The sequence below is a fragment of the Mytilus trossulus genome, unplaced genomic scaffold (assembly GCF_036588685.1).
Source record: "Mytilus trossulus isolate FHL-02 unplaced genomic scaffold, PNRI_Mtr1.1.1.hap1 h1tg000024l__unscaffolded, whole genome shotgun sequence".
Classification (NCBI taxonomy): Eukaryota; Metazoa; Mollusca; class Bivalvia; order Mytilida; family Mytilidae; genus Mytilus; species Mytilus trossulus.
The window spans coordinates 2,739,151-2,811,239 of record NW_026963290.1 but is presented as its reverse complement, the minus strand read 5'-3'; the positions used below and the strand labels follow the sequence as shown (position 1 = coordinate 2,811,239).

Genomic DNA, 72,089 nt, shown 5'->3' with positions numbered 1-72,089 from the left:
TCAACCTTAAGAAGATACTGGCGTTAAACATTGATATTGTTTAATGTGTTTCTAAAGTGATTTTTATCCAAGCAGAAGGATCTAGTATATTTGAACGGTAGATACACATGCAACTATTGGTTCAAGTTTTGTGTACTGTGTTCAGTTGGGTGACTTTGTATAATATAAGATAAGTGGATAGTATACTTTTAATGTATAAATCTTGAATCTTTTTCAGACAACTAGAAATCATGATGGCTTGCAATATGCCGAACTTGTTTTTAATCCTTTGTCAAATGGATCAAAATTTGTTATTCATGGTCTCGAAGACAGAACCGTATATGCCATTGTGGACACAACACAGAAAATTGATCCTTTGCCAGACAGTGATGACGAAGAGGACAAACAGTCACCTTCTTCAGATAAACAAGATTAATGAAAATAGACTGAACAGAATAGTATGCATACTGTACATTATTACCAAATGGTTCTGTATAATATGCAAATAGCAATACGGTATATAAATGGAATACATGCACTCAACAAAAAATGCATGTGATTGAAACAAATTCAAGAAAAGAAAATATTTTTTGATTCATGTTCTTCATACTTTTTGTTTTGCTTGCATTATGTAGATATATCATCACTGTCATAATGTGAGAAGCGTTAAGAAATTTAAAAATCCGTAATCATTTATTAGAGGACTTATCAGTAGAATTGCTTTTTATTTCTCACAGAACCATACAAAAAGTACAAACATCATAGCTACATACCTATAATCAGATTTGTTCATCTGTTCAATATTTCGAACTGCGTTGTTGGTGTGTTTTCTCAAACTAAATCTTTCCGTTGCCTTTGATAAGTCATTTATATACGCTACGTGCATCATGGGAACTCTGATACCAGTTTGTCAAGGACGAAAGTAAAAAACATTTTTTATTCAATACAAATGTTATCTCTGAACAGCGATTCTACCAACATAAATGATTGAAGGTCGACAACACATAAGCCAATATGTAAATATAATAATTAAAAAAAAATCACACAAACACACACACAAGCAAAAATATAATATTCATGTTAATGACACTTAAGAAGGAAGGCCTTTGTAGACCCATCAATTTTCCTATCGTTCATTTTTAAAATGTAGTGGTTTACCGCGCCGGGTATAATGGCACAATTCGTCAAAGGAGCAGGTCCAGTAAGACCGCTTTTTTGGCCCCAAAATATAGCAGTTTTACAAAATTGTGAAAATGTAAGCTTTAAGCTATTAATTGAAAAGTGGACTTTTTCTGCTGTTTCTGTCATAACTATGCACATATATCGGGTACTAGCCTCATTAAGGCATGCTAAATTAACGAAATACTCACAATTTTAGCATTTGAGTTAATTTTAGATGGTTTCTTTCTTAAATGAATTTGGCCGCATTTGTTTTCACTATTTATATTTAAATGTCAGTTGTATTGCAACATGATACATAACATATATACAGAAAAGAGTAAACACGGATGCGGCCAATTTCATTTAGGACCAACACACATTTGAAAAGTGCCATAATTTATGGCACGTTTGATAGATTTTTCATATTTAAGCTTGAATTTGAACGTCTTTAATGATAAAATCAGTTTAAATCTTTCATATAAACTGATTAAATCGACTGAAGTAACCACTCAAGTTTTTAAAAAGTGTCCAAATTCTTTCTTTAGATGAACTTGAAATTTTAGGCCAAAATGCAGATTTAATATTATTGGGCTCATATTTAGACAAATTATATTTACAATTGTGTTTTCAGCCTTGTATCACCATCACTGGTAATTCGAGTAAAAAAAATTGTCGTAGAGTTGTATTTGGTTCAGACGTATCTTACATTAATTTGTAGGATCCTTTTCTATAATAGATAATTTAGCTGATCTGTAAGAATAACATCTTCATGCCTTATATATCATGAACTGTAGTACGACGCTTGATTGTGATGTGGAAAGGTAACACCCGGCCACCGAGAGATTCACTTTTATGAAGCCCAGGTGGTCACGCGGTCAAGCAGGACGGATACAGTGCAGGCGATTTGTTGTCACGATATCTTAGTAGCATGGGTTCGAATCCCGACAAGGGAAGAACACAAAATTTGCGAAAGCAAATTTACATATCTTATAGTGATGGGTTCATGGGGGTATGACGGCACTGTGACGTCATCAAATTAAAATCATTATGTTTTTTATTCATATTTCCTGGCCCTATGCATCTCTAAACATTATGTGCCAGTTAAAAATAGTTATCAAGCATTTCATTTTCTTGGGCAAAAACCAGGCCTTACTCCTTTCCCAGCCTAGTCCTAGAGTTACAGCTGTTCTTTATATATTTCCCAGATAACACTGCTAATAATCGAGTTATCTTAAAATGTATATTTGACCTCAATTAACCCTACAGGTTAAATAATATTTTTATATAAAATTAGTCTTTTTGTGTTGATTGTTAGATCAAAAGAGTGTTTATAGTTAATTAAGATATCTGTTTTTATAATAATAAATTTAGTTAATCACTTATCTCGTATCTTTTGATATCATAGAAGTCAGTTACGTGTTCCAAACAGGTTAATTACCGAATTCTATTGATTGTTTTCATGACCTGAAAGTACGGCATGTAGCGTAAAATTTAGATTAAAAAAACATCATTTTAACGGGTATCTGTTATACAAACTCGGACTTGATTAAAAACTTCTTTTTTTTACTCTTCCACAACGAACATGGTTTTAATGATTATAGAAAGATCTCCGAATATGTGTATTTAAGTTTGTAATACGCATATTATGTTTACCAATTGTTAACCATCGGTTTATTATTAAACCAATAGTTTTAAATGTTGAAGTTGAAATCATCCCTTGGTAAATTTTACAGATGCCATAAGCAGTTGGTCGACCGTTATGGAATAACCGTTTCACAGATTATATCGGATATGTTCCCATCTCATAACTACAAACCTTGTACCTTTTCACGGATGTGACCTACCTAATTAGGCTATGTACCGGGTTTGTAAAAAAAACATGAACAAACAGACGAGAGCCACATGTGGATCAGGATCTGCTTACCCTTTCCGGAGTACCTTAGATCATCCCCTGGGGTTCATGTTACTTGGTCTATAATTTTCTATGTTGTATTTCGTGTTCTATTTTTTGTCTCTTTTTTTAGCCATGGCGTTGACAGTTTGTTTTCGATCTATGAGTTTGACTGTCTTTCCGGTTTCTTTCGTCCATCTTTTGTTATGATTTTCTGTCATGAGTACAGTCTTCAACACGGAGCCTTTGGTCACACAGAACAGCAAGCTGTAAAAGGGCCTAAGCATACTAGTGTAAAACCATGTAAACGGGAAAATCAAAGTTCTCATCTATGTACAAAAAAACGAAAAACGAGAAACACTAATGAACCACATAAACAATCGACAACCTCTGAACATTATTTTACTGGCTTAGGACGGGTGCTGTTATGGTATGATGTACCCGATAATTGTATTGCCTTTTGGCGCAATCTAGGGGAAGGCTCACGGTAGGAGGTCGGAATCAACAACGGAAAAGAAGATCAAACTAGAAAAAAACAAAAAAACACGCTATTATTTAATAATAACTATAATCCTATTTCACAGTACAAATCAAATATAATATACTAACCATTAAATTAGTAACTTATATTACCATTAAATTAAACCTTTTTGAATTAAAATATAAACTATTCATAAATGAACCCATCATAGATACCAGGACTAAATTTAGTATATACGCCAGACGTCTACAAAAGACTCATCAGTGGCGCTCGAATCCAAAAAAGTTTAAAAGGCCAAAAAAGTACGTAGTTGAAGAGCATTAACCCAAAATTCCTAAAAGTGTTGCCAGATACAGCTAAGGTAATCTATGCCTGAGGTAGTAAAGCCTTAATATTACAAAAAATTCAAATATTTGTAAACAGTAAATTTATAAATATAACCATATCAATGACAATTCATGTCAGCACAAAAAGTGATGACTACTGGGCTCGTGATACCCTCGGGGAAATAATTCTCCACCAGCAGTGGCATCGACCCAGTGGTTGTAAATAAACTCATCATAGATACCAGGACTAAATTTAGTATTTACGCCAGACGCGTTTCGTCTACAAAAGACTCATCAGTGACGCTCGAATTCAAAAGGGTTAAAAAGGCAAAAAAAAAGTACGAAGTTGAAGAGCATTAGCCCAAAATGTTTAGACGAGCTGTAGATACATAATATACACAGCTATGTATCATCATCGTTGATGGCGATCCGATGGCGAAGTCTGTTGTAGAGTTGTCAATGACTCAGGCGTACTTATAAATATAATTATTTTCTGTGACTGTATCTTACATTAATTTGTAGGATCCTTCACTATAGATAATTGAGCTGATCTGTAACAATTACATCTCCATGCCTTATATATAATGTACTGTAGTACGCCGCTAGATGAAAACTGACGAGGAAAGGAAACACACGGCCACTGAAAGCTTTATTATTGTAGAGCCCAGGTGGAAGTGTGGTCTAGCGGGACGGCTGCAGTGCAGGCGATTTGGTGTCACGATATCACAGTAGCAGGGGTTCGAATCTTGGCGAGGGAAGAACAAAAAAAATGCAAAAGCAAATTTACATATCTAACATTGTTGAGTTGATGTTTAGACGAGTTGTATATACATAATGTACACGGCCATGTATCACCATCATTGATGGCGATCCGATGGAGAAATCTGTTGTAAAGTTGTCACTGACCCAGGCGTACTTATAAATATAATTATTTTCTGTGACTGTATCTTACATTAATTTGTAGGATCCTTCACTATAGATAATTGAGCTGATCTGTAGCAATTACATCTCCATGCCTTATATATCTTGTACTGTAGTAGCTGCTAGATTAAAACGGATGATGAAAGGGAACACACGGCCACTGAAAGCTTTATTATTGTAGAGCCCAGGTGGTCGTGTGGTCTAGCGGCGGACGGCTGCAGTACAGGCGATTTGATTTCACGATATCACAGTAGCATTGGTTCGAATCCCGGCAAGGGAAGAATGAAAAATTTGCGGAAGCAAATTAACAGGTCTAACATTGTTGGGTTGATGTTTAGACGAGCTGTAGATACATAATATACACAGCTATGTATCATCATCGTTGATGGCGATCCGATGGCGAAGTCTGTTGTAGAGTTGTCAATGACTCAGGCGTACTTATAAATATAATTATTTTCTGTGACTGTATCTTATATTAATTTGTAGGATCCTTCACTATAGATAATTGAGCTGATCTGTAACAATTACATCTCCATGCTTTTATATAAAGTAATGTAGTACGCCGCTAGATTGAAACTAACGAGGAAAGGTAACACACGGCCACTGAAAGCTTTATTATTGTAGAGCCCAGGTGGAAGTGTGGTCTAGCGGGACGGCTGCAGTGCAGGCTATTTGGTGTCAGGATATCACAGTAGCATGGGTTCGAATCTCGGCGAGGGAAGAACACAAAATTGGCGAAATCAAATTTGCAGATCTAACATTGTTTGGTTGATATTTAGCCGAGTTGTATCTACATAATGTACACAGCCATGTATCACCATCATTGATGGCGATCCAATGGAGAAATCTGTTGTAGAGTTATCACTGACTCAGACGTACTTATTAATATAATTTTTTTCTGTGACTGTATCTTACATTTATTTGTAGGATCCTTTACTATAGATAATTGAGCTGATCTGTAAAAATAACATTTCGATGCGTTATATATCATTTACTGTAGTACGCAGAAGATTAAAACTGACGAGGAAAGGTAACACACGGCCACTGAAAGCTTTAATATTGTAGAGCCCAGGTGGTCGTGTGGTCTAGCGGGACGGCTGCAGTGCAGGCAATTTGATGTCACGATATCACAGTAGCATTGGTTCGAATCCCGGCAAGGGAAGAATGAAAAATTTGCGGAAGCAAATTAACAGGTCTAACATTGTTGGGTTGATGTTTAGACGAGCTGTTGATACATAATATACACAGCTATGTATCACCATCATTGATGGCGATCTGATGGAGAAATCTGTTGTAGAGATGTCAATGACCCAGTCGTACTTATAAATATAATTATTTTCTGTGACTGTATCTTACATTAATTTGTAGGATCCTTCACTATAGATAATTGAGCTGATCTGTAGCATTTACATCTCCATGCCTTATATATAATGTACTGTAGTATGCCGCTAGATTGAAACTAACGAGGAAAGGTAACACACGGCCCTTGAAAGCTTTATTATTGCAGAGCCCAGGTGGAAGTGTGGTCTAGCGGGAGGGCTGCACTGCAGGCGATTTGGTGTCACGATATTACAGAAGAATGGGTTTGAATCTCGGCGAGGGCTGAACACAAAATTGGCGAAAGCAAATTTACAGATCTAACATTGTTGGGTTGATGTTTAGACAAATTGTATATGTATAATGTACACAGCCATGTATCTCCATCATTGGTGGCGATCTGATGGAGAAATATGTGGTAGAGTTGTCACTGACTCAGACGTACTTATAAATATAATTATTTTCTGTGACTGTATCTTACATTTATTTGTTGGATCCTTTACTAAAGATAATTGAGCTGATCTGTAACAATAACATCTCCATGGCTTATAGTTCATGTACTGTAGTAGCTGCTAGATTAAAACTGACCTGGAAAGGTAACAAACGGCCACTGAAAGCTTTATTTTTGTAGAGCCGAGGTGGTCGTGTGGTCTAGCGGGACGGTTGCAATGCAGGCGATTTGGTGTCATGATATCACAGTAGCATGGGTTTGAATCTCGGCAAGGAAGAACAAAAAATTTGCAAAAGCAAATTTACAGATCTAACATTGTTGGGTTGATGTTTAGACGAGTTGTTTATACATAATGTACACAGACATGTATCCCCATCATTGATGGCGATCCGATGAAGAAATCTGTTGCAGAGTTATCACTTACTCAGACGTACTTATAAATATAATTATTTTCTGTGACTGTATCTTACATTAATTTGTAGGATCCTTTAGTATAGATAATTTAGCTGACCTGTAACAATAACATCTTCATGCCTTATATATCATGTACTGTAGTACTCCGCTAGATTAAAACTGACGTGGAAAGGTAACACATGGCCAGCGAAAGCTCTTTTTTTGAGAGCCCAGGTGGTCGTGTGGTCTAGCGGGACGGCTGCAGTGCAGGCGATTCGGTGTCACGATATCACAGTAGCATGGGTTCGAATCCCGGCGAGGGAAGAACCAAAAATTTGCGAGGCAAATTAACAGGTCTAACATTGTTGGGTTGATGTTTAGACGAGTTGTATATTCATAATGTACACAGCCATGTATCACCATCATTGATGGCGATCCGATGGAGAAATCTGTTGTAGAGTTGTCACTGACTCAGACGTACTTATAAATATAATTATTTTCTATGACTCTATCTTACATTAATTTGTAGGATCCTTTACTAAAGGTAATTGAGCTGATCTGTATCAATAACATATCCATGCCTTATATATCATGTACTGTAATACGCCGCTAGATTAAAACTGACTAGGAAAGGTAACACATGACCACTGAAAGCTTTATTAATGTAGAGCCGAGCTCGAGGTGCTCGTGTGATCAAGTGGGACGGCTGCTGTGCAGACGATTTGGTGTCACGATTTCACAGAAGAATGGGTTCAAATCTCGGCGGGGGAAGAACAAAACATTTGCGGAAGCAAATTTACAGATCTAACATTGTTGGGTTGGTGTTTAGACGAGTTGTATATACATAATGTACACGGCCATTTATCACCATCAATGATGGCGATCCGATGGAGAAATATGTTGTAGAGTTGTCACTGACTCAGACGTACTTATGAATATAATTATTTTCTGTGAATGTATCTTACATTAATTTGTAGGATCTTTTACTTTAGATAATTGAGCTGATCTGTAACAATAACATCTCAATGCCTTATATATCATGTACTTAACTACTCCGCTAGATTAAAACTGACGAGGAAAGGTAACACATGGCCACTGAAAGCTTTATTATTGTAGAGTCCAGGTGGTGGTGGGGTCTAGCAGGACGGCTGCAGTGCAGGCGATTTGGTGTCACGATATCACAGTAGTTTGGGTTCGAATCCCGGCGAGGGAAGAACAAAACATTTGCGAGGCAAATTAACAGGTCTAACATTGTTGGGTTGATGTTTAGACGAGTTGTATATACATAATATACACAGCCATGTATCACCATCATTGATGGCGATCCGATGGAGAAATCTGTTGTAGAGTTGTCACTGACTCAGACGTACTTATAAATATAATTATTTTCTGAGACTGTATCTTACAGTAATTTGTAGGATCCTTTACTTTAGGTAACTGAGCTGATCTGTAACAATAACATCTCCATGCCTTGTATATCATGTACTTTAGTACACCGCTAGATTAAAACTGACGAGGAAAGGTAACACACGGCCACAGTAAGCTTTATTAGTGTAGAGCCCATGTTGTTGTGCAGTCTAGCGAGACGGCTGCAGTGCAGGCGATTTGTTGTCACGATATCACAGTAGCATGGATTCGAATATCGGCAAGGAAGAACAAAAAATTTGCAAAAGCAAATTTACAGATCTAACATTGTTGGGTTGATGCTTAGACGAGTTGTTTATACATAATGTACATAGACATGTTTCCCAATCATTGATGGCGATCCGATGAAGAAATCTGTTGTAGAGTTGTCACTTACTCAGACGTACTTATAAATATAATTATTTTCTGTGACTGTATCTTACATTAATTTGTAGGATCCTTTTCTATAGGTAATTGAGCAGATCTGTAACAATAACATCTCCATGCCTTATATATCATGTACTGTAGTACGCCGCTAGATTAAAACTGACGAGGAAAGGTAACACATGGCCACTGAAAGCTTTATTAGTGTAGAGCCGAGGTGGTCGTGTGATCTAGCGGGACGGCTGCAGTGCAGACGATTTCGTGTCACGATATCACAGTAGCATGGGTTCGAATCTCGGCGAGGGAAGAACAAAAAATTTGCGAAAGCAAATTTACAGATCTAACATTGTTGGGTTGGTGTTTAGACGAGTTGTATATACATAATGTACACGGCCATTTATCACCATCAATGATGGCGATCCGATGGAGAAATATGTTGTAAAGTTGTCACTGACTCAGACGTACTTATGAATATAATTATTTTCTGTGAATGTATCTTACATTAATTTGTAGGATCCTTTACTTTAGATAATTGAGCTGATCTGTAACAATAACATCTCAATGCCTTATATATCATGTACTTTAGTACGCCGCTAGATTAAAACTGACGAGGAAAGGTAACACACGGCCACAGTAAGCTTTATTAGTGTAGAGCCCATGTTGTTGTGCGGTCTAGCGAGACGGCTGCAGTGCAGGCGATTTGTTGTCACGATATCCCAGTAGCATGGATTCGAATATCGGCAAGGAAGAACAAAAAATTTGCAAAAGCAAATTTACAGATCTAACATTGTTGGGTTGATGCTTAGACGAGTTGTTCATACATAATGTACACAGACATGTTTCCCCATCATTGATGGCGATCCGATGAAGAAATCTGTTGTAGAGTTGTCACTTACTCAGACGTACTTATAAATATAATTATTTTTTGTGACTGTATCTTACATTAATTTGTAAAATCCTTTTCTATAGGTAATTGAGCAGATCTGTAACAATAACATCTCCATGCCTTATATATCATGTACTGTAGTACGCCGCTAGATTAAAACTGACGAGGAAAGGTAACACATGGCCACTGAAAGCTTTATTAGTGTAGAGCCGAGGTGGTCGTGTGATCTAGCGGGACGGCTGCAGTGCAGACGATTTGGTGTCACGATATCACAGTAGCATGGGTTCGAATCTCGGCGAGGGAAGAACAAAAAATTTGCGAAAGCAAATTTACAGATCTAACATTGTTGGGTTGGTGTTTAGACGAGTTGTATATACATAATGTACACGGCCATTTATCACCATCAATGATGGCGATCCGATGGAGAAATATGTTGTAGAGTTGTCACTGACTCAGACGTACTTATGAATATAATTATTTTCTGTGAATGTATCTTACATTAATTTGTAGGATCCTTTACTTTAGATAATTGAGCTGATCTGTAACAATAACATCTCAATGCCTTATATATCATGTACTTTAGTACGCCGCTAGATTAAAACTGACGAGGAAAGGTAACACACGGCCACAGTAAGCTTTATTAGTGTAGAGCCCATGTTGTTGTGCGGTCTAGCGAGACGGCTGCAGTGCAGGCGATTTGTTGTCACGATATCACAGTAGCATGGATTCGAATATCGGCAAGGAAGAACAAAACATTTGCAAAAGCAAATTTACAGATCTAACATTGTTGGGTTGATGCTTAGACGAGTTGTTTATACATAATGTACACAGACATGTTTCCCCATCATTGATGGCGATCCGATGAAGAAATCTGTTGTAGAGTTGTCACTTACTCAGACGTACTTATAAATATAATTATTTTCTGTGAATGTATCTTACATTAATTTGTAGGATCCTTTACTTTAGATAATTGAGCTGATCTGTAACAATAACATCTCAATGCCTTATATATCATGTACTTTAGTACGCTGCTAGATTAAAACTGACGAGGAAATGTAACACATGGCCACTGAAAGCTTTATTATTGTAGAGTCCAGGTGGTGGTGTGGTCTAGCAGGACGGCTGCAGTGCAGGCGATTTGGTGTCACGATATCACAGTAGTATGGGTTCGAATCCCGGCGAGGGAAGAACAAAAAATTTGCGAGGCAAATTAACAGGTCTAACATTGTTGGGTTGATGTTAAGACGAGTTGTATATACATAATGTACACAGCCATGTATCACCATCATTGATAGCGATCCGATGGGGAAATCTGTTGTAGAGTTGTCACTGACTCAGACGTACTTATAAATATAATTATTTTCTGAGACTGTATCTTACATTAATTTGTAGGATTCTTTACTATAGATAATTGAGCTGATCTGTAACAATAACATCTCCATGCCTTGTATCCCTTGGATGGTGTAAACTTCCCAAAAAAACGTGTATGGTGTAATAATGTATGGTGTATGGTGCAATGGTGTAAGGTGTATGGTGCTATGGTGTATGGTGTAAGGGGAATGGTGTAATGGTGTATGAGGAATGGTGTGATTGTGTAACGTGTGATCGGGAATGGTGTGAATGATGGTGTACGACATTCCATTAATTGAAAAAGAAGTTCTTTTAATTTTGTGTTTTCAAAATTGTAAACATAAACAAAATAATAATCTTAATATTGGAAATTTAATTGCATTATGGGTTATTTCGGTTCGTGTAGATAGAATGGGAAATGGTGTATGGTGTTATGTGTAAGGTGTATGGTGCAAAGGTGTTACGTGTATGGTGTAATGGTACAAGGTGTATGGTGTAATGGTGTATGGTGTATGGTGTTATGGTGTATGGTGTTAGTGGGAAGTTTACACCATCCAAGGACTGTATCATGGAACTTTAGTACACCGCTAGATTAAAACTGACGAGGAAAGCTAACACACGGCCACAGTAAGCTTTATTAGTGTAGAGCCCAGGTGGTCGTGCGGTCTAGCGAGACGGCTGCAGTGCAGGCGATTTGGTGTCACGATATCACAGTAGCATGGATTCGAATATCGGCGAGGAAAGAACAAAAAATTTGCGAAAGCAAATTTACAGATCTAACATTGTTGGGTTGATGTTTAGACGAGTTGTATATACATAATGTACACGGTCATTTATCACCATCATTGATGGCGATCCGATGGAGAAATATGTTGTAGAGTTGTAACTGACTCAGACGTACTTATGAATATAATTATTTTCTGTGAATGTATCTTACATTAATTTGTAGGATCCTTGACTTTAGATAATTGAGCTGATCTGTAACAATAACATCTCAATGTCTTATATTTCATGTACTTTAGTACGCCGCTAGATTAAAACTGACGAGGAAAGGTAACACATGGCCACAGTAAGCTTTATTAGTGTAGAGCCCATGTTGTTGTGCGGCCTAGCGAGACGGCTGCAGTGCAGGCGATTTGTTGTCACGATATCACAGTAGCATGGATTCGAATATCAGCAAGGAAGAACAAAAAATTTGCAAAAGCATATTTACAGATCTAACATTGTTGGGTTGATGCTTAGACGAGTTGTTTATACATAATGTACACAGACATGTTTCCCTGTCATTGATGGCGATCCGATGAAGAAATCTGTTGTAGAGTTGTCACTTACTCAGACGTACTTATAAATATAATTATTTTCTGTGAATGTATCTTACATTAATTTGTAGGATCCTTTACTTTAGATAATTGAGCTGATCTGTAACAATAACATCTCAATGCCTTATATATCATGTACTTTAGTACGCCGCTAGATTAAAACTGACGAGGAAATGTAACACATGGCCACTGAAAGCTTTATTATTGTAGAGTCCAGGTGGTGGTGTGGTCTAGCAGGACGGCTGCAGTGCAGGCGATTTGGTGTCACGATATCACAGTAGTATGGGTTCGAATCCCGGCGAGGGAAGAACAAAAAATTTGCGAGGCAAATTAACAGATCTAACACTGTTGGGTTGATGCTTAGACGAGTTGTTTATACATAATGTACACAGACATGTTTCCCCATCTTTGATGGCGATCCGATGAAGAAATCTGTTGTAGAGTTGTCACTTACTCAGACGAACTTATAAATATAATTATTTTTTGTGACTGTATCTTACATTAATTTGTAAGATCCTTTTCTATAGGTAATTGAGCAGATCTGTAACAATAACATCTCCATGCCTTATATATCATGTACTGTAGTACGCCGCTAGATTAAAACTGACGAGGAAAGGTAACACATGGCCACTGAAAGCTTTATTAGTGTAGAGCCGAGGTGGTCGTGTGATCTAGCGGGACGGCTGCAGTGCAGACGATTTGGTGTCACGATATCACAGTAGCATGGGTTCGAATCTCGGCGAGGGAAGAACCAAAAATTTGCAAAAGCAAATTTACAGATCTAAAATTGTTGGGTTGGTGTTTAGACGAGTTGTATATACATAAAGTACACGGCCATTTATCACCATCAATGATGGCGATCCGATGGAGAAATATGTTGTAGAGTTGTCACTGACTTAGACGTACTTATGAATATAATTATTTTCTGTGAATGTATCTTACATTAATTTGTAGGATCCTTTACTTTAGATAATTGAGCTGATCTGTAACAATAACATCTCAATGCCTTATATATCATGTACTTAAGTACGCCGCTAGATTAAAACTGACGAGGAAAGGTAACACACGGCCACAGTAAGCTTTATTAGTGTAGAGCCCATGTTGTTGTGCGGTCTACCGAGACGGCTGCAGTGCAGGCGATTTGTTGTCACGATATCACAGTAGCATGGATTCGAATATCGGCAAGGAAGAACAAAAAATTTGCAAAAGCAAATTTACAGATCTAACATTGTTGGGTTGATGCTTAGACGAGTTGTTTATACATAATGTACACAGACATGTTTCCCCATCATTGATGGCGATCCGATGAAGAAATCTGTTGTAGAGTTGTCACTTACTCAGACGTACTTATAAATATAATTATTTTCTGTGAATGTATCTTACATTAATTTGTAGGATCCTTTACTTTAGATAATTGAGCTGATCTGTAACAATAACATCTCAATGCCTTATATATCATGTACTTTAGTACGCCGCTAGATTAAAACTGACGAGGAAATGTAACACATGGCCACTAAAAGCTTTATTATTGTAGAGTCCAGGTGGTGGTGTGGTCTAGCAGGACGGCTGCAGTGCAGGCGATTTGGTGTCACTATATCACAGTAGTATGGGTTCGAATCCCGGCGAGGGAAGAACAAAAAATTTGCGAGGCAAATTAACAGGTCTAACATTGTTGGGTTGATGTTAAGACGAGTTGTATATACATAATGTACACAGCCATGTATCACCATCATTGATAGCGATCCGATGGGGAAATCTGTTGTAGAGTTGTCACTGACTCAGACGTACTTATAAATATAATTATTTTCTGAGACTGTATCTTACATTAATTTGTAGGATTCTTTACTATAGATAATTGAGCTGATCTGTAACAATAACATCTCCATGCCTTGTATACATGTATCATGGAACTTTAGTACACCGCTAGATTAAAACTGACGAGGAAAGCTAACACACGGCCACAGTAAGCTTTATTAGTGTAGAGCCCAGGTGGTCGTGCGGTCTAGCGAGACGGCTGCAGTGCAGGCGATTTGGTGTCACGATATCACAGTAGCATGGATTCGAATATCGGCGAGGAAAGAACAAAAAATTTGCGAAAGCAAATTTACAGATCTAACATTGTTGGGTTGATGTTTAGACGAGTTGTATATACATAATGTACACGGTCATTTATCACCATCATTGATGGCGATCCGATGGAGAAATATGTTGTAGAGTTGTCACTGACTCAGACGTACTTATGAATATAATTATTTTCTGTGAATGTATCTTACATTAATTTGTAGGATCCTTGACTTTAGATAATTGAGCTGATCTGTAACAATAACATCTCAATGTCTTATATATCATGTACTTTAGTACGCCGCTAGATTAAAACTGACGAGGAAAGGTAACACACGGCCACAGTAAGCTTTATTAGTGTAGAGCCCATGTTGTTGTGCGGTCTAGCGAGACGGCTGCAGTGCAGGCGATTTGTTGTCACGATATCACAGTAGCATGGATTCGAATATCGGCAAGGAAGAACAAAAAATTTGCAAAAGCATATTTACAGATCTAACATTGTTGGGTTGATGCTTAGACTAGTTGTTTATACATAATGTACACAGACATGTTTCCCCATCATTGATGGCGATCCGATGAAGAAATCTGTTGTAGAGTTGTCACTTACTCAGACGTACTTATAAATATAATTATTTTCTGTGAATGTATCTTACATTAATTTGTAGGATCCTTTACTTTAGATAATTGAGCTGATCTGTAACAATAACATCTCAATGCCTTATATATCATGTACTTTAGTACGCCGCTAGATTAAAACTGACGAGGAAAGGTAACACACGGCCACAGTAAGCTTTATTAGTGTAGAGCCCATGTTGTTGTGCGGTCTAGCGAGACGGCTGCAGTGCAGGCGATTTGTTGTCACGATATCACAGTAGCATGGATTCGAATATCGGCAAGGAAGAACAAAAAATTTGCAAAAGCAAATTTACAGATCTAACATTGTTCGGTTGATGCTTAGACGAGTTGTTTATACATAATGTACACAGACATGTTTCCCCATCATTGATGGCGATCCGATGAAGAAATCTGTTGTAGAGTTGTCACTTACTCAGACGTACTTATAAATATAATTATTTTCTGTGAATGTATCTTACATTAATTTGTAAGATCCTTTACTTTAGATAATTGAGCTCATCTGTAACAATAACATCTCAATGCCTTATATATCATGTTCTTTAGTACGCCGCTAGATTAAAACTGACGAGGAAATGTAACACATGGCCACTGAAAGCTTTATTATTGTAGAGTCCAGGTGGTGGTGTGGTCTAGCAGGACGGCTGCAGTGCAGGCGATTTGGTGTCACGATATCACAGTAGTATGGGTTCGAATCCCGGCGAGGGAAGAACAAAAAATTTGCGAGGCAAATTAACGGGTCTAACATTGTTGGGTTGATGTTAAGACGAGTTGTATATACATAATGTACACAGCCATGTATCACCATCATTGATAGCGATCCGATGGAGAAATCTGTTGTAGAGTTGTCACTGACTCAGACGTACTTATAAATATAATTATTTTCTGAGACTGTATCTTACATTAATTTGTAGGATTCTTTACTATAGATAATTGAGCTGATCTGTAACAATAACATCTCCATGCCTTGTATATCATGGAACTTTAGTACACCGCTAGATTAAAACTGACGAGGAAAGCTAACACACGGCCACAGTAAGCTTTATTAGTGTAGAGCCCAGGTGGTCGTGCGGTCTAGCGAGACGGCTGCAGTGCAGGCGATTTGGTGTCACGATATCACAGTAGCATGGATTCGAATATCGGCGAGGAAAGAACAAAAAATTTGCGAAAGCAAATTTACAGATCTAACATTGTTGGGTTGATGTTTAGACGAGTTGTATATACATAATGTACACGGTCATTTATCACCATCATTGATGGCGATCCGATGGAGAAATATGTTGTAGAGTTGTCACTGACTCAGACGTACTTATAAATATAATTATTTTCTGAGACTGTATCTTACATTATTTTGTAGGATCCTTTACTATAGATAATTGAGCTGATCTGTAACAATAACATTTCCATGCCTTATATATCATGTACTTTAGTACGCCGATAGATTAAAACTGACGAGGAAAGCTAACACACGGCCACAGTAAGCTTTATTAGTGTAGAGCCCAGGTGGTCGTGCGGTCTAGCGAGTTGTCTGCAGTTCAGGCGATTTGGTGTCACGATATCACAGTAGCGAGGGTTCGAATCCCGGAGAGGAAAGAACAAAAAATTTTCGAAAGCAAATTAACAGGTCTAACATGGTTGGGTTGATGTTTAGACGAGTTGTATATACATAATGTACACAGCCATGTATCACCATCATTGATTGCGATCCGATGGAGAAATATGTTGTAGAGTTGTCACTGACTCAGACGTACTTATAAATGTACATTACGTCTTTTAGACATCGTATGGCCATTCCGCCATCATCGTAATCCATCGTGTAGCCTTCTTAATCCATCGTTTAGCCTTCGTGATCCATCGTGTAGGCTTCGGCTGAGATATGAAGGTTTAATACCCGTATTCGGTTAACATTCGTATGTCCATCTTTTGCTATCGTATATAATTTCGTATAGACTTCATTATTCATCGTACTTGCTTCGGTCACTTTTTGGTATTTTAACGAGATAAGGACCAACTTCGTACGAACTTACAATTTTCGCATTCGGGTGTCCATCGTTTATAAAATCGGGACAGTGTGACGCGGGCATAACTAAAGCTAGATCCTGTGAAAAAAAAAAACACAAAACACAAAACACAAAACACAAAAAACAAAAAACAACCCATTAAAAAGTTGAAGGTAGAAAACAGAACAAAATTGTCAGTTTATGGCTTATCATCTAAGTTCAGAGGCAAAAAAAAAAAAAAAATAAGTATGAATTTATTATTTTATTTTTAGAAAAGGCAAATTGTATTTGTCAAGACATTATTATTAAAGCTGGTAATAACTACAAGTTGTAGAATATAGATTAGAAATATAAGCAATGAAAGGAATTTTCGCTATAGGCAGGAACAAAATTTGTTAAAACATTTTGTCTTTTGTCCCTTTAGCACCTCGTTTAGAGATGCTTTTCAATCCAGATCTTATATATTTGGACATGGGAATCATTTATAATAGAACACTATGCTAAGATTACAGAATCACGGCGATCCGAAACTACCGAGGAATCATCGAACAATTTAAACAAAATTATTCCGTTTGTCACAACTTATAATCCGCGAGATTATGACATTTTTAGTTTCATGCGACAAATTGAAACAAATTTAAACAAAAGTGAAAGAATGGACAAAGTCTTACAGAAAAAGAATATTATCAACAACAAAAGACAGTCGAAAAGTCTGAAACGATATTTAACATCTTCAAAATTTGACTTTAATGAAACTGTGCCAATTGTGAAAAAATGTACCGATAAACGATGTATTACTTGTCCAAATTTAATAGAAGAAAGTTCAATTTATTTCAAAAATGGAAAGCATTTTACTGTGAGGCAAAATATGTCTTGTAAAAGTTCAAACGTCATCTATTCTCTCATATGTTCAAATTGTGAGGAATTCTATGTTGGAGAGACAAAAAATAAACTGCGGACTAGAATGACTTTACATAGACAGCAAACCAACCATGAAGATTTAACACTCATCAGGGCAAACGACCATTTCCATCGTTGTTCTAATGGACGATTTAAAATATTATCATTGTATATGGTCAATCGTCAAAATAATTTTCTCCGGAGGAAGAAGGAAGAATTATTCATAAACATTCTCAACCCGGGATTAAATGATAAATGATATTCTAATTTTAACGTAACATTTTAAATTCTTAAAATGACATTAGTAGTCTCCCTTGTATTTGTTAACTTCATACTATTGTTATCGTCAATCAATTGTTTTATTAATATACAAGTCACATTACCTATAGATCTGCGGAAGCAGTGAAGGTACTAGTAAAAATGTGATGCATTGAAACCGTTATTATCTTTTAATAATTTTCTTATGTATGTATACAACTCGTCTAAACATCAACCAAACAATGTTAGATCTGTAAATTTGCTTTCGCTATATATATACAACTCGTCTAAACATCAACCCAACAATATTAAATCTGTAAATTTGCTTTCGCAAATTTTTGGTTCTTCCCTCGCCGGGATTCGAACCCATGCTACTGTGATATCGTGACACCAAATCGCCTGCACTGCAGCTGTCCCGCTAGACCACACGACCACCTTGGCTCTAAAAAAAAAGAGCTTTCGCTGGCCGTATGTTACCTTTCCACGTCAGTTTTATTCTAGCGGCGTACTACAGTACATGATATATAAGGCATGAAGATGGTATTGTTACAGATCAGCTAAATTATCTATAGTAAAGGATCCTACAAATTAATGTAAGATACAGTCACAGAAAATAACTATATTCATAAGTACGTCTGGGTCAGTGACAACCCTACAACAGATGTACCCATCGGATCGCCATCAATGATGGTGATACATGGCTGTGTACATAATGTATATACATATACATAGTCAAATGCGTTTTGTTTAAATATAATTTTTCACTTTGTTGAATTGGTCTTTTGGAAAATGTTGTTTGTGCTGTTTTTAGACCCTTCTACAACGAAATTAGTTTGACATGCACACGTATAAAAATTGCGGTTTTTATCCAACGCAAACATAGGTTTGAACGTAGTTTTTAATTTAGACTCGTTTATATATATTTTTTGTTTGGGCATGTATCATATTTTCCCTCCGGTTTATATGACCCGTTCATCCTATATTGACTCTTAAATTCAAGAGTCAATCATAAATTGAGAGTAAATTATATGGCCTTCCAAATACCGTTTCGATCCCTAACATCACTGAAGAGACATATATTGTTATATCTGTAAATTTGCTTTCGCAAATTTTTGGTTTTTCCCTAGCCGGGAACACCAGATCTAGATTTCGACAATATATGTCTCTATGTATCCAACGCAAACCTATGTTTGCGTTGGATAAAAACCGCAATTTTTATACGTGTGCATGTCAAACTAATTTCGTTGTAGAAGGGTCTAAAAACAGCACAAACAACATTTTCCAAAAGACCAATTCAACAAAGTGAAAAATTATATTTAAACAAAACGCATTTGACTATGTATATGTATATACATTATGTACACAGCCATGTATCACCATCATTGATGGCGATCCGATGGGTACATCTGTTGTAGGGTTGTCACTGACTCAGACGTACTTATGAATATAGTTATTTTCTGTGACTGTATCTTACATTAATGTGTAGGATCCTTTACTATAGATAATTTAGCTGATCTGTAACAATAACATCTTCATGCCTTATATATCATGTACTGTAATACGCCGCCAGATTAAAACTGACGTGGAAAGGTAACACATGGCCAGCGAAAGCTCTTTTTTTGAGAGCCCAGGTGGTCGTGTGGTCTAGCGGGACGGCTGCAGTGCATGCGATTCGGTGTCACGATATCACAGTAGCATGGGTTCGAATCCCGGCGAGGGAAGAACCAAAAATTTGCGAAAGCAAATTTACAGATCTAACATTGTTGGGTTGATGTTTAGACGAGTTGTATATATATAGACGAGTTGTATATATATATATATATAACTCGTCTAAACATCAACCCAACAATGTTAGATCTGTAAATTTGCTTTCGCAAATTTTTGGTTCTTCCCTCGCCGGGATTCGAACCCATGCTACTGTGATATCGTGACACCAAATCGCCTGCACTGCAGCCGTCCCGCTAGACCACACGACCACCTGGGCTCTCAAAAAAAAGAGCTTTCGGTGGCCATATGTTACCTTTCCACGTCAGTTTTAATCTAGCGGCGTACTACAGTACATGATATATAAGGCATGAAGATGTTATTGTTACAGATCAGCTAAATTATCTATAGTAAAGGATCCTACAAATTAATGTGAGATACAGTCACAGAAAATAATTATATTCATAAGTACGTCTGAGTCAGTGACAACCCTACAACAGATGTATCCATCGGATCGCCATCAATGATGGTGATACATGGCTGTGTACATAATGTATATACAACTCGTCTAAACATCAACCCAACAATGTTAGATCTGTAAATTTGCTTTCGCAAATTTTTGGTTCTTCCCTCGCCGGGATTCGAACCCATGCTACTGTGATATCGTGACACCAAATCGCCTGCACTGCAGCCGTCCCGCTAGACCACACGACCACCTGGGCTCTCAAAAAAAAGAGCTTTCGGTGGCCATATGTTACCTTTCCACGTCAGTTTTAATCTAGCGGCGTACTACAGTACATGATATATAAGGCATGAAGATGTTATTGTTACAGATCAGCTAAATTATCTATAGTAAAGGATCCTACAAATTAATGTGAGATACAGTCACAGAAAATAATTATATTCATAAGTACGTCTGAGTCAGTGACAACCCTACAACAGATGTATCCATCGGATCGCCATCAATGATGGTGATACATGGCTGTGTACATAATGTATATACAACTCGTCTAAACATCAACCCAACAATGTTAGATCTGTAAATTTGCTTTCGCAAATTTTTGGTTCTTCCCTCGCCGGGATTCGAACCCATGCTACTGTGATATCGTGACACCAAATCGCCTGCACTGCAGCCGTCCCGCTAGACCACACGACCACCTGGGCTCTCAAAAAAAGAGCTTTCGGTGGCCATATGTTACCTTTCCACGTCAGTTTTAATCTAGCGGCGTACTACAGTACATGATATATAAGGCATGAAGATGTTATTGTTACAGATCAGCTAAATTATCTATAGTAAAGGATCCTACAAATTAATGTGAGATACAGTCACAGAAAATAATTATATTCATAAGTATATTCATATATATATATGTTGATACTATAGCTATATTTTGATTCGCAATGACCATAATTAGGTTATTTCATTATTCATTATTGAACAATGAATAATGAACTATGAATAATGGACGAACTTCAGCGCGGTTACTGTATCCTAATTTCATACTTTTTTGTTTGGTTTCACCTGATACAAACCTCACTATACAAAGGACACCAGCCAGAGTAATCATCAGTGGTAAAAAGGTGAACTTAACATGTTTCGCATCAGGGGGAAATCCCTTAGCCTCATTGTCATGGAACTGTTCTGGTACGAATACCGATTACTCAGCAAAAATACGGTGTTTCACAGTGTTGAAATGGAGGTTGATGAGAGTGACAACAACAACTTATGTACATGTTCCACTACTCATCCTTAGTTTTCGTCATACAAACCTACTGTAGAGAACATATTGTTTGTATACTGTAAGTTCATATTCACGATTTTTTGAAGTGTCAAACTGTTAACATATACAAACCGAATTGCTTGCCTAAAGGATTCGCAGACTATGAATTTTCTGGGGTTTGATGTATATTAGGTTAATCATACATGACATATATGGCTGCTCAATACAAAGAAGATGGGATCCGATAGAGAATTTGAAAATGAACAAGTAGCAGAACAACGCCCTTTACAATATAAAGAACTAAAGTACGTTTATTTGACATTCTCTGGTTTACGAAAAACAGGCGGTTTGTATTAGGAGTTCAAACCCGTCTGGAAAATGAAAATTATTTCTGCATTCATTATTACAAAATGCGTATATATCATATTTTCTTACAGGTTGTCGTTTTTTCCCTTCTATCTTATTTTCACGAAAGATAAGTAGTAACCGTGGACAGGTTTAGTCGTATCAGGAGTTTTTAAGATTGATTGTGATCGAGTTTTGGTGTTTTAATGCTGATTTAGGGTAATTTCGTGGCAGCCACTGATTTATTGGGAGAGAAATTCGGAGTGCCTGGGAAAAAAAAAACCGACCTTCGATAGGAAAACTGACAATCCTAGTAAATTAAGATTGAAGTCGAGTGCAACCACATAAGCGGGAATCACCTTCACAGCCTCAGTAATGTCTGGCTAGTGATTGTAGTAGTAACTCCTTTGTAGTGTGGCATTGTCTATATAGGTTCATAAGTGCAACTTATAGTCTTAAGCGTGGCTCACTTTTTCTACAATGTGTCATTGTGCTATTGTCTTATGGTATACTTCTTGCTCATTTGCATTGATTATAGAGTGTCTATATGCCTCTTTATATTTTGGTAAGATTTAGCTTGCATTCAAACCAGATGCAATCAACTTTTTTCTAAATTAAAACATGCCTGTAGCATTGACAGAATTTTTTGGTCATTTTAGGTATTTGGGTCTTTGGTGTAACTTTTTTTTTAACTTGGGACTATCCTTGTTGAATTTGCGTTGTTATTTTACTATTGTCAGCACATACATATACATGTCTCTGATGCCAACAAAAAATTGGGTTGCTGTGATCAAAATCAGATTCAGACTTTTTGAGATTAACATTCGTGCATATGTTTAATCCAATAACTAATTAAACAAAAGCTTGCATTTTAACTCACATGTACTCACACAAAAGTATTTCTACGTGTTATAATCTTTTCGTGACAAAAACTGTTCGTCTTCAATCTATGTATGCATTCTACAATGTAGTACAATGTACTAAGTAATATTAATATATTGATACATTGTTTCCTTGACAACATTGATAAATTATAATGAAGTATCTCCACTTTACATTTATTTTTAAGTTAAACCTATCCTAGACATTGCTAAATCTAACTCAACGACCAACATAGCTTTATCAGAAAACGATCATCTCTTCATATCAGTTTCAGTGAAGAGTAACCCACATCCAATCATAAAATGGACATTTTTAGCACTGGCAAATATCTTTGCTTGCAATAACAGTGTTATCAATTCAACAAGTGTTATTGATGGAACTCATTCCCCATCAAATATATTTATTGAAAATTTGAACCAAAATCAGTTTGGAGAATACACATTTATGGCTACAAATGTTGTTGGAATTTTCCTTCGCAAATTCAATGTCTTGACAAAAGGTATGTACCATGTATTTCATATGCTGGACTGATGTAGTTATATTATTACGATCTCATGTAGTCATTGCATCTGACAAACTGATCCAGTCCATGTAAATGCAGTTCATGAACCCGCTCACACATGTATGTGATTCTTCCAGTTTTCATCAGTTCAATTGTGAGTGGGTAATGCATTCAGACTAGGTTCTTGAGAAACAAGAGTGCACACAGTGAAATGTCTCGCCTTCTCTACTAATCATTGATATTATGTTGATAGTCCTAAGTATAAAGCTTTAATAAAAACTGTCACATAAACTTAACATTAACATAGATAACTAAACAAAGACCAATGAACCATGAAAATGAGGTCAAGGTCAGATGAAGCATGACAGGCAGACATGTACAGCTAACAATGCTTCCATACAACAAATATAGTTGACCTATTACTTATAGTTTAAGAAAAATAGACCAAAACACAAAAACGTAACACTGAGCAATGAACCATGAAAATGAGGTCGAGGTCAAATAAATATGCGCGACTGACATATAGATCATACAATATTTTCATATACTAAATATAGTTGACCTATGGCATATAGTATTAGATAAAAAGACCAGCACTCAAAAACTTAATTTTGACCACTCAACCATGAAAATGAGTTCAAGGTCAGATGACATCTGCACGCTAGACACGTACACCTAATAATCATTCTATACAACAAATATTGTAGATCTATTTCATAAAATATGAGAAAAACAGACCAAAACACAAAAACTTAACTATAACCACTGAACCATGAAAATGAGTCCAAGGTCAGATGACACCTGCCAGTTGGACATGTACACCTTACATTTCCTTCAATACACCGAATATACTAGCCCTATTGCTTATAGTATCTGAGATATTGACTTGACCACCAAACCTTAACCTTGTTCACTGATCCATGAAATGAGGTCGAGGTCAAGTGAAAACTGTCTGACGGGCATGAGGACATTGCAAGGTACGCATATAGGAAATATAATTATCCTATAACTTATAATAAGAGAGAATTGAACATTACAAAAAATCTGAACTTTTTTTTTAAGTGGTCACTGAGCAATGAAAATGAGGTCAAGGACATTGAACATGTGACTGACGGAAACATGAGGCATCTACAGTGGAGATCACTTCTAACCTCTCTTTAAATCTGTCAGAATCTGTCAGGAGAACTGTTCTAGAACAGTACGTAGAACTGTCAGCCTGACACCTTTAAGTCAGTTCTAGGTTAGAACTGTTCTAGCTAGAACTGATTTGGTCAGTTCTACCTAGAACTGATTTGGACAGTTCTGCCTAGAACTGATCCTGACAGTTCTACCCTAGAACAGTTTTAGACAGTTCTAGTTAAAACTGACCAAATCTTTGGTCAGTTCTACTTCTAGAACAGTTCTACCACAAAGTAAGAATTGATTTCTAATTCTACGGCTAGAATTATTTTTATAAATTCTACGGCCAGAATTGATTTATAAATTCTACGGTTAAATTGATTTACCGCGCTGAAGTATGTCCATTATTCATAGTTCATAATTCATTATTCAATTTTTTTCAATTGACAGTTATCCGTTTCAGATCCGTTCATCATCCGTTTTATCTGTTATACGTCCGGTAGAAGCCCGTTTCTCATCCGTCCAACATCCGTTTTATCCGTTGAACGTCCGGTGGAAACCGCGCTGAAGTGCGTCCATTATTCATAGTTCATTATTCATTATTCAATAATGAATAATAAAATAGTTCACTAATCACTATTCAACATTAAAAAATTAATAATGAACAATGAAATAGTTTATGTATCATTATTCAAATTGAAGCGGTGAATAGTGAAATAAATATAAAATATATATATGTTGACACTTTAGCTATATTTTGATTCGCAATGACCATAAGAGGGTTTCTACACCGCGCCGAAGTACGTCCAATATCCATAGTTCATTATTCATTATTAAAAATTTTTCAATTGTCATTTATCCGTTTCAGATCCGTTCATCATCCGTTTTATCCGTTATACGTCCGGTAGCAGTCCGTCTCTCATCCGTTCAACATCCGCACTTCAGCGCGGTTTCTCGGACGGACCAGTTTAACAAAAGTCTTTTGACCGCATCAATCTAAACTGACATTATTTGCTCTTTCTTTCTGCAAATCTATATAGCTGCACAGTTCTTCAGTTTTAATTTTAGGTCTAGAGGGACTGTAATATACTAGTTACAGCAATATTCGAAAACAATTTTGTTCGCATCAATTTATAGTGCCAGTATGCAAGGGCAGATCCAGCCATTTTAAAAGGGGAATCCCAACCATTAGTAAAGGCGGGTGTCCAACTATATGCTCCCATTCAAATGCATTGATCAATCATGGACCCCCGCCCCTTGATCCTCCAATGAGCATGTCCTCTATTTATTCAAAATATTGAATCATAAACAAATATCAGTAGTTTTTATACTTTAGACTGAGTCGTTTAATAAAATCTTTTGACTGCATCAACCAAAACTTACCATATTTCCTTTTTAAATGTAAATCTATATAGCTGCACAGTAATTCAGTTAGAATTTAAAGTCAAGAGGGACTGTAGTATATAAATATCTGCAATATTGGAAATCAATTGAGAGTGCCAACATTTCCTATTTTTATTCAAAATATCGCAACAGAAACAAATATCAGCAAATGATCAGTAGTTGTCATACCTCAGATTGACTCATGTAACGAAATTATTTGTCTGCATCAATCAAAACTGACCATATTTGACAGTATCAACCAAAACTTACCATATGCAACTCTTAAAATACCTCAGACTGACTGGTATAACAAATTATGTGTCTGCATCAACCAAAACTGACCATATTAATTTTATTATACATGATATCAATCTTGATAGCCGAAAAGTAAATCAATTATATTTGTATATCAGGATGGATTGTTAATTAATTGAAAGAAAGCAATATTGGAAAACAAAATTATGCTAGCATTAGTTTATAGTGCCAGCATGTCCTCTTTTTAATCAAAGTTTTGAATCGTAAACTAATTTCAGTAGTTTTTATATCTCAGACTGTCTCATAAATATAACAAAATTATTTGTACGCATCAACCAAAACTATGAAAACTGACCATATTTGACAGAATCAACCAAAACTTACCATATTTACACTTTATTATGTAAACCTTAGTATATGTATAGCCGCACAGTAAATCACTTATACTTTTACTATCATGTAAATATACATGGCCTCATTGTAAACCAATAATATTTCTATGTCAGGACGTGGTGAGGATCGTATGATAAAAATTACACCAACTTTGTAACACAATACACCTTATTGCTAATCCTGGCTGACCCGGCCTCTTGAACTTTTGAAGCATACAACAATCACTTTTCCATTGTGGCATCAGATATTTTGTTTTATGACGTCAAAATTTTACGGAAACCTGTGTGATACCCAGTAATGGCAGACATATAGCGACAAGGTGTATTTATACCATATCTAAAACGCACCATTATTTCCTCTCTGTATCGATAATAATGACCCGTCACTAACATGACTAAAGAGACTTTTGTAAGTCAGTAGTTTGTGATGGTTTTTTTTAAAGGCAGTGTTTGCGCGTACCCGCATGCGGGTATGACTAGTCAAATTGCCGTTCTAGGATGCGCGTACCCACATCCGGTTTTCTAATGAAATGCCATTGGATCCGGTATAAAACGTGAAATATCTACGGAAATTATCGATAATATGGGGATATCGTGTAGAACGAGTGAAGAGTATGAAAAATAATATTTTCAAATTATATTTATTAAATAATGATACATAATAAACATTGCAAAATTAAATGCACAATGATGGAAAATGAAACTGTACAGTCCCTGTTAAAAAGAAACACATGATAGAAATTTTAGTAATTATAAAATTTTAATGCAAATTTAAAGAATAACATTTTTATTAATTACAAAATATACCCATATGCTATTTTAAAATAATCTTTTAGTAAAATGTAAAACAGAAACTTAAATCTTAAAATATATAAAACTATACTAAAATTAGAGCTTGAGTTTATAAAAAATAAAATATAAAGAAGCAAGTTATAATGAATAATGAAACGTGACGTAGGCTGGCAACATTTGAAATGTGCAGCCGGGTTAATATCTGAGCCAAAACAATCATATTTGATATGTAAAATTTGTTCCAAATCTTAATTAGTTACATGAATCTTTTATAATTGGTTTAAATTGATATTATTTCTTGCTTCTTTAATTTTTATAAACTCAAGCTTTAATTTTAGTAGTTTTATTTTACTTTTTTTTTTCAGGGACTCAGTGTACAGTTTCATTTTCCATCATTGTGCATTTAATTTTGCAATGTTTATTATGTTTTATTATTAAATTTTAATAAATTAAATTGGAAAATATTATTTTTCCATATTCTTCACTCGTTCTACACGAAATCCCCATATTATCGATAATTTTCGTAAAAATATTTCACGTTTCATTCCCGATTCCATGGCATTTTATTAGAAAACCGGATGTGGGTACGCGCAGCCTAGAACGGCAATTTGACTATTCGTACCCGCATGCGGGTACGCGCAGACACTGCTTTTTTTTTTTTTTAAACAAAACTATTTTACGGCATCATCCAACACTCACATGACTGATTCATATACTTTATTTTAAAATAAAAAGTACATGTATGGGAAGTTCTCTTCTTGAAAAAGTATATTGTTAATATAATTTAAAGAAGGCAAAGAAAAATGCATGATTTTGTTTGTAGCCGAACGTCCAGGGGCAAATGTTTCATTCATGTTTAGATCCAGTATATTTTTCTGAGTTTCAGACTCCCAGATCACTGGGGTAAAGCTGATGACCGTAACTGCATTCACGGTCATCCCAAGATGTCGGATAAAAAATTAGATCAGTTTATGTGTTGTCTGTTAAAGTGTTGCTATATCATTTTCTTTACAAATCATACATTGAAACGATGTAAATGTATAAAAGAATCACTCGGAAATCACTAATTACTTCCGAGAAATGTGCATGAAACGGGAAATTCGATTTGAAAAAATCGTTGAGATGACCGTAAATCATTATCAAAATATTTTCAAGATGACCGTAACATAAAACAAGGATGACCGTGATTGGTGATAAGATGACCGTAATTTGTAAAGGATGACCGTAATGTGTAAAGACTGACTGTCATGTATATAGGACGACCGTAACTTTTATAGGATGACCGTTAATTCTAAGAAATATCCGTATTGTATTCAAAGCTTTTTTTTTTAGTTTGTCGATCTCAATAGGGGCTCGGTTAGCGGTAATAAATATGTTTCATGAATTTCTTTTTTCAAACTAATATAGTTTGCCGTATTTTGGATTTATGACAATGATAGTAAATTGCATATTTCTCGTAAACAATGAAATATTTATTGATAACGACGTTTAAATTTTAACACAAATTGACAGCGCTACGACGAAAATTTGGAGAAACATGAATGTGTCCCTAGTACACGGATGCCTCATCTAATCTATTATTTTCTACGTGTAGTGGACTGTGTAAATGGGATAAAACTGTAATTTGGCATTAGTATTAAAAAAGTTCATACCATAGGGAAAATGTGTACTAAGTTTCAATTTGATTTAACTTGAAGCTGGACAAACGGACAAACAAACAGACGAACGGACAATCGTACACACACACCAGAAAAACATAATGCCAATAAATGGAGCATTAAACACATTATTAATACATACGAATACTTGGTAATCGAGCCCATGTGTATGGTTCCACAGCAAGCAGATTAAAATCTTAATTTGTCTTGATATATGCAGGCGAAAACACTTTTGAAATAAAACAAAAGAATAAAAGCTCTAGTCTTTGTTTATCGAGAAAGTGATAAATGTTAACTGTAATGTTTGATTTAGTAACACAATTTTAAAAAGGTAATAGAAACAAAAAAAAACGACAATTATCTTCTCAATTACGAAGTGTTTTATTTCAAAAACAATCTTTTAGTTCAGAAATTTTCGTGTCTGCCCTTCCATTATGTGAATCAAGAAAAAATTCCCCAAAATAGGTAACGATTGTATCGAAAAGAGAAAACTGAGTGCACCTTTTTATGTTAGGTCATGTTTGGGGTGTATATTTTGTCTTTAAAACGTACAAAGTAAGAGTAAATAATATAGCATCGCTTCAGATTCTTTCATTTTTATATATCAAAGCTACAGGTTGACTTTATAACGTAAAAAAATGACAGTACGAAAAGATGAAATATATGGGTCAAGTGAGTAGCAGGTGGCAGTTAGGTCCGCTGCTGAATGACCTGAGGTAATCGGTGCCCTCAGTAGTGGAGAGGCGAATGTTGAAAAAGTCGCTTAGTTAAAGATTTTAAATCACCTAAATACCTCATGGAAATTTAAGGTCCTTAAATGTTTATCGATTATTCAGCTTCAGAAAAATAGTTGTCGTCAATATCAAATGTGGTACACATGACGTTAAAATAGCCTTTACTGACGTTACCCAACTTGCATCGAATACCCCACTGCCGATTCGGTAGTGAAATTGCACAACAAACCCGTTCTAAAAAATAATTTTTGAATGAAATTGGTGCATATAGTTATTCGTGAACTTCATACAATGTATGGGCATTTCCAAATAGTCTTAATACATCTGAAAATGGTTGAAAATAACACTGTAAAAATCATTGTTTTTCATCTAGTATTATTTGCACGTGCAGTATATGTGTATATTAAAGGCACAACATATCCGCCGTATAATACTTCAATCGACCCGATTTACTTTTTGAAGTTAATTCCTAATAATATGAATATTTGACTAAATATCTGCTTTTTATCCAGATTTCACAGATTTACCGACATTGTTGTGGTTTCTAGTTATAGTCACACATTCTGCAATTTAGCGAAGGTCATTTTTAGTCATTTTTAAGCATATTTCTTGTTCATTTTATAATTTCCAAAGCCTTGTGATTAATTTATGTTGTTTGGTATTGTTGTATACTCGTTTTTGTTGAATTGAACTGGGAAAGTGAATTTCATTTTAGGGTTCGCTTGGTTTTCAGGTGTGTTTGGTTTTTTCTTTTTATTCAATCACATGGACAATTTAACAATCTCGTTAAAACTGGTCCCGCTAGATGCCAAAAAAAAAAAAAAAAGTGGAAGTTTGTGTTATCTGCGATTCTGTTGTTGATGAAATATTATTAACATCAACAGAATCTGGAAGAAAAAGTCTTATTACTGCTGCAGCAAAGAGACGTGATGATGATTTGTTCACTTATTTGAACGAATTCTGCAATGAAACAGCAAGTGAATCACCCGTATTGAGATATCATAGGTTATGTTATAAAAGCTACACAAGTAAGCAGAATTTAAAATCAGTATCAGTTGAAAAGGAATCACAAGATATAGACTCCGATTTATCTAAAAATTGTTTAGTGCCTGAAAAAATTATCACAATACATAAAAGTGTATTATTTGCAAAAAAAATATCATAAAAGGGTGAAAACATTACATACAATTTCATCTGCTCAAAGGTTAGTCAATCTTATAGATGCTGCTTTTAGAGCATGCGACGGTAAAATGATTAATCGAATAGAGCAAGATAATTTGCTCAATAATGCAGTGTATCACGCAGCATGTCTAACCACAAACTTGGCATATAGACCAAAATCCACTGATCAATCTGCGTATGATTTGGCATTTAGCAGTAGTTTAAATTATAGACAGAGACCTTATTCTTGAAAAAAGTCTCTTATTTGATCATCACTTTTGACAAGGTATTATATATATATAGTCTTTTTTACCTGATAAAATAAGTAAGACATACTGTAATTCCTCTAAACATAAGTCTAAACTTGAGAGGTACTACAGGGATGTCATTGCCTTTTTTGCTCAACAAGGACAATATAAATCTAGTCTAGCATTGTATTTGCGAGCGATATTTCCATTGGAGACGCTGTTAAGACAGCGAATAAAATCAAAGCATAATTAAAAATGGTTGAGATAAAAGCCGACTTAAGTACATGTAGCTCCACCAAAACCAACGACAAATCGGTATGCATGTACTTTATGAAGCAGCCTCAATTTTATGATAAAAAATGGAAAATGTCTATATATCTAGGGATTATTATCGTACAAATGCATATCGTTGGAAATATCAGAAGCAAAGTTGTCAACCTGTTTGATAATTTTTGTTACTTGTCTCTTGACAAAGTCTTTTGAAACATTTTTCTTCAGTATCAATGAATATTTCGCATGACATTCGGAGAAAATGTGCTACTCTCGAAGAGTGCCTGGTGTCAAATTGTAATAACACAATTACTCCATTTAAAGTCTTATTATGCCGGTCGTTCATGCTCTGGGTGGGTGTGACGTCACTTCAAGTTTTGTTTGGATTCGGTTCAAAGTCGGTATTCAACCTATTTAGGACAAAACCAAGCCGTTTCGGTAATCTTGAAGCCTTAGGTCACCTAACGGCCTTCAACAATGAGTAAAGCCCAAATGACCATACCGCAGCCAGCTATAAAAGGCCCCGATAAGACAGTGTACGACAATTCAAACGAAAAGCTTTCGGCATGTGAATTCGTATTTAAGCATCGCGTACTACGTACAATATGGCAAAGCAAAGTACGGTTGTCGGCAAATCTAGACAACCGAAGTAATGGCTCCCCATGTGCCTTTGTTGGAAAACTGCGCAACATGACAAGTTAGAGACAGTTTTCTTTGAGGGACAAATGGCATCGGACTTTCTACAAGATCTAATTAGTTCATGTAAGGGAGAAAACATGCTAGGCAGCACGTGTTTGCAGAGAGCAGGGTCTTCTTTGCACTGATTGATGATTTTTGTAAAAATGTAGGTAGTTGTTATGAAATATCATGAAAATAGTTCTTGTAATATTTGGTAACTTTTTTTAGTTTGCTATAATGTTTTCGACGTTTCATTTGGTATGAAAATAAACTCATCATAGATACCATAACGGTCATGTCTCCATTTTAGGAATTTGTTCTACAACACGCTTGCACTAATTGAGTAATATATCAAACTCCAATAACTATATTAAATGAAAAGGTATCTTGTATTGAGATAGTTTGAATTCATTTTAAGACAACTCGTTGACACGTCGAATCCTTGAAAACTGAAACGAATTGTCGATGTCAATTATCAATGTTAATATGTTCCTGTTTTCCATTAGGCATTAACATTTGTATGACCTTCAAAAAAGTTAAATAAAACGTTGTTCTGACGTCATGTGCAAATAATTTATGAGAAAGATTTTGTATGAACTAACGTTTTTCTACATAATACTACTCGCATACTTTATTGAATAGATTATTAATTTTGACAAATATCAATGGTATTGTTTCTCTAGATGAAAGTAGGATTTTTTTAAGTGATGACCTTATACCTTGATTTTTCAATATTATTGTACCAGATTTGACATTGACGACACATATTTTCAAAAAGTACAGGATTTCAGCTTTCAAACGAGCTATTAAAATCCCATGAGGTATGTAGGTAATTTAAATTTCTAAAATTGTCCTCTCCGCCCCTCCACTACAGGTAATCGTGGCAATAGTGCCCATATATATGCGTAGTAATAACATGAACTAAAAATAGAATAAACTAAAAATACATCATTATGTCACCCGATCGACAATGTCGGGTGACATATTGCTTTTCCTCTGTTTCTTTTTCTGTATTATTATTATTATACTTCCACCTAATTTGTCCGGCAGTTTTCTCGGAGCCAATGGAACCAATCTTAATGATAGTTAACTATATTGAGGAACACCTAATTTCGGGTTGCAGTAGGGTCTAAGACCATAAAAAATGGCTGCCGTTACCATGGAAACGGAACAATTGTGAAAAATTCCAGATTTTGATTTAAATGAATTATTTGGAGTTGCGTTAACTTAGAATCATAATATTTTGATACAATTTAGGTGGCGGGCATATACTGGTTTTGGATGATTTTGGCAATCATTGGAACTATTATGTTGCCATGGAAACTACAACAAAAATTTATATATTTGTTAACTTTCAAGTCTGCATTAGACTTTTGAAGTTGGAATTTCCAAAATGGCCACTGTTGCTATGGAAACTGCAGAAATGTCAAATATTTCCAAAATGCTTCAAACTTCATGAAACTTAATATTATTGTTAGCTGGCATGTAAAGATGAGACTTTGGAATTTTCAAAATGGCTGCCGTTGCCATGGAAACAGAAAAAATGTGAAATCTTTTAAAATGCTCTGAATGTACTGAAAATTTACAGAAAGATATATCTCAATGCGTTGATCTGCATTCACTGTTAAATTGTTTTCAAATGGCTGCCGCTTAGTTGCAATAGGGGGAGGGTGACATCCGCTATTGCTTGCAATGGCAATTCTAGTTGTACTTTCTATTTCGACTGACAGTATATGTGCGGTAAATAGGAGAAAACAGGAACACATGCAACTTATTTCAATAAGTTACGACAAATAATTCACGAAAAAAATCAAATATTTGGTTAATTTGTGATCAACGTAAACAGATATTTATTTAGTGAAACGTAAATGACTTAAAATAATTAAAAAGAAAACAAACACTTTTTGAATGGCGATTTAAACTTTTATAATAATAGTTGTCAAAAACTGGTTATATAAAGATTTATGTAAATAAATGTATACAATTATTTAAACTAACTATTAAAGAATAAAAGTTATCCACACATGCCTAAGGCAGCAAACATTTGATTTTCAAGAAGGGGGAAAAGGGGGTGGGGGAGGGGGGGGGGGGGGGGGGGGGTGGCGTGCTATTGATTTTTTTCATTCGGCAAAAGACAATATTTTTTGGAGACATTTTTTTTCTTTTTTTTTCAATTTTAGCATTATATATAGTGGCAGAGGCCCTAGGGTGAAACAAACATTTTTTTTTCTCAGGGTCAAAAACAAATTATATGTTTCTCAAACAATTAGAAACAAACTTTTTTTTTCAAAAAAAATTCATAGATCCTATCCCCAGAACACCCCTGGACCCGCCACTGATCATGAGCTGTTACAAAAAATATCACTATAAACTGTCACGGCATAATTTGAATTTAAGTGTACTGCATGCATCTTGCACTGTAAGATTAGCATTAACACTAATGCAAAATTGTTAAATAATTACCACTTCGATGGTTTTTTCTTATCTTTGTTTGAAATGTATTCTATTCAAAGCTTCTTTGTGTACCATTCTTTGTTTATTCGAAAGGGGTAGTACATATATATACATGTATATACAATTAAAATAGAAGAACCTAGGTAACGATATTTATGCTTTCAATAATGATACATATAAAAAAGAAGCTGTGGTATAAATGCCAATGAGACAACTGTCCACAAAAGGACACAGAAATAAACAAATGAGGTCACCGTACGGCCTTCAACAATGAGCAAAGTCCATACCACATTGTCATCTATATAAGGTCCAGAAATAATGTAAAACAATTCAAACGAGAAATCAAACGGCCTTAATTATATAAAACAAATGAGCAAAAACAAATATGTAGCACATACTAGTAAAAAAACGACAACCACTGAATTACAGGCTCCTGACTTGGGACAGGCACATACGTTTTTTTTCCCATAAAAGTTGTACAAACAATCGAAATGTGAAAAGTATTCCATCAATTATATCAAAGTATAAATAATCATAAATCTTTATGATTTAAGCAAAGCTTACATTTATAGATCCGTATTTTACTCGCTTGGCTTTAAAATAGTTAATAATATATGACACTTGCATATGGACAGATTACGCATATATTGATTTTGGTTACCCCTTTAAAAGTAACATAAGTAGAAAATGATAACATTTAATAGATAGGTTATTGAAAATCAGTCCATCTTGTCCGACTGCATGAGGGGCAGTGGCGGATCCATCCATTTAAAAAAGGGGGTACCCAATCCAGGACAAAAGGAAGGGGTTCCAACTATATGTTTCCATTAAAATGTATTGATCTCCAAAAAAAAGGGTTCCTATCCCCAGAACACCACTGGACCCGCCTCTGTCCATTGTTCAACTACTGAATTGTCTGTTTTACTTACTAGTACACTTGGTACAATAAAAAACTGATAATAGTGTGGTAGAGCTATATTTTTATGTTTTATGTTAATTAAGTTTTATGTTATTAGAATATATACTGGATATATTCTATTTACATTTATTATAATTTGTAGTCTGCTAGTTTATTCAGGTAGAACATTTCCTATTGTTTATATCTTTTCTATTGGTCACTATGATTTAGGCGGGATTCTTTTGTTTAACTATTCTTTGTTCTGGTCACTTGGCTAAAATATTTATATGAAGTGGTAGCCATTTTCTTCAGCTCTATTAGAAGTGGTTATATCTTTAATTTGGTTCTTGAAATAGTCTAGGACTTTCATATTCTTTTATAAGGTCAGTTTATTACTAATATATTCATTACAATACCATTCCAGTTTTAATGTCCAAGAGTGAGTGATATTTAAGTGTATAATTGAATGATTAGGTGACCGTATTATGAAAGGTGTGTGCGATTGATTAAATAGTAAAGCTATGTAGAAACTATTCATAACTAATAAAATAATAAAGATAAACTCGATAATATAGTTTTATTTGTAAGATTTAATAAACTATATAAAATCTACATAAAACTGGTAAAAGTATTATTTATACTTTAATTTCTAGTAACATTAATATATAATCTATTTTAACAGTTTGTATGAGTGAGCGTTAAATGATTTTATACTTCTTTAAAGTTAATACAAGTAAATATTTGATTAACCAGATTTAAGGATAGATAACTCTGATTATTCTAATCTAGCAGTATAAATAAGGTTTCTATGATTTTAATATTTTGTCTTCAGGTTATACTATTGAAACAGAATGTAAACTGATTCAAATCAATCAGTTGGTGAAAAGACCTTCGCACTACATTTGAGGTATGTTTATATGTATACAGTTTGTATTGTTCATGTTTCTTTTATGTTGCTTTGCTTAAATGTATTGTCTGCTTTGTGTAACTGTTGCAAAACGGAATGTCTTGTTTGCACTTACAATTGCGTGTTATTATTATGTTAAACTAACTATTTTCGGTATGATACTACAAGCGTAGCTATGTATTAGCTGTGAACTTAGTCTGTCGTTGCATATTTCACAATGCACTAAATACAGAGAAATATAGAATGTACTTATTTAATACAGAATTCTGAATGGTGTAATATCGTTTTGTGTAGCTTGTAATAATATTATTTTAAAGAGCAAAGGAAATCTACAGTTTTCTTCTACGCATATAGATATATTGATTTTATAGTAATTGAATTACTACTTATTGAATTGTATAAGAATTATATTGTTATTATTTCAGGGTCATTTTTGTTAGAATATTAACATCAATTCTGATGAAATGAAGAACCTAAGACCTATCAACGTGTTTGTGTTTATTTAAATACATGGGAAGCACGACTACATTTTGGCGCCCAACGTAGATTTCACCAGTGTTATTAAAGATCAACGATTTCCATTACCTGTGGAGGGAACTCCGTTATTACATAATAGACATTAGTGTATCGATACGTCACAAGAAGTGGTACGTCACTGGTCGACATACGTATATTGAACTTTGTGTTTACTTCCGGAAGTCAGTCAAGAAATAGGACGTCAACAACACGGATTTTCAGTGAAAATATATTGCAGTTTTATGGTAACTATAATCAATGCCATTGTTCACTGTTGTGTTTGTTTGATGTTTTGTCTATACATGTGTGTTCATATAATATATGTCATATAGATTTGAACTTTGAATTTTTTAAAAGCGAACCTTAAAAAAAAAAACTTTGATTTTTTTTTTCATTTGTGAAACATTTAGATACTAAGCATCAGAAAAAAAAAATTGAAATTTTACGATTTGGTTTAACTGATTTAGAGTTATTACATACAGTGATCGTACAGTAGTTGTAATAGTATATAGACATTTATATATGATTTGTTTGTACATGTTGTAATTGTACTTTGATTTTTTTTTTTTGTAATTGAGACTTGACACCCCTACATTTATTTTCCCAACCCCCCAGGGTGAGGTCAAGGTCAACCGGAACCGGAAGTTGTATACACACCCCTTTTTTTTTTTTATTAGCAACCACTTATTACACTAAGCTATACTGATTTAGATAGACTTTTGCACAGCTGAAACATACTTTGTACATACACACATACACTTAGGGTGTACATTTAAAATATTTTAAAATATTTTACACACTTTACATATCAATTTGGACTTAGACTTGATAGAGTCATACATCAATACACACATGATTGATTGATTGTAGCTATTACAGTTACAGTTACTTGTTTACTTGTGCATATTTACTTACATACACATATACATACACATAGCATACCTAGTACCCCATATCTTATAGTTGATACTTGTACTTTATTTGTGTTATATGTGATATAGTGTATTACTATATTTGTATTGTCATTGTGTATTGATAAATTGTGTTTGTATTTGTGTGTCACTGTGCATTTATATTGACTTTTGTGTTTTGATACTTAGTGTACATTGTGTTTATGTTGAATATTTGTATGATGATTCATTGTTGTGTGTCATATTGATATAATTCAAATTTTGAATTTACATATAAATAGGACATAAATTAGTTAAATCTTAAACTTTAATAAGTACATATTAAAAGTTTAGATAGAGCAGTAGTGAGACTGAATACCTTGTAACACTTTGTCACTTTAACATTATTAACTATCCTTATCCCTCAAGCATGACACTATTACCCACCTTAGCACTTGTCTGTTAGTTAATTCTTTCAGGACTTAGTGAGTTATTTTTTTTCAGAGTTTGGGTAGATTACAAGTGTGTTTATTGTAGTTGAGTTTAGTCTTGATTGGTTTTTGAGGTGATTTATATTGGATTTGTCTGTTGCCACACTCTAGTCTTATATTTGTATACTGACTTTACTATACTTATAGATAGTTGATATTTGTATATATAAGTACTTTCTTATGAGTTGAGTGTAAACGTAGAAGCTTTACAACTCAAATCCAAGTTTAGATATTGCATTTTGATTGTATTTATTGTGTATATATTACCTTATCTGTTCATATTGACTAGTTTGCATTCATTAGTCTTGATTCATTTTCAGTTACATTGATTTATATTTATATATACATATTCATAATACTAATTACTTTAGTTTGAATTTCAGATAGTAGACATACATCATACATTTTTTGTACGTATTGTACTTAGTACATATTTCTTTGCATAAATTTATTAATAAAATTTATTTTTACAGGACATATTTCATATGTAGTTATTTGATTGATTTTTTTTCTTTCTTCTACATTTAGATTATTTTAGTTAATAACCTATCTTACTTTTCAGATTATTTACAAACTATTGTTTGTCATCTATTTACTATTTTTCATTGGCTATAGTTAGATAGTCTTTAAGTACTTGACATTTTTGTCATATAGTTGTAGATTTATTTCACACTATTACTAGTTATACTTGGATTCATACTAGATTATCATGCCGAAAGAAAATACAATATCGGAAGAGGATTTCGCACTCTTGCAATTACTCAAGAAGGAAGTAAAAGAGAAACCAAAAGGAGATGATGTTCAAGGATTGAAAGAGTGGATGAAAGAATACTTAGCCACTAGTGGAGAAATAGTTACACCGAAAGAGGAATCACAAGAGAAGGACACATCTAAAACCAAGACAACTGTCACATATACTAAGATGAGAGATCCACCCAAAGTAACAAATTTTTCAGGATCCAACAGCAAGGGTGAAGCCACTTATGCCTTTTGGAGATATGAAGTTTGTGGACTCATGGAAGATAAAGTACACGACTCGGATAACATCAGCTATGCTGTACGCAAGTCACTCAAAGGAGAAGCAGGAACTATTGTTATGCACCTTGGTCCTAAAGCTAGTCTACCAGAAATCATACACAAGTTGGACAGCATTTATGGAGATGTAGAAAAGAAAGAAGACCTACTTGCTCAATTTTACAGAGCCAGACAGGGTGATGATGAATGTGTAACTAAATGGAGTTGCAGATTAGATGACATTATTGGGAAAGCAATTGAGAAAGGAATGGTACAACACAAGGATGCCAACACTATGCTACATTCCATGCTATGGTCAGGACTTAAAACAGAACTTAAAGATATATCTGGACATAAGTATGATACGATCAAAGACTTTGATGAACTTAGAATAGCACTGAGACATATTGAGAGAGATCATGAGGAAAGGAAAACATCAAAGAAACCACAAACAGCCAAAGCTGCAGCAATATCAGAACCTATCAACAATACATCTGAATTTGAAGAAGTTAAAGAACTTATTCAACAACTCACCACAAGGTTTGATAGAATGGAGACCGATTATAGAGGACGAGGCAGAGGCTATATTAACTACAGTGGTCAGAATAACAACAGATATACCGATACCAGATAACGAAGTTGGCAAGACCGATCTAAACCACAAGCTTCATCAGCCAACCAGGATGAACGAAGATGTTTTAGATGTGGAAAACCAGGTCACTTGAAGTTAGGATGTATCGAGAAACTGGATAAAGATGGTAAGCCTTTAAACTTCAAGAAGTCTATGGAGCAGGACCATCGATAGACTTATGTACATCAGAAACAGCATCAGGTCCTTATAGTTTACCACCAGGATTGTATGGAAAGCCAACAGAAACTGAAGTTGTACTTTATGGAAAAACAGTGAAGACTTTACTTGATACAGGATCAACAGTATCTACTATCAGTCATACATATTACCACAGCAACCTAACAGATATACCTTTACTACACACGAACGAGCTACTTGATATTGAATGTGCTGATGGAAAACAACTACCATATGAAGGGTATCTGGAAACTGAAATTATTCTCCCACATCAGACCAACACTTATCCATGCTTGCTGTTAGTGATACCGGATAGCAACTATAACACTCAGATACCATTGCTTCTTGGAACTAACACTCTTCAACCAGTCATGGAGTCATTGAAAAATCAACATGGGACAAGATTTCTACAGTCATTCAACTTAACAACACCATGGTACTTGACTTTTAGATCCATCACACTTAGAGAGGAACTTAGCCGCAATGACAACGCATTAGCTATAGTCAGAAATGCTGTGAACAAACCTGTTACCATCAAACCAAATTCAACCATAAAGATAGAAGGATACACTCATAAAGAGATACCATACAGTACAACTGCAGCAATGTTACATTCATCTGAACTTCAACCGAATTGGAAAGATTTAGATATAGAACCTATACTTTTGGATTACAGATATAGGAACAACGGAAAGATATACGTTCAGATTGCAAATGTTACCACAAGGACTATTACCATCCAACCAAAAGCTGTCTTATGTGCAATACAACCAGTCAACATTGAACAACAACCATCAGATACTTCATCAACGTCATCAATACTTGAACAAGTGGAAATTACAGAAAGTGATTTAACCAAAGATCAACTAGAAAGAGGGATAGAATTCATCAAATCTTTTGAGGATATATTTGCCAAGAATGATGAAGATATTGGAAACACAGAAGTGAAACACCATATTGATTTGATTGATACAAGACCATTCAAACAAAGATATAGAAGAACACCACCAGCTATGTACGATGAAGTTAAGTCACATCTTCGACAACTATTGTCAAATGGTACCATCAGACCATCACACAGTCCATATGCATCTAACGTGGTACTAGTACGTAAGAAGAATAGGAAACTGAGACTGTGTGTAGATTACCGTCAATTAAACAACCTGACAATAAAGGACAGCTACGCCTTACCAAGAATAGATGATCTGCTCGATTCGCTAGCTGGAAGTACGTTTTTTACCTGCGTAGATATGAAAAGTGGATACCATCAGGTAGAGATCCTTGAAGAGCACAAAGAAAGGACTGCATTTACGGTAGGTCAACTAGGATTTTTCGAATACAACCGGATGCCATTTGGATTGACCAATTCACCTGCCACGTATCAGAGGATGATGGAAGAATGCTTATCTGACTTACATCTCAAGATCTGCTGTATCTTCATCGATGATGTCATCATCTTTGGTAAGACCTTCGAAGAACAACTGGAAAATCTTCGCCTTGTTTTCGACAGGATACGCCAACACAACTTGAAGTAAGCACCAGATAAATGTTCCTTCTTCAAGAGGAAAGTCAAATACGTCGGTCATGTTGTCTCAGCAGACGGTGTTGAGATCGATCCAGCAAAGACAGAGAATGTAGTGAGTTGGCCTAAACCTAATATGAGGAAGGCGCTACCTTAAATGCCAGCTTTATAATGTCCTAGATATTGATTGGTTGTTGGTTGTTTAACGTTCAGTGGCAAATATTTCATGCATGTTCAGAACGAATGTCCAAGGCTACAATAACGTTTTGTTTATGTCTAAAATAAAATTATAAGTTCAGATGGAAAATGCTATTTTTCTTGAAAAAAATATTCTAATTCCCAAATTGATGAATAAAAAAGCATAGGACAAAAAAATATTTTGAATCCAGATCTTTGCCAAAAATGATTTTATCTTTCAGATATGTAAATTAAATTTAACTTTTATATATCTAAAAACATAAAAACTTCCCAAACCGCACATGTCAGTCTGTACACAGTATTTTTTAGGTGATAATAAGACTGTATTTGCCAATTTGTTATGATAAACCTTAATACTAGTGTTAAATTTTGACTAAATAATTTTAAATGATAGCGCTGAAGGGCTTCGGTAAAAAAAAATCTGACTCGAATAAAAACATTTATATTTCTGATCATCTTCAGTTTGTGAGTTCTACATCAATATCTGACATGTACTATTAAATTCAGAGTCAGTTTTATGTCATTTCTTGCATATATTTTTTTTGTTACATGTACATAATGTAGCTTACTTTTCAAGTTCTTATATGATAGCAAAAAAAAAAATGAGAATGGAAATGGGAAATACAAGCATGTTAAAAAAAACACATTTGGTTTCAGACAATAAATTGAGTTAAGTAAATGGATTTCCATGAAATTTTACCAGGAGGTTCATACACAAAACTCAAAAGGAAGATAAGAATTGATTTTGGGGTTATAGTACATTATTGGGGGTATTTTTATTTTTTTATTTTTGGTTTTTCTTCCAAAAATTACCTTATTTACATCAATTATACTCATCTAGTACAGATTTGGCAGGAGATGCACTCAAAATATGGTGTTTTAAACATTTTATCTGTAGTCTGTGCATTTTTCCTATGATATACATGTACTTCTTGATAATGTTGATGTGAGTATCATGATAAAGAACATATATTTGGTAACCGTAAGTATATATTCACAATTGACATGCACCAGAGCGAGAAAAGGATCTTCTTTCCCTTTAATTCCAAAAAATTGCACATGATTTTTTTTCTCTCACAGAAACACATGAGTTATTTGGTAAATAAAACATTTGTCAATATTTGAAACTTTCAGTAATAAAAATTCAGTTTAGCTTATTTGAATGTTTCCGTGACTGATTGTGTGGAAATTTTAACAGCAATGTACAAAACACTTGAATAAATTGCCTTATCTGCAGAATTATTGATAACTTTCCTCACAATAAATTCACAAGGACATAGAACTAACACATTGTCCATGCTATTCTGATCTGAGTTTTATACATACATATACTGGCATGGCTGTGCTGTTTCAAGTTGTCTTCTTTTTCTGTTTCCTAAGAAGTATTTGTTTAACCTGTTCAGTCACTATAAAGTGTTACAATTCTTATTTAGACGCAACACATAAATAGTGACCAAAAAGGTTTTGCTTTCACACGAGAGGAGCTAGAAAAAATTAAATGTACACATTTTCAATAGTTAGTAGGACTTACTATCATATGGAATTAAGGAGATATGTACATGTAGTTCGAGACTTCTGCTGAATAGAAATATGTGGGTCTACCCGTGCCTGTTTTCAAATTAGTCCATATTGAAGTTTAAAGGATCCAAAATTAAAATATGTTTGATTTCAACTGACATAAAAAAAAATGGTGTTATTTATATGCTCAATATACATCTGCGGTCATATCAGGCTGTGCATGGCAAAGCATTTTATTGCCTTTAGGTTTGTACTTTTTTTTTTTTGTCATGAAAATAAATTTGCTATCATGAGAATACCCTACTTTTACCTAAATTGTCAGTTTTTTTTACCAAACTTTTTTTATGTACCAGACAAAAGTTTATTCTGTGCTTATTTTGTAGACTTCCCTTGTTTACAATAGAGTTATGCCAATTTAATTTTGAGTCCATGTAGAGTCATTGAAAAATTAGTTTGAAATAACATCCAAACAATCCATGATCCTGTAATGAGACCAGTACCCAAATTCCATACATCTTAACATGTATGGTTAATTTCAAATCCTTTAAACTGGGATATAAAAAGAGATTTTGTTTTATTTCATGCTGTAACTATTATTTTTGGAAGAAAAGGATGTTCATGGTAACACATTTAATTTGCTCATTTTATTGGAACCCAATTGAACCTTTCCATAGATTCACCTGATAGTTACCTGTCCATTTAAACTTTTTGCAGTTCTATTGTCCCATTGAACAAACACAACAGGTATTGTTCTCTGTATAGTTTATAGTCACTTAGACCTTTAAATTTCTTCTAAGAGAAATCTATCACTTATTAATTAATGTACCAGAGTAAAAAGATGATAATAAGATAATTTCACATGGTGAAACAAAACTTGTAAGTTTTTTGCAGGTATTTTTTGTTGAATAGGTGCAATTTGGTTACTGAGTACAATTTTTGTACTGTGATGTTATATCATAAGTGTGTACTGCTAAAAAGGTTGAAATGTGAACCTGATAGTGATATAGTGATAAAGTACTTGGTAGACATGGTAGAGTGAAAATGTTTTGATCAGGGATAAACTGATGCATAAAATATGCAGGCGACTGCTGCAGCTTGAATTTTAAAGGATGTAGCCCACATTCTTCCAAGTAACATGCCCTATATACACATCATGGTTTATTCTCATGGGTTATCATAATAACTCCATCTTCCCATAAAATCCAATTTTGGACAATATTGAAGCATTATATACAGTAGTCGGTTCTAAATGTACTACTCAGACTCAAGTCTCCTTTTATGATTAACTCAGAGAGAGAAAACAAAACAGTTTCTATTTCCTGGGACTGTATAAGGTGTGACATAATCAATGAAAAGATGTCTTGAGAGTTTGCCATTTAGAAAGTACAGAATAAGAAGATTGTGAATTATTTGAATGTTTTAACTTTTCAACTTTTAAGACTTTTGTTAAGTTTTGAATTAGTCTGTGGACTACCAAAGGACCAGAGGGAGACCCTTTTCTTGGGGGGGAAATGATGATTATATAGGGAATAACTGAAGCATGACTGGAGCGCCCCGTCAGCCCCCCCCCCTTTTTATGAAAAATGCTGGATTCGCCATTGACTACATGAATAACCGTGATCACATTCAACTGTATAATTATCACTGTTCCTTGGTGTGGGGAATAATGATATGTGGCAGATGAACATAAGGAGTCATGGTCAACCAGTGCACCGGAGTTTACCCCGCATGGCTGACATGGTCAATTTGTAAAGAAATGCGAAATATATTGCTTGCAGAGGTTTTTTTCTGTGTTCCCATGGCTGGACGGAACTTTTACGCTAAATATGATATCGTTAACTATGATTTTGTGACTTTTGAATGAAGTACCTGTGATTATTTAGGACATTTGCTTTGACCTCACTGATAATGGAATGTTGAAGCAGACGAAACATGGCGTCGGATGTTGTTGTCATAACTTCGGTAATTTCCGTGGTACTATAAAATTTAAATAAGCTACACAAGTAGCCAACATTTCTGAATTCTTGTTTTTGCAAACAAATAAAAATTCATGTCGTATTTAACATCGAATTTGTTCCGTTCTGCCTGTTTTTACAAGATCGCGATTGAACGAGAATTTTGGCAGCCATTAATAAAAAATAATCGTACGAGATTTAACGAGAGCGACGAAACTTTTCAGATGGGTCGTCTAGCAAGAGTTATCGTTCTTTGTCCCAAAACGATGCTTCTACCATAAGTGCCAGCATAGCTGGCATACTAACCCGGAAGATGTCAGGAGATTTCTTGGATTTGTTGGCTATTACTGACGATTCATCAAACAGTTTAGCCAAATCAGCAAACCACTTACCGATTTGATGCCAAATCCAACTGTAAAGAAATCATCAAAGAAACACCAACAGAAACCATGGCAATGGGGAGAAGAACAGGAGTCAGCATTCAAGAGGTTAAAGGAGTTGCTTATATCAGCACCTATACTAGGATACGCCAACTGTGAATTACCCTATGAACTTCACACAGACGCCTCCGGTACAGCACTAGGAGCAGTTTTATACCAGGAACAACAGGGAATTAAGAGGGTAATCAGCTATGCCTGTAGAGGTCTTACAAAGTCGGAAAAGAGATACCCACCGCATAAACTGGAGTTTCTAGCACTGAAGTGGGCAGTTAGCGACAAGTTTAAAGATTATCTCTATGGAGGCAACTTCACGGTACTTACAGATAACAACCCCATGACCCATGTGCTTACAACAGCAAAGCTTGATGCCACTGGACACAGATGGTTGGCTGCTTTAGCCGCATTCAACTTTAACATCGTTTACCGTCCAGGAAAGAAGAATGGTGATGCAGATGGACTTAGTCGTCTACCACAACCAACTGACAAGGATTCAACCAACAGAGATACTATCTCCATAGAATCTGTAAAGACCATTTGTAATTCTATTCTTCCTGGAGCATACATTGACAGTGTTGCTGTTAACCCAGCTGTAATACCATCACAGGAAGAAGATATACCAGATACTGAGACAGTTGATTGGGCAACTGCACAGGCCATGGATCCTACCATCAAGTCTATTGTGAAGTACGTCATCGAAGGAAAGAAACCGACAACTGCAGATATTGGACCAACACCACTACTGTGACAGTTCCAATACCTCAAGATGAAAGATGGTGTACTTTACAAAGAAGTTACTATTGGAGAAGACAGGAAGTCACAGTTAGTTCTGCCATCAGCAAACATCAGCGTTGTATTAGAGGCACTTCACAGCGACATGGGACATCCCGGAAAGGATAGGACTCTATCACTGATTCGTGACAGATTTTACTGGCCTGGGATGGACAAAGATGTGGAGGATTGGATACAACAATGTGGTAGATGCATAAAGAGAAAAACACCAGCCCGTCAGAGAGCACCTTTGGTCAGCATTGAAACTCAGTTTCCACTTCAACTTGTCTGTTTGGATTTTCTCACACTTGAGCAGTCAAAAGGAGGTCACCAGAACATACTGGTTATTACCGACCATTTCACCAGATATGCTCAAGCAATAACAACCAGAAATCAAACAGCAAAGACCACAGCACAGGCACTCTTTGATAACTTTATTCTACATTACGGAATACCACAGAGGATCCATTCTGATCAGGGAGCTAATTTCGGAAGTAAAGTTATCAAGGAGCTATGCAATCTGACTGGAATGAAGAAGTCAAGGACTACACCCTATCATCCCATGGGGAACGGGATGTGCGAGAGATTTAACCGTACTCTTCTTGGTATGCTTGGAACCTTGGAATCTCATCAGAAAGCCAATTTGAAGTTCTACGTTTCACCCATGGTACATGCGTACAACTGTACCCGTCATGAGTCCACTGGAGTAGCACCCTACTTTCTAATGTTTGGAAGAAACCCAAGACTACCCATCGACTTAGCGTTTGGCCTACATAAAGATACCAAGTTACCAGCAACTCAGTATGTAAAGGATCTACGAGACAGATTATCACATGCATACCAACTTGCAGCTGAAGCATCAAATATTGCACAAGCCAATCAGAAGGAGGGTTACGATCTACGTGTAAGAGGAGCAGCAGTACAGAAGGGAGATCGTGTACTTGTAAAGATTGTGGCTTTTGACGGCAAGCACAAACTTGCGGATACATGGGAAGATACTCCATATGTAGTCACTGACCAGCCGAATTTAGATATTCCTGTTTTCACAGTTGTCAAAGAGAACGGAGAAGGACGATCAAGGAATCTCCACAGGAATTTATTGCTACCTGTAGGGTATATCAGAGAAGAAGCAACAACTATTATACCACAACCAGTTCCAAGACCTAGGACAAGATTACAGAGGACAATAGCTGAACACCGGACTACTTCAAGTGAGTCCAGTGATGAGTCATCTGATGAATCAGTGGATGATTTTGATGTATACTATGTGCTGGAGAGGACAGTTGACGGTGAACCTACATTCACTGATGAACCAGCTGTAGATGTAACAGAACCAGCACATGATGCCTTCATTCCATTAGGGGACGCCCAGCCTGAGGGGAACCAAAGGCCAGAATTTGAGACAGATTCAGGAAGCGCTTCAGATATTGTTGAGGATGTTATTCAACAGGAGGACACACCTGTGAAACAGGAAGAGCAACCTCAGGAACAAGAAATGTCACCGGTACCTGTCAGACGATCAGGGAGAGAACGTAAACCACCAGCATGGATTTCTTCTGGTCTGTACGACATCCAAGCTATTGGGACAACCTCTGTTGGTCATACTAGCACCATGGAATATTCGAAGCCAACACCTGAGTGGCAAGAGAAGGCTGAATATATAACATCTTTAGCTAGAACACCATTATTCTCAGGATTACAGCGAGAAGCAGCCTTAGCCATTCTAGATATAGTGAACCACCATTAGTTTGAGGAATGACGGGACGTCATTTTATAGCTGGGGGGAATGTGTGGTAGAGCTATATTTTTATTTTTTATGTTAATTAAGTTTTATGTTATTAGAATATATACTGGATATATTCTATTTACATTTATTATAATTTGTAGTCTGCTAGTTAATGCAGGTAGAACATTTCCTATTGTTTATATCTTTTCTATTGGTCACTATGATTTAGGCGGGAATCTTTTGTTTAACTATTCTTTGTTCTGGTCACTTGGCTAAAATATTTATATGAAGTGGTAGCCATTTTCTTCAGCTCTATTGGAAGTTGTTATATCTTTAATTTGGCTCTTGAAATAGTCTAGGACTTTCATATTCTTTTATAAGGTCAGTTTATTACTAATATATTCATTACAATACCATTCCAGTTTTAATGTCCAAGAGTGAGTGATATTTAAGTGTATAATTGAATGAATAGGTGACCGTATTATGAAAGGTGTGTGCGATTGATTAAATAGTAAAGCTATGTGTAAACTATTCATAACTCATAAAGTAATAAAGATAAACTCGATAATATAGTTTTATTTGTAAGATTTAATAAACTATATAAAATCTACATAAAACTGGTAAAAGTATTATTTATACTTTAATTTCTAGTAACATTAATATATAATCTATTTTAACAGTTTGTATGAGTGAGCGTTAAATGATTTCATACCTCTTTAAAGTTAATACAAGTAAATATTTGATTAACCAGATTTAAGGATAGATAACTCTGATTATTCTAATCTAGCAGTATAAATAAGGTTTCTATGAAATAAAGAACCTAAGACCTATCAACGTGTTTGTGTTTATTTAAATACATGGGAAGCACGACTACAATAAATTGTTCAAATAAGGCCTTTGAAAATAGTGGAATTAATTACTTTTGGAGTGTCAAAAACTCGTTGTAAGTACTTGATAAATTGCATGCATATATTGGTGATTTTGAATCTATTCAAAGTTTAGATTTTTCTACCCTATATACCACTTTGCCTCATATTCTTATTAAGAAAAAAATTACATCCCTAATTAACTGGGCATTTAAAAAGTCGAAATGAGAGTACATATGTTCAAACTCTTTTAGATTATTTTTTAGTAGCAATAAACAAAAGAACTATGTCAGTTGAACATGCTTTGATACTATTTATGCGCTTGAATTTTTACTTTATAACATTTTTGTTCGCTTTGGAGATTCCGTATATCGTCAAGTTATTGGAATTCCAATGGGGACTTACTGTGCACCACTTATCGCGGACCTGTTTTTGTATTGTTATGAGTTACAATTAATGACTAAAATTAGCAAAGACCCATCAAAACAACATTTGATACAAAAATGTTACAATACTTTTAGATATTTGGATGATATTTTGGCTCTCAATAATGACGACTTCCGTATGTATACTAAAGAAATTTATCCTGTAGAACTTACTTTAAATAAAGCTAATGATAACTATGATATTTCACATCCAATTTTTTATGTAAATATTCTTTATAAAGCACAAAAATGTCAGTATTCTCATCAGAAACTAACAAAACCTTTAAATAGACTTATTAAACGGGATATAGTTACGATGCTGTTGTCAGGTTATTGAAGATTGCATATTTTGGCTTCAATATTGATTCACTGATAGGGTCTTTGCATCGGAACTAAACACATTTATTTCTTAAAAAAAGTTGTTGGCATGACACGGCTTATGTTCTTCTCATATATTTTATGATAGTATGATACTCAACCCTTAACGGGAGGGATTGTTCCTGATATTTATATGATGAACACATAATCTTTCACTCAGTTTAATTGAGGTCTGGAGCTGGCATGTCAGTTAACTGCTAGTAGTCTGGTTTTTTTTTTATGTATTATTGTCATTTTATTTATTTTCTTTTGTTACATCTTTTGACATCGAACTCGGACTTCTCTTGAACTGAATTTTAATGTGCGTATTGGTATGCTTCTACTTTTCTACATTGGCTAGAGGTATTAGGGGGGGGGGGGGGGGGGGTTGAGATCTCATAAACATGTCTAACCCGACGCAATTTTGCGCCTTTCCCAAGTCGCCTCTGGTTTTTGTTAGTCTTGTATGATTTAGAATTTTAGTTTCTTGTGTATAATTCGGAGTTTAGTATGACATCCATTATCACTGTACTATTATGCATATTTTAGGGGCCAGCTGAAGGACACCTACGGGTGCGGGAATTCTCGCTACATTGGAGACCCATTGGTTGCCATCGACTGTGTTATGCTCTATGGTCGGGTGGTTGTCGCTTTGACATATTCACCATTTCCTTTCTCAATTTTGATAACTATGTGTCTGATCCAATTTTGTATTCTATAAACGGCATCTATATATTTACACTACAAATCTACAACTCTCAGTCTATGGCTACACGTGCTGATCTTATCTATATTCATGCATAATATTCATTATCTGTGTATGCGTATCAAAATCGTTTCATACGCGATGATGACCAGCCAGTACACATTGTAAGGATTTTATTCACCAGTATTAAAAAAGAGAAACATTACAGTACGAACAGTAATCTATTTTTTTTCATTTGACATTACTTTGAAAGTAACGTAGTAACAAGCACAGGTTATATAGTATATAACTGCTTTTTTAAAATGTTAATTGTCTTAATTAATCTTATTTGTAGAGATGTTGGATATTTTCAAGGAAAAACCTCACATCTCCAGTGTACTTTTGTACATGGTCAAATAAACTTAGGTCATCTCTAAATTACTGTGTATTGCCTGTATCTCAGATCATACCTATGATTGCTCACATGGTGAGGTTACCTCAGATATTCTCTGTATGATTGAACATTGTGAGGTTACCTGAAATCACCTCTATATTGCTGTACATAGTGAGGTTACTCTGTATTACTGCACATACTCGAATTACCACAGTTTGTATAAACTTTACAAAACACTATTTTTTTAGTTTTCCTCAGGCCACTTGAGCATTTCTATACATGACCAAGTGCACATGTTAACTAATGTCATCTCTTAACTACTGTATATAAAAGTGTAAACTCAGAATACCTCTGTATGTTAGAATATGGTGAGGTTACCTAAGGTCACAACTTCATGGTCATTGTACCAGCTTCATGTTACCACAGATAAACTTTGCAAAACGCTTATTTTCTGGAAACCTCAGGTTACCACAATTGAATGTTCATGAATCCCTTCGTCAGCTTAGTCCAGATTACATCTATGTTCTTTTATTCATGGACAGGCTACCTCAGGTCATCTGTAAATTACTGAAAATGACCAGATTACCTCAGGTCATCTGTACATTACATCAGAGGAAAATCAATACGAAAAGTTTATAATCACATGGCAAAATCAAATAACAAACCAGGGAACCATTATACTACTCTGCATGGTAAGGTTACCTCAGGGAACCATGGTACTACTGTGGATGGTCAGGTTACTTCAAGGAGCCATTGTTCTACTGTGCATAGTCAGGTTACCTCAGGGATCCATTGTACTACTATGCATGGTCATGTTACCGCAGGTAACCATTGCACTACTGTGCATGGTCAGGTTACTCAGGGAACCACTATACAAATGTGCATGGTCAGGTTACCTCAGGGAACCATTGTACTAATGTGCATGGTCAGGTTATCTCAGGGAATCATTGAACTGCTTTGCATGGTGAGGTTACCTTAGTGAACCATTGTACTACTGTGCATGGTCAGGTGACCTCAGATAACCATTGTACCTGGTGTATGGTCAGTTTATATTAGATCACCACTGTACATTGTCCTTGTACCAGCTGCATGTTACCATAAATAAGCTTTGCAAAACACATATTTTCTGAAAACATCAGGTTATCACAATTGATTTACATGGTCATAACTCCCTTGTTCAGCTTAATCCAGATCACATCTATGTGATTTTGTGCACGGACAGGTTACCTCAGGTTAACTGTAAATTACTGTACATGACCAGGTTTTTTTAGGTTATATGTAAATTACTATACATGATCAGGTTACCTTAGGGAACCATTATACTACTGTCCATGGTCAGATTACCTCGGGGAACCTTTGAACTACTGTGCATGACTTTTTTACCCAAGGTCAGCCCAAATTATTGTACATTGTCTCATTTGTATGAATGAACATGGTCAGGATACCCTAGGTCATTACTGTACATTGTCATGTTATCAGCTTCATGTTTGCCCAGGGAATCATTGTACTACTGTGCATGGTCGGGTTACTTCAAAGAACCATTGTACTATTGTGCCTCGTCAGGTTACCTCAGGAAACCACTGTACAACTGTGCATGATCAAGTCTCCTCAAGGAATAATTTTAATACTGTGTATGGTCAAGTCTCCTCATGGAATCATTGTAATACTGTGCATCGTCAACTCTCCTCAGTAAACCATTGTAATAATGTGCATGGTCATGGTACCTCAGGGAACCATTGTTCTACTGTGCATTGTCATGTTACCTCAGGGAATCATTTTACTACTGTGCATTGTCAGGTTTCATCAGGAAACCATTGTACTACTGTGCAGGGTCAGGTTTTCTAAGGAACCACTGTACAACTGTGCATGGTCAGGTTCACTCAGGAAACCATTGTACTACTGTGCATGGTAGGTTGACTCAGGAAATCATCATACTACTGTGCATTGTCAGGTTTCCTCAGGGAACCATTGTACTTCTGTACATGGTCATGTTACCTCAGGGAACCACTGTACTACTGTGAATTGTCAGGTTACCTCAGGGAACCATTGTACTACTGTGCATTGTCATGTTACCTCAGCGAACCATTGTACTACTGTGCATGAACAGGTTACCTCAGGGAACCATTGTTCTTCTGTGTATGGCCATGTTATCTTAGGAATCATTGTATTACTGTGCATGGTCAGGTTACTACAGAGAACCACTGTACTACTCTGTATGGTCATGTTACCCCAGGGAACCACTGTTCAACTGGGCATGGTCATATAACCTCAGGGAAATGTTGTTCTTCTTTGCATGGTCATGGGATCTCAGGGAACCATTGTACTGTTGTGTATTGTGAGTTTACCTCAAGGAACCAGTGCACTAGGATGCATGGTCATGTTACCTCAGGGAACCAATGCACTACTGTGCATGGTCAGGTTTCCTCAGGCAACCCTTGTACTACTGTGCATGGTAGGTAACCTCAGGGAATCATTGTACTTCTGTACATGGTCAGGTTACTTCAGGGAACAATTGTACTACTGTACATGGTCATGTTACTTCAGGGAAACATTGTACTACTCTGCATGGTCTGTGTATCTCAGGGAACAATTGTACTACTGTACATGGTCATGTTACCTCATGGAACCATTGTACTACTGTGCATGGTCAGGTTACCTTAGGGATTCATTGTACTACTGTGTATGGTAGGTAACCTAAGGGAATCATTGTACTTCTGTGCATGATCAGGTTTCCTCAGGGATTCATTGTACTACTGTGTATGGTAAGTTACCTCAGGAAATCATTGTACTACTGTGTATGGTTAGGTTACCTCAGGAAACCATTTTACTTCTGTGCATGGTAGGTAACCTCAGGGATTCATTGTACTTCTGTGCATGATCAGGTTACTTCATGGAACCATTTTACTACTGTGCATGATCAGATTTCCTCGGGGAACAATTGTACTTCTGTGTATGGCCATGTTACCTTAGGGAATCATTGTACTACTGTGCATGGTCAGGTTACTACACGGAACCACTGTACTACTGTACATGGCCAGGTTACCCTAGGAAACCACTGTACAACTGGGCATGGTCAGGTAACCTCAGGAAATCATTGTACTACTGTGCAGGGAACCTTTATACTATTGTGAATGGTCAAGTCTCCCCAAGGAATCATTGTTCTACTGTACATGGTCATGATACCTCAGAGAACCATTGTACTGTTGTGTAATGTGAGGTTAAAGGGTTATATTTCTTGTTATTGTTATGATTCATTAATGAAGAAGATGTATTGTTTATGCGATGTACATGTAAAGGCGATCTCAGTTTACTTCAGTTAAGTGGGTTATATTTGTAATTATTTCGGGTTACCTCAGGTACTCCTGTTATGAAAGAATGCTTATTAGATAGTTTTCTAGTGTAAACATTTATGTTGTAATCAAACAATGTCTTTATCTTACATATTATTTATGTGATATTTAGAAAATGCGATTTGTCTTAACTCGAATGGATTATACTTGTTTCTATTTTATTGGTTACCTGAGGTAACCCTGTCATGGCAGAATACATTGTAGATACTTTGCTGGTATATGCATTTATGCTTATATAAACCAACTTCTTCATTTTTAATGCAGGAATTCATTGAAGTTATATTGTTTATGTGATGTATATGTAAAGGTGATCTGAATTAACTTGAGTTAAATAGGTTGTATTTGTTGTTATTGTATTGGTTACCTCAGGTAACCCTGCTATGAAAGAATTCTTAGTAGATAAGTTGATAGTGTATACATTTATATTTAAATCACACAATTTTTTTAATTAGAAATGTAGGACTTCATAGATTTGTATAGTTTATGTGATGTATATATATTTAAGTTAGATGGGTTATCCTTGTTGTTATTGTTAAGGTTACCCGAGGTTACCCTGTAATGAGTAACTCCTTCATCAACACTTTGCTAGTAATTACATTAATTGTAATAAACAAATGTATTTATTTTAAATGTAGAACTTCATGAAAGTTGTTTATCTGATGTACATGTAAAGATGACCTCAGTTAACTTCAGTTAAGTGGGTTGTATTTGTAATTATGGCTGGGGTTACCTCAGGTACCCATGTTATGAAGAATGCTTTTAAGATAGTTCGCTAGTGTAAACATTTATATTGTAATCAAACAATTTCTTTATTTTAAATGTAGGTATTCATCGATGTGTATTGTTTATGTGATATTTCGGAAAGGCGACTGAAGATAACTTGATATGAATGGATAATACTTGTTGCTATTTTATGGGTTACCTGAGGTAACCCTGTCATGATAGAATATTTAGTAGATACTTTGCTAGTATATGCATTTATTGTGTAATAAACCAACTTCTTCATTTCTAATGTAGGCATTCATTGAAGTTATATTGTTTATGTGATGTATATGTAAAGGTGATCTGAATTAACTTGAGTTAAATAGGTTGTATTTGTTGTTATTGTTTTGGTTACATCAGGTAACCCTGCTATGAAAGAATTCTTAGTAGATACTTTGCTAGTGTATACATTCATATTGTAATACCACAATTTTTTAATTTGAAATGTAGAACTTCATAGATTTGTAGTGTTTATGTGATATATATTTTATTAAATGTGACCTGAGGCAACTTGAGTAAAAAGGGTTATATTACTTGTTATTGTTATGGTTACCTAAGGTAACCCTTTCATGTAAGAATACTTCGTAGAAAGTTTTCCAGAATATACATTTAAGTTGCAATAAATCATTTACTTTTTAATTTTGGACTTCATAGAATATGTATTGTTTATATGATATTTAGGAAAGGCGACTAAAGTTAACTTCATTTGAATTGATTATATTTACTGTTATTTTTGGGGTTACCTGAGATAACCCAGTTATGAAAGAATACTATGTAGATACTTTGCTGGTATATTCATTGATGTTGTAATAACACAATTTCTCAATTTAAAATGTAGGACTTCATAGATTTGTATTGTTTATGCGATGTATAGATATATGTTACCTGAGTAAACTTGAGTTAAATGGGTTGTATTTGTTGTAATTATTAGGTTACCTGAGGTTATCCTGTAATGAATGAATTGTTCGTAGATACGTTGCTAGTGTTAACATTAATTGTATTAAGCAAACTTCTTAATTTCAAATGTAGGACTTCATGAAAGTTTTATTGTTTATGTGTTGTACATGTAAAGGTTACCTCAGTTAACTTCAGTTAAGTGGGTTATATTTGTAATTATGTCTGGGGTTACCTCAGGTACCCATGACATGAAGAATGCTTTTTAGATAGTTTGCTAGTGTAAACATATATGTTGTAATTGGAAAATGTCTTTGTTATAAATGTAGGACTTCATAGATGTGTATTATTTATGTGATATATCGGGAAGGCGACTTCAGTTAACTTGATATGAATGGATAATACTTGTTGCTATTTGATGGGTTACCTGAGGTAACCCTGTCATGATAGAATACTTAGTAGATACTTTGCTAGTATATGCATGTATGCTGTAATATTCCAACTTCTTCATTTTTAATGTAGGAATTCATATTAGTTATATTGTTTATGTGATGTATATGTAAATGTGATCTGAATTTACTTGAGTTAAATAAGTTTTATTTGTTTTTTTTTGTATTGGTTACCTCAGGTAACCATGCTATGAAATAATTCTTAGTATATATTTTGTAAGTGTATACTTTTATATTTTAATTACACAATTTCTTAATTTGAAAATGCAGGACTTCAAAGATTTGTATTGTTTATGTGATGCATATATATTCAAAGTTGATACCTGAGTTAACTTGAGTTAAATGGTTTGTATTTGTTGTTATTATTGGGTTACCTGAGGTAACCCTGTAATGAATGAATTATTCGTAGATACGTTGCTAGTGTTTACATTAATTGTAATAAACAAACTTCTTTATTTCAAATGAAGGACTTCATGAAAGTTGTATTGTGTATGTGATGCACATGTAAAGGTGACCTCAGTTAACTTTAGTTAAGTGGGTTATATTTGTTATTATGTCTGGGGTTACCTCAAGTACCCATGACATGAAGAATGCTTTTAAGATAGTTTGCTAGTGTAAACATTTATGTTGTTATCGGACAATTTCTTTATTTTAAATGTAGGACTTCATCAAAGTTGTATTGTTTATGTGATGCACATGTAAAGGTGACCTAAGTTTACTTCAGTTAAGTGGGTTATATTTGTAATTATGTCTGGGGTTACCTCAGGTACCCATGACATGAAGAATGCTTTTTAGAATGTTTGCTTTTGTAAACATATATGTTGTAATCGAATAATTTCTTAGTGATTAAGATATGAAGCTTTTGGTCTGAAACAATCAAATGACATCTCATAGGAGTTATTGTCCCTGCTTTTAAAGATAATTGGAACATTACTCAAACTTGGCACATGATAAAAGTCACAAGGTCTTTCGCAAAATGTTAGTTGTCACATGACCTTGGAAAAGACCAACCGAAAGTGACCTTAAGAAAAACGGAAGTAGCCATTTTTGCACTTATTTCATTGAAAAGTACCTAGAAACTATAGTTTGGTATAAAATACGCATATATTTACCTGTCAATAAAGACCGGAAATGACCTGCATTCACCGGAAGTACATATGATCTTTAGGCAATAGTATACAGAAACCATATACATTTGGAATCAGTGTGAGTAAAGCTATCATATGAGACTAGCAGTGACATCTTTATAAACCGGAAGTTGACATTTATCTCCCTTATTTCTTGAGAAAAAAAATTATAAAACATATATTTATTGAATCAGTACAAAGAAACCTATAATAGAGAATTCTCGATATCTGACTTTACTAACGTCATACATAAAGTATACGTAAGAAATCACTATTAAGACTATATTTGAGATTGAATTGTCTCCCTTTTTTCCGAAGATTAAAATGCAATCAGCTATAATTTCGCCATTATCTTCATATTTATTCTTAATCCAATTAGGATATTTGAATTAAAACAACAGTGTTGTAGGGAAAAATGGTTATTTTCAGGTAGATAATCATGGATACATTGGACAATGAAAACAATCTTTTGTTGGTTGATACTGCACGTGTTAGTCTTTTTTGTTTATTAGAAAAAAACAAACGATCAAAAACCAGATACAGCCCAATGCCATTAATGGGCTGTTTCCTGCTTTGCGGTCTGGTGTCGTCTTTATGAAATGTTTTCGTCTTTCATTTTTTTTTATACTTCGTCATCCTGAGCTCTAATATCTCAGATCGTTAATCTATGTCTTAGCTTAGACTATATATTACAAGTTATTTATTGTGAATTGTTGCAACTGTCTTTTTAAACTAATTTTTCATCGTCTGACGTTGCATCGATTTCTAAACTTAGGAGAGAATTTTGAGTCGGTAAACATGTTTGTCCACCACCATAATTTATGCTCGGTCATATGCTACTCAGTGCTTGACTTTGTTGCTGTTTATAATATTTGTATTTGGTTCGAACATGTTTGTTTTCTCGTTTTAATTCCCTTGCCTTTTCCTTTCCAAAATAGAGATTTCGCCAGTGCATTTAAGCTTATATGCATGTCTTTAACTTGAAAAAAACTGTTTTGATTTTTTTAGTATATAGTGATTCTGGTAACTTAAAATTATTGACCATAACATCTCAAGAAAAATAATCGTTATTATTAAAAGTAAAGGAAGATATAAAGAGCTGATATCCAGTTTAGGATTCAATAACTTAAGACACTGCTATACATCTGTTATACTTTGTTTAAAATGCCAAGGGTAAATTATTAAGTCAAAGCATATTATTATTATATACGATTATAACTGAAATAAAAAATCTCAAAATACAAAGATCACCTTACGTTGTTGACCGTCTATCCACGATATTCACACCAAAATAGGTTGTATCTAATTTAATGTTGTGTTTGACGTTTAGTTATCTTTACTAGTATTTTGAAGCTTTTTCTTCGAAAAAAACCTTCAGATATACCTTTGTATATAGTCAAGTCAGAATCAACATGTGTGAAATTAAAAAAAATCAAATGATAAATATTAAATTTAGGGTTGAAACAAAACTTCACGCCAACATATAAATATGTCGTATATCTTATTTCAAGATATAATATATATATATATAATATAGTTCTTGTTTGTTTTTTGTAGTCAGTACATAATTAAGGCAATCTGAAATTGAGCCCTTGGTCTGGACTTAAGTTCAACAACGAAGGTCATACGGTAACCAACAGTTGCTTAACATCAACATTAGTCCCCCTGGTAATTAACTATCTGATTGTTAATACTGTTAGATATCGATTATTCATCTCATGATCTCTTGTCGTTGAACAAAGGATTTTTTTAAAAATTTGATTCTTTATTGCTTCAAATATAGAATCATATTTAAAACAGTGTGGTCCTGGCCATTGATTGACGACCTAAATTATCCCATTGACTGGGACAGATTAGGTGAACGTTTGTCGGTAACAATCACTGCTCACTATGTACTTGTTAAAGACACTGAATCTGTGGGGTCATCAAAGGTTCTCAACACCTAAATAAAGCAATTCGAAAAACGAATCCAGAATAATACGATGTGTTGATTTATATCAATAATATAAATCAAAACATAAAGGTTATTCCTGAATAATTTTTGAATTATTTTATTATTAAAGGCGTTAAGAACCTTTGGTGACCCCACAGTTTAAATTCTATAATAAGTAATAAAGTGAGCAATGGTCGTTACCGACAAACGTTCACCTAATCTGTCCCAGTCAATGGGATAATTTAGGTCGTCAATCAATGGCCAGGACCACACTGTTTTGAAAATGATTCTACTTCAAATTTTTTGTACGAAAAAAATGACTCTCCGTACCAAATATTTACACACAGAAAAAAGGGTGTGGTTCCTTCTATGATCTTAACATTAGAAAAAAAATTGAACGCCTGAGTTGATATCTCCTTGTCATATTCTACCAAACATCTCTTTCAACGAGTATCCACAGTAAGGATGGTCTCATAAATGCAACGAAGTTTATGTTTTTGGGAGGAACTTCTTGCAAATACGTTTACGAAATATCGAATAAAACAAGTGTGAACACAGGCTAGCGTGGATTGTATCCAGCATAAAAGAGAATTACACGGTAAAACTCATAAGACCCAAACAAATTCGAAATTTATCTGGATTTTATCATGAACATGTGCCAGCCAGACAATACCACCAGATAGACCACCAGAAAGACAGATATACTGACAGATAAGACCACCAGACTGACAAGACCATTAGACAAACATACCGACAGACAGCCACACAAACAACACCACTAGACAGACACACAATAGAGACAACCAAACAGACACAGACAGACAAGACAACTAGACAGATAGCCAGATCTGACCAGACCACTAGATAGACAGACCAGACCACCAGACAGACAGACAGACACATCAGATAAATAGACATACAGACCAGAAAACCAAACAGACAGACATTCAATTTAGTTTAGTTTAAACATATTTATTTATAGTGGATTGGGAAACAAGTTTTGCAACTTATATTAATCCCTTTCCACTTTGCGGGTGCGAGTGCTGCCTTGTAGCGGCATTAGCCTGCTCTTTTTCGAAATCTACAAGGGTATCTTTAACGTGCAAGAGATATGACTCTCTCTTAACACGACAAGACCACCAGACAGACAATTAAGACATCCAGACTAGACCACCAAACAGACAGACAGACAAGACCACCAGACAGACATACATACAGACAGACAAGACCACCAGACAGACATACAAACAAGACAACCAGACAGACAGACAGACAGACAGACAAATATAATAAAGTCTCCTACAGCTCCACTTCATAGGTCAGGGACTTCTATAACTAGTTAACACTGAATAAATAACGATCTATATTAATCAACAAAATGTTTTATAGCTAATTCGGCACAAGTCCAACACAAATCAATTAAGTTTAATTACCAATTAAACTTAACCTAAGCTAAACTTAATCAACATATCTTTGCGTCTTGGCTTTAAACGCCATATTTAGATATGTAAAACAATGCTATGAAATAAAGAGAAGAGCAAATATATTTGCTGGTTCACGCAAGGTACACGAAATAATGTTGAGACCGAATATCTACAAATAAGCCTTTTTTAAATGATTTAAACAGTTCGTTCTTATGGTGTACTATTACACCACTGTTCCAGGTTAGGGGAGGGTTGGACTCCGCTAACCTGTGTAACCTCGCCAAATTACGTTCAAATGTGCCTGTCCCAAGTCAAGAGCCTCAGTGGATGTCGTTTGGTGCCGTGTTACATATTTGTTTATCGTTAAAAAAAATTGTACATTAATTAGATATAGGAAGATGTGGTGTGATTAACAATGAGACAACTCTCCATCCAAATAACAATTTAAAAAGTAAACCATTATAGGTTAAAGTACGGCCTTCAACACGGAGCCTTTGCTCACACCGAACAACAAGCTATAAAGGGCCCCAAAATTACTAGTGTAAAACCATTCAAACGGGAAAACCAACTGTCTAATCTATATAAACAAAACGACAAACGAGAAACACGTATATATTACATAAACAAACGACAACTACTGTACATCAGATTCCTGACTTAGGACAGGTGCAAACATTTGCAGCGGGATTAAACGTTTTAATTGATCCAAACCTTCTCCCTTTTTCTGAAACAATAGCATAACATCACAACATAGAAAAACGTACGATAAAATATCAAATGGCAGACTTAACTCAATCAAAAAACGTATGATTACACAATGAACGAATAAATTTGATCTGCGATATCTGAATACAAATGCACAGTTAATTAAATATTAGAGACAAACATTCATGACCAAAAAGCTAACAAACAAATTCAAACACAGGACACCAATGAGAAATATTTAACCAATCAAAGTTCACTTAAGAAAAAAACGTTTTTTTATAATCTGGAAGTTTATACAAATGTTGTAAGAATAAGTGAAAAATTGAAGATATTGCACTTGAAATAATCAAAGCTGGTGTACAGACAAGATCCATATAAATGAAAACAACAAAAAAGCATTATAAACAGTATCAACAGGTCGAATTAAATTAGAACGTTTGTTTTTTCGTTTGAATAGTAAAACGTTTTACTTTTGTCATTTCGGGGCTTTTATAGCCGACTATGCGGTATGGGGTTTGCTCATTATTGAAGGCTTTACTGAGACAATTTTTTTAATATCTGTGTCATTTGGTCTCCTGTGAAGAGTTGTCTCATTGACAATCACACCACATCTTGTTTATATCTACAGATCCTAGGCACAATAAAGTATCAGATTACCTCAAATATCGACACCAGCAAGTCAGACATGTATTAGTCTTGCTTTGTTAAAAAAAACCTACAGGAAAACCATATACAAGGTGTTTCCATGTAATGCTCTTACTTTCCCTACATCTCTTGTGCTCACTTCCTTCTTGTGAGTGTTTTGTTGCTGTCGCTTCTTGAGGATAGAGTGATGTTGTTGTTGATGCTGCTTAAAATACTCATATTAAGGCTTTTTTTAATAAACTGTTTTCAATGCTCCTGCAACTTGAAAATATTGACAACAGCTGTGAGCAGATGTAAAAATAAAAAACAGTTGCTGTAAACAGTTTAAAACATCTCAGAGCAGCTGTGAGCAACTAAAAAATAAAAACCAGGAACAGCAATTGGGCAAATTACAGAGCATTCAGCCCTTTTGATTTTTCTTTAAATTCAGTTATAAACATATGAATATAGAAAAAAATCATGCAATGAGTTTGAATGGGATTCACTTTTATCTGATCCTGAAAAGCAGCAACAGCAAAATCATAACTATCCCTAAGCAGCAGCAGCAGCAGCAAAACCCAATAACATATGCTGTAATGGCTCTTGCTCTTTCTGCATGAAAGAGAATAAACTTTCAAAAAGCAAAAAAATAATTAAATTTTGCAGCCATCAGTTACATTTTCTTTTATCTGTTTTGACTCCTTATAATTATAAAATTTTGATTTAATTCCTTGCAAAAACTTCTAAGTTTGTTCGATTTTCTGTAGTATGTGCTGCTACGCATCTAAAAGATTTGAATTGGTGACAGGGAACTCTAAAAAGATCCTTTAGTAACCTAAATAAATGTTCATAAGTTGACAAACAACATTGCACATTAGCATAACAACTGTAAACATACAAATGTCGTCTTCACCGAAAACTTAAATAATCAATTTGAAAAAAAATGTATCAAATATGTCAACTTAAATTAAAAAAATCGGAAGGGTTCCGCGGAACCCAGTGTCTGTAACACTATGCAGTGATCGAAAGTATTGAAATTATTATATATAATTTCTAAAGTTTATAAATGTATGTATTATTGTTTAACTACAAACGTGACTTTCTATTTGTAAATGTTTTAGCTTAAGGGATATTCAAGTTTATGACAATTGCTTTTTCATTCAGCAACGTGTGGTCATCGTATTTAATTAGACTTTAATAGTTTGGCTTTAATTAACCTAACGTTAAGTATATGAGGCCAAAAGTAATGGTCACTTTTTAGAATCATTGTATTTGTGGCTTTGGGCTTTTTAAAAGTAAGTACCTGTCAAAGGTAGAAACAAACAACATTCTTTCTAAATTCAAGTCACGTTTGTAGATGTATAAAAGAACTGTCCCTAACAAGACAGTTCAGATTGTAACTAGGCACTGAATAAAAATTAGTTCCTCTTTAGCCATTGGATTTAAAGTGCCACATATAGGGTTGTTTTGGTTGCCGTGACCAGGGATCTTTACTCTTGTCAGAAAAGGTAAGACAAATTTTTGCATTTTTAAAAGCGTTACTTTCTCACCATGGCTGAACAAGAGGGACAACAATTTGGGATAGCATTTCAAATTTTTTCTCATCAATTACAAGGATTATCAATAAAGTTAGGGGCTCAAGGGGTAAATCAAATTATTCCAACATTTTCGGGCGATCAAGGTGAAATCAAAAATTGGATGAAAGCAATTGAAAAATATGCTATGTTGACAAACTTGTAACAAAACGATACAAAATTGGTAGCTTATCAGTCAAGCACAAGCTCGGTAAGCGATTTTATACATAGATCTAAGGATTGTAGTAAAACTAAACAAGTAAATGCTTTTGACCAAATTTCAAAGTTAAACAAACTAATAGAATGCTGGAAATGTAGAAGAAGAAAATAGATATCAGGGAAACTAGGACGCTCTCTTTGTTCCGAAGCCGACAAAGAGAGAATTAATAAACAAGTAACGACAAAAATTTATACAATTAATTTGGCAGGAAATCCTAATAGTTACATCATAAATATTGATAGACAAAAAGTTTAGATCATTAGTTGATTCTAGAGCGGAAGCGTCTTTGATTCATTTTAATGTTTATAAATCTTTAGCTTAATTGCCAAAATTAAATAAAAAGACAGTTCAACTGAAATCAGTAAATGGAAATACGTAAATGTAAATGAAAAAACGTTTTAGGGTGTATAGAAATATACTTTTATATAAGAAGTACAAAAATATCACGATTATTTTAATATGTGGTTTCGGACATGAACAGAAATTTAATACTAGGTCGTGACTGGCTTGTTAAAAAATGGAGTAAGGCTTTAGTTTGTTTGAGGAATATTGAGAGTAGGAGATGAGTATGCTAATTTAGAGTAAGATATTCATATATCAAGTATTTCCAGACTTTCTAAAGTACATGCACATCTTAACTGCACTCATTAAAACGTGGGATAATCCAAAATCAAATGAAATTATAAAAAGTTAAGAAAAAAGCAGATTCGTTGTTCCACCGGAATCGAGCGTAAGTGAAATAGAGGTCGACAATGAAGCAAATGAGACAGTCGAAAAAAGGACCTCATTTTAAAATCGGTTATACAGAAAGAATAATCATATGAGTGAGACACATCTTCGGATGGAGATGAGATTCCTTTAATGGATTTAAAGAAGCGAACAAATACATGTATTCGTAATAAAAGCTAAAAAGTAAAGACGTTTAAAGTAGTGAGACTGATGAGGATGATAAAATTCCTTTATTGGAACGGATATTAAATTCTGATGCGCGCGACGAGTCGGATGTTACCGACATTTTTTTCAGATGGAGAAAATATATCAGTTTATTTTGTAAAAGTAAAATCTGTATGTAAACAGAGTATAAATAACGATATTTTGTGGTTGCACCATGAGAGTTAATGTGCTCAGCACAAGACGCAACTATTTAAAATCATTTTAAGGTTTTATAACCAGAGAAATGAAAATTAGGTATTTTGTTTAATTGTAGGAAATGGGACGGACGGCTGGACATATAATTCTAACACATCTTTTTGGTTTTGGCGAGTTGGCTTTCATATCTGACAATATTGTATTTGACAAAGTAAATACTGTTACCACCACAAGGTCAAAATGGTTGGTAACCTTCATAATTGATTTAAAACCTTTTGAAGGATTTTTAAACAGAATATCCCATGACATGGTAAAATCCTCTGCATTAGCACAAACTGTTTTAAGACGTTATGAACAACCTGGTCAAGAACATTTTTATAATACTTTTGCAAATTTAGAACAAGAATTTAATCTGTTAATGGACATGCATCGTTCAATAACTGATACATTTGACGATTTCAAAACTTTACATCGACACAAACGTTCTGTTTTGTCGTTTATAGGCAGTGCAATGAGTTTTTTGTTTGGTACATTGACAGAAGACGATATTAATTTAATTAAGGGCAACGTTCGTACATTGGCACAAAATCAAAAGCAAATTTCACACATTTTACTTGAGAATTTATCAATTTTAAACGTAACTAGGCTAGAGGTATCTCAAAATAGAGATGCCATTAATAAATTATCAAGGGGTTGAAAGATTTAGACATCCGGTTGGTTAATATAACTGAAGCTATTGAAAAGTAAATAATCGATTTGGAAAACTTTGTGCAAATATATATTCAATTAGATTTAATAACTGGGGATTTAAAACAATTAATCCAAAGAGGATTTTTCTATTTAGAACATAAAAAAGATCAGTTAAGCATGCTTTCATTGGGCCATCTTTCACCAAGTACAATAACACCAAATAATTGACAAGGTCTTCTTATTGAGATAAAAGATAAACTTCCAAAATATTTAGAATTGAGTAACGATCCAAAAGAAAACCTGTGGTTCTTTTATAGGTTCTTGACATGTTCCACTATCCTGTATGACAGTAGAATATTAGTTGTCATTTCAATACCTCTTCTCGATTCAAATAATAAATTTGAAATTTATCAGGCATTTAATTTACCGATGCCCATGCAAAAGAATCATACAAGTATAGGTATGGTTGCAAAATACGATTTGGATGTAGAATACTTTGCAGTTAATGCAGAAAGGTCAAAATATGTATTGCTTAAACAGCAAGAAATTCAATCATGCACAAACACTTTTACGAAATTTTGTAAAATTATAAGTCCTGTTTATCCTATTAATTTATGTAAAAATTGCATAACTTCTTTGTTCCTAAAGAAACGAATTGATATTGATAAATATTGTCGTGTCGTAGTTGAACCAAATTCAGTTCTTCCAATGGCAAGTTATATATCGTCTGGTTCTAGGTTAGTTACCACTAACACACCCTTACGCTTTGCCATTGTTTGTGAAAAATATAAGCAAAAGACAACGTTTACTAAAATAATTAACCCTCCTTTGAATATTTTAGCGTTAAATGAGACATGTACCGCGACTAATGACTATCTTACGCTTTTGCCTTTTTATAGTAGACAATCTTCATATACTCTTGAGGATGATCCATTTACGAAAGTTATTCAAAATTATAATTTAACAATGCGAAAACTTTGGAAGCCGTTTCATGACTCCTTACCAAAGTTTAACTTGACTGAGCTACCAAAAGAGTTGAAAAATATTAAAGAAATTCCAATGGATAATCTGATTTACCAATTGAAAAATTTACAAACCATACAAGAAGATTCAAGTTTTCCAAATTGGGTGTATAACGTAATTTATCTAGTAATTTTTCTTTTGTTAGGTATTATCATTTTCATATTATGTAAATATAGAAATAAGTTACCTTGTTCAGTCAAACGAGGAAGTGGTTGCAAGATGCAGAATGTCGCCCCTAAGTATGACAGAGTGAGTAAACTGGTGTCGGCTAAGACCGAGGGTGATGTTAACACCTCCAGAGATGTTCCCTCTACACCAATGTTAGACAACTCAAAGGAAGAAGTGACTAATAATTTAAATCCACTGCTAAAATTAGCAGAACAAACAGTGCGAATATAAATTGAAGAAATAGCATAAAACACAACGTGTAAATACTGAAGTACTATTCGATTATAACGAACATTTTTTTAAAACACTATACGATCACATATACTGACTTTATATTTATTCATATATATACAAACATGACAATTAACTGTTCTTTATACATTGTATATACAAATGGCGGAGTTATGGATGATGGAGTAATGATGTCGGAGAATGGATATCGGAGTATGGATGTCGGAGTAAGGATGTCGGAGTTTAGGATGTCGGAGTTAGGATGTCGGAGTTTAGGATGTCGGAGTAAGGATGTCGGAGTAAGGATATCGGAGTAATGGATGTCGGAGGTATGGTGGACGGAAAAAATCATGGACGGAGAAATGGTGGACGGACAAATCGTGGACGGAGAAATTGTGGACGGAGAATGGTGGACGGAGAATGGTGGACGGAGAAATGGTAGACGAAAATGGTAGATGGAGAATGATAGCATAGAACTTTTGACAATAAATTGAACAATTATGTAAAATTTATCAATTGATTGATTTATATAATATATATATTTATGTTTTATTTCAGGTTTGTGTATTGATTCTTTATTTTAGGTATCTTTCGATCCTGTAGTGTTATATTTGTAGCAAAGAAATTTATGCTATATTTTTAGAACATTGGGGGGTATGTAACACTATGCAGTGATCGAAAGTATTGAAATTATTAAATATAATTTCTAAAGTTTATAAATGTATGTATTATTGTTAAACTACAAACGTGACTTTCTATTTGTAAATGTTTTAGCTTAAGGGATATTCAAGTTTATGACAATTGCTTTTTCATTCAGCAACGTGTGGTCATCGTATTTAATTAGACTTTAATAGTTTGGCTTTAATTAACCTAACGTTAAGTATATGAGGCCAAAAGTAATGGTCACTTTTTAGAATCATTTTATTTGTGGCTTTGGGCTTTTTAAAAGTAAGTACCTGTCAAAGGTAGAAACAAACAACATTCTTTCTAAATTCAAGTCACGTTTGTAGATGTATAAAAGAACTGTCCCTAACAAGACAGTTCAGATTGTAACAAGGCACTGAATAAAAATTAGTTCCTCTTTAGCCATTGGATTTAAAGTGCCACATGTCTCGCCTACTTTTGCTGTTAATCGCAGACTAAACAAAAATGAGGGAAACATCAATAAAAATTTCCCTCTCGATACTGTCTTTTGATTAAAAGTCTTAAAAGAAGCATCCAAGTTTGGTAAAAATCCAGGATAGTTTATGAATCTAATAAATGTTTTATAAACTTTAACTGCAGACTGTATGTAATGTTAAATGGAAGAAAAACTAAATCAATTTATAAGTAAAATACGGAAAAAATGGAATTTTATTTTTACAAAATTTACTTCTGGATACTTTCTTATGATCATAAACAAGCTTCTGTCCAAGTTTGGTAAAAATCCAGTATAGTTTAAGAAAGTTATATTAAAATTTCAAAAACTTTAACCACAAAGTGAATATTTGTGGAGGCCACTTTAGCTTACTGTAAAAAAAAATAGAAATCTGCCAAACAATCACCGACTTATCATCTTACGTATGCAAGTTTACACCTGTTTAACGTCTAAAAATTATTTTGGGAAAAGAAAGACAATCCAAATTTATAATTTTCACTTTCACACGTACAATGTATGTTGAAATGACGCTTGAAAGGTATAAATAACATGTAGTTGACGCTTCATACGTACAAATACCATTATTAAGTAACATTTAACGTATAAGGTAGATACTTATGTCGCTTGAGTTGTTTTCTCTAATAGGACGCTAATAGTTACTTACGTAATATAATAGATTGGAAATAGCTTTTCTTCATTAATATAGAAAATTGATGTAGATTTTTGTTCTCTGAATAATTGGATTTTGTATTGGTAACCTTTTAGAACAAGTTAAAGAGTCTTTAAATTAAGTTAAACCCGGATCGTTTATTTTTTCATATCTGGGCTCAGTAATGCAGGGTTCACACCTTACCGAATATTGCTCATTTTTTAGACCAGACAGCGATTAGACCAAAAAGTGAAAAAGTTGGAATACTATCCTCAAATATCTGGATTGTCCTATCATTGTCAGAACGCAGTAGTTTTAGTTCGTAACAGATTGTTACGTGTAGGGAACGGTCCGAATAGTTCGGGGAAGTACCCCGACAGTTAGGTGCGTCCCGTAACATTCGGGGAAACTTAGTCGACTTTGTCTAGTCGAATTACAAACGTGACCATGTATTGACAAATTCTGCTGTATCGGATTAAAATCCTAACAGTGTTCAATGTTTTCTGGTCGGTGTCCTGTGGAACGGGAATCATCTGGAGAAATTTTTCATTACTGTGTTTTTGCCGATTGCATCCAGATTTTGCCGATTGCGAACCGGTTTTGCCAAAACAGTTCCGGAACAGTCCAGGTTTTAATACGAAATTTGTCAATGATACCCACGTCGGAATCCCTACAATTACAGAATATAATACGACTGAGGCCAGACAAAAATGTTTGCAATGCAATATAATGGATCGTGATATGATTACGTTCCGACAATACCTGATCATTCCAAGTATGCCGACTGTTTTCGAGCGGATGAATTCCGTCAGCGTTTGTTCACTGTCTGTTCACTGTCTGACCTCTGTCGGATTAAATTCGTAGAATCGGGACACAGTCGTGACAGACTCGGTCGAATTTTACCATGCGAAAGCTACAATCAGATTAAAAGCGCATTGGGAACGGGATAATCGGGACATCTTCGCTTGGAAACGCTTGATTAACGACGCTTCCTGAACCATATCAGATTGTTGTGGTAGCTAAACATTTTTTTCACAAATTTTAATTAAAGTTTGAATTTCTTCCCACGATTCACAAACTCTTGATCAGACTTTTGACAAATTTTAATCGGGAATGGTCCTGTCAAGGACTGCAGTAACAAATCCTGAATGTGTGACCCCAGCTTAAACAGCATTTCCGTAAACATGAGGATGTGCTAACCGTTGGAAATAAGGTTGTTCATTGACAACCAAACTTCAAAACCATATGTTTATATCTATGGAAACGCTAGGAAAGTTCTGGAAATCCTTGACATAATATGTAACCAGTAGTACACACTTACGTTAATTGAAAAATCTAAAATAGTACAACATACACGGCCATGGCGAATGATTTGTGATATATATACACCATATAAAAGATTGTGCCAAAGAAACATAACCGTCTGAAGAAGGAACATGAACGAAACGGAACGAAAAATCGTTATTTTTTTTCGTAGTTATAGTGCGGAGATTCTGGTTTTAAACTGATATATCTAAATTCAGGAACGGATAATTATCACCGTTTATTATTGATAAATTTCAAGTAGGTTCATTTAGGTAAATTTCGGCAAGATATTTTGATAGATATAAAATTCTTATTTATTTAACGGAAGTATATCATTAAGAAATCTTAGATGTTAAGTGTTGTAAAATGTTTGGTCATTAACTGTGATTCATAACAGTACAAGTTTCATATAACAGGGGCACAATTCGGTGTTCATAGAAATACCAACAATCTGTCGAAGAACTGTATTGCCGAAACGTAAAATAATCCCGGGACATCAATGTTATTTAGGAGAAAATTTACACCTTCATTCATCTCATCATAGCTTCAGTAAATATATTTAGAATATTTACCTTTCTCACTAGACAAGAAGGTTTTAAACTAAGATCTTAATTTACAAAACGAGCATTTAACTAAATAGCAAAACGTGTGATTAAAAGAGCGGAATTATAGGGTAAAGTGTTGAAAATTTAAAACAGATCACAGAATTAAAAAGATTATGTAAAACACGAAATTAATGTTTTTAAACAAAAATATTTATCTGTTTTCATATATTTTATTACATAAGTTTATGATTAGTTTGTTGATAGTAGTTAAAAAAACAGTTAGAAGCACTGAACTATTTGTCGAAGAACACTTACTAGAGGCCGCGATAATACAATATTTTACTGGTGGTTTCTGTAGTTTTGACTACAAGTAGGGACTTTCAGATATTTAGGAGTCACATTAAGCTGTGATGTGGTTACATGTATGATCTTTTTTGTTGTTTACTATATTACTCCCTTTAGATGTAGAAATGTTTTTTTTTATTGCATACTTGCATATTATTGATTCGAATATTTTAATTAGTTAGGATGCTGTCTTATCAATGAGTATTCGACTAATCCTTTATTCGTACGTATAAACCTCAAACATATCCACTTAACCCTGTAGGCTACGAGTTATCCGATGGAACATATTATAAATTATGAATTAATTGATAACATCATGAATACATTTCTAAAGATCTTTTGGTAAGTCTAAGGCATTTTTCAGTACATTGCCATCATGCTCATGGACAGATACTTATAAATAATCTATACATATAAATATAAATAATGTGTAAGTATCTTTAAATTCAAATAGTTTGTGTATGTATACAGAAAAGTATCAGAAATAAAAGTTTTCCTAACAGTCAAAGGTTACCCTTACCCAATGAATCTTCCCCTTTTGAGGACTTGATCTAGTTTAAAAATGTTTAGTGGATATAACCTGTATATTAACGTGCTAGACATGGTTATATTAGGAAAAAAACCTATAAGGGTATACACCCATGTAACAATATGAATACAGGCATAGCAACAAAACATACAAAATACAAGTAAACAGAGCAAGTAAGTCTCTCGAGTGATGACCTAACGAAATGTGTATATGTTACAGTGAATTTGTATAATCAGTGATTTTGTAGAATCCCTGAAATTTTCAGGGATTATGTAGAATCACTGACTAGTTTAGTGATTATGTAGAATCCCTGAAATTTTCAGGGATTATGTATAATCACTAGAAAAAACGTCAGGGATTCTACATAATTACTGAAATGAAGAAATATTTTTATTTAGAAAGAAAATGAATGAAAGTAATTTATGCTATAAAATCACATAAGCATCAGAATAAAGTAACAAAAATTGTAAAATGTTAAGCTCAACATATCAAAATAAAAACCCATTTTTTTAAAAGTAGTTAGG

The 72,089-nt window shown here is 34.6% G+C and overlaps 1 protein-coding gene across 1 annotated transcript; it reads left to right on the top strand.

The window, feature by feature from the left end:
- Positions 1–46,333: 46,333 nt before the first annotated feature.
- Positions 46,334–48,085, top strand: LOC134699038 (uncharacterized). Its single transcript, XM_063560725.1, has one exon. The coding sequence runs from the start codon at positions 46,334–46,336 to the stop codon at positions 48,083–48,085; it is 1,752 nt and encodes a 583-aa protein (XP_063416795.1).
- Positions 48,086–72,089: the final 24,004 nt, after the last annotated feature.

Excerpts from the sequence above, each read along its gene's own strand:
- LOC134699038 (XM_063560725.1), top strand. The coding sequence starts at position 46,334 with ATGAAAGATGGTGTACTTTACAAAGAAGTTACTATTGGAGAAGACAGG.